We start from the raw sequence: 72,089 nt of genomic DNA, 5'->3' as shown, positions 1-72,089 counted from the left end.
ACTTCAGCTCAGAATGAAAACGGATTTGGGAGTGTTGCTTTACGGCAGGGGTATTTTATTTGTCACAGCGGCGCAACATTTAGGACTGGAGATGGGATTTATGGCTCTTCGATGGGAGCTGGATCTTGAAGAGTGGTTTCCTTCCAAGGGCTGTTGAAAATGTCTCTGGCTCAGAGTTGGAGGGAAAAGCGAGTAGCTAGCCGCTATCTTACCATAAATAACATGGATGACATGCAGTTGTCAATGAATGATGTAACATATCATGCATTTGTTTTAGTAGTAGAAGTAATGCTTCAGTATTTTGTGCTCAGTTTTATCTTGGTCATGGTCTTGTACCTCTCAGTGGTCTTAGTCTTGGACTTTATTAGCTCTAGTCTCAGTCTGTCATGGATGTCTCGCACAACCCGACTGGATGGGCACAGAGAATGGCTTACAAACACACGACTCTCACCTACAAATCGGTTCATGTCGTTCTCATTGATGACATGATTCTCAGCATGAGCCTCAGCACATCAATGACCCTTAAGGGGAGATCAAGACCCGACCGAAGATCTGGAACCAGAAGCCCAAAGCTCCTCAAAAGTGAGCGTCATCTCTAACTAGTGCCAGACCTTAAAATTGACCTTTTTTTCTGTCTTGTTGTCAGAATCTCATATTAAAGCAATGTTTTTCCTGCCCTTACCGCATCTAATCTTTGACCTCTGAATTTTCTATCGTCCACATCTGACCGGAGTCAACCCCTGCTGCACATTCAGTTGTTTTCTCTCTTGCGCTTGTACAACTACTATAATCAAAGAAATATATTTACAGAAATGAATGTTTGCCTGAACAATCTCCGTTGTGTCTTCAACAACAGAAGCCGATCGTAGCAGCTCGTCGCAGGATTCACTCGATAGTCGGTCTAGTGAGAGCCAGCATGTGGGACAAGCTCTACAGGGTCACGGTCAATGTCATCTAATGTTTGCTATCTCCTACCGTTGATAGTTTAGTCTCTTTAATGTCTGTCATAGCACCCGAGAGGCCGGATTCTGCTGTGGTGTCCTACCTGTGACATTTGTTTTGTAGTGTAGTGTATCATTCTTTATCATTTAAATTGAGGTTCAGCCTATGTGTGATCAAAAGCATGAGGTTAAGTGGACCATACAATAACTTTGATCGCCAAATAAACTTCCATTCTTTCATGGACCATTCCATGGCTCCCTATATCGTGTTTTCTTATCCTTCTTATCCTCCCATAACTACATGCAGAGAGGAAGTCAGCGCCCACAAGATATGTATTGCAAACATCATCTGGAGCTCCTAACATTCCAGACGACATCAAAGCTTCCAACGTTTTCTCTGTGATAAATGGACGATGACAAGCATCACAAAAGTATTTGAACTAAATGTTCCACAGCCTGTCTCTGTGACTTGTGAAAAGCACATTATGTTGTGTGACAAAACAGAGCACACTCACGACACTTATCCCGGTCACGCATTCATTGACAGGATATCAAAGTGCAATCAAAGAGCAAGGGGGTATAAATTTGGCAGAGGATGACAACAGAAGATAGAGATATCAGTGTGCAACCTTTGGCACACAATGAATCACTCTGGGAGTATGTGATGGGATGAAGGTCAACGTCACTGGATCTCATCTTTGGTCAATGAATGAGGCCCTGAAGGGCTTCAGAAAAACCAATGAGTTCAGAAATGAATCCTGACCCAAGTGGGGCGCGGTAATCTTGAGGTTTTGGCCCCTCATGGAAGGACCTTGGGGCAGTAGTAGAGACATCAGCTTCTATGGCTTTCTAGTACTTCCTGAATTCACTGACTCCATCGAGGCTTTTGTGGTAACCATAAGTAAAACATGCCATGCCTTGCCATTTCTACGTAAACCTAGTGGTTCATACCAGGATTGGACTGTTTTGAACAACAAGAGGTTTGTTTTGCCAAAGGATCTGCTGCGCGTATTAGTTTTTGGATTACCAGATCAGAGTTGACTCATTGTAAAATGTATGTAAATTGTATGTAAAAAATAACATTTTTGTCCCCACCTTCTGTGGTATGTTTATGAATTATTTACCTAAAGAAAGGCAGCATTTAAGATCTTGTTTTCCCACCTGACATCAATGAAGTGCCCACTTACACTCACATTTTGAATAAATGATATAATGTCAACACATGCAAATGGAGTCGTGGAGGCATAACAACATCAAAATCCACCACATTCTCACTCCTACAGTATTGCTTGTTATGGCAACTTTAGTGTCCAATTAGAGCCATTGCCACATTTCACACATCCTTCGGAATGTTATGCAAGAGGGAGGAACAATTGATTCGACTGTAATATACATAAATGAGAATATGGGGCCAAATCTCATGTCAAATGTCTACATGGAGAGATGGGTACAGCGGTTCTGGGACGCAACACTGGCAAGCGAAAATAAATTCAGCAAAACTGAAAAAAAAAAAAACTCACAAAGAGATAAACAAAAAAAGCAATAAAAGTAGGGAGGCACCGATACCAATCCAGGAATTGATCTGGGCTTGAGTACACATACTCGTAGAATGGCCACCGATTCCACAAAACTGATACCACTTTACGGCAGCACACAGTGAATGTAGTTCATGACTATTTTGTAAAATTTGTGTTTGTACTGCAGTGAAACTTGTATCAGTAATCTGTATTGTACCGTAACTTTATCTGTAATGGCGTAAGTACCTGTTATCGATGTGTACTCAAATGTAAGTACTCATACACAGTGTGTTGGTCTGAATGCACAGTCTCCACAGAGACATGGCGGGGTGTGGCAGTAAATACAGAGGGTCACGTGAGTGGATGCATGGCTATTGCCATACACAATCCTCAGGATGAGTGGGAGGGACAACAACGTTGAGGGCCCTCAGAGAGAAGCATGGGCAACGCTGGAAAGAAGGTTGAAAGAGGGCCCTGGAACAGAACACGAGCTGGTCACGCACAGAAGCGAAGACGCTGTTGAAATTGAGAGCAGAACAACAGTGCTGCGCTCTTGTGTGAGCTTTTTCAGTGTGGAATAAATATGCTTTTTGTTTGGGCACTTATGTGTGAACCAATAAATAAATACAAAGTGATATGCTATATATGGTGGAGTTTCATGAAACACTGTCTTCTGCTTCAGACATCAATAGGTGGCACTCTTGGTTACAAAATGATGCAAGGTTTCCAATTTCCAATTCAATTCATTTTCATTTCCAGTAGTTCAATGTCAAACAAAGGGCAGAGAGCAGCCCCCTGAAGCCAAGTGCTCTCTTGGTTTTATGGTGTAGAAGGGGCACGTTCATCGTCTCTGATAATGATGTTATGGCTTTTGACGGTGTGTTGTCTTTGCTCAGCCAACTGGGAGAAAACCAAAAGACACCCATGAACAATTGCAACAAGGTATTGCTGTTCAAACCCAGACTCTCTGAAGTGGTTAATAAGACCAATAAATTGTGCCTTTGGCCACGCTGCTGACATTGTGTCCCCTCTGACCCAGCGCACGGCTGAAGACGAGACACGGTTTCGCTCCAAGTTCAAATTATTATTAAGAGATTAAAAAAAAAATAAAAAAGCAGAATACAAACATCCATCATAGAGGAAAAATGAAAAACTCCCACCCCACACAAGAGGTTATTAGAGAGGGCGATACAAAGCAACGCAGCATAGAAGAATAGCAATTTCACAGAATATGAAATTGAAACACTCGACTGAGAAGTGGAAACAAATGAAATGTGTTTTATTTGGTTTCAGCTCTGAACACAAAACTGAATGGAAATAAACGGATGATTTAGCCCTGACAAAAAAATGAAACCGTGATAATAACTGGCACCATTTCAGTACACAATTAACAACAGCAAAAACAAACATTTGGTTTCAACCCGTTTTTCCAATACAAATAATCCTGATTAAAAGCAACACAAATTCATGACCTAGTTGATCAATTTTCTTCATAAACAGCTCAATTATTATTTGCTTTAAATGGGCATCCAATAACCAAAGAGTCAATTGTCAATAGTAGAGACTTAACTGGTTAAAAACATCAAATAATATTGTTGATTTGTCAATGCTCTTCGATAAGCAAGGAGAGGAAAACAAAATCGATGGGATACTATTCCAGCATATTGATCAAAAGGTAACTCATTACACAAGTCGAAGGCCCTCTTATGTGTAGCCCGGCAGAAGCCATTCATTGTAGAGACACTTTATGTGCAGCCATTTGTTATCGGCCCTATATGCGCTTGTACGCTCCCCGCGCCAACAAAGGGCTTCTGTCACTAGAGAGCAGGGGACCGATGCTCCATCCTTCTGAATGATTTCTCAGCGTTGTTAAGGGAGATTTAAATACCAGGGTCGGGAACCACAATAACACTACTGATAAAGGATTAAGATTTGACAAAAGAAATCACCCATTTTCTTCTGTTTATCAGAGGACAAAAGGGTCTTTTCTGGGGCAATGCTAATGTGCAGATTTAATCAAACCTGAAAGGGAGGAGTGTCTTTACTGTATCTTTCAGTGAACAAAGGGTTTTAGATGTTGAGGTCAAACTCTTCCTACCAGCGCCGTGTATTGTGTTATGACTGAAACATCAGGCTTCAGGCTGTCAGGAGTATTGACAGCAGGCGAGGGTGAGATGGAGTACGGTAACAGCAAGAGATTCATGCAACTGAAGCTTGAGTGAAGTGTAAGGACGGATTTCGAGCAGGAGGCTGAAGGCCAGAGGAGAAACTACTCTCAGAAATGCCACGTAAAAAAACGTGACAGTGGTTTATACGTAGGCAAATGCTCAATTGAAATAATTAGGGTTAAAAAAAGAAGCCTGCAACCTCATTGCAGATGTAATTACCTGAAGAAACGGCGATGGAAAGATAGGCCATAAGCACATTGCCATGCTTAATAAGGGCCTCTCCTGCTGTGTGGAAGTCATCTACTGGTAACTGACTTGACTGATGAACCTCCAAGCGAAGCACCAAGCCAATGAATCTGTCATATTATACACTGAATTATCCATGTGTAATTATGGCTAATAAGGTGTAGAAGAGCGCTGGCATTTCAGGGGCTGACACGGTGGGTCTGTGCTTAAACTGAAACTCCAATAGTTCATTTAGTGATGGAAGACACAGTTATTATTATTATACAGGAAACGGTGCAAGAATATGGAGGAAATAAAACTACTGGTTATAGTGATGAACAATAATAGTGATTGGATATATGACTCACTGTGGCAAAAAACATGGGGCGATAGGTATAAACAAACAAAACATTATTATTATTAATAACCATACTATCATCATCATAATATGGCTATAAATTGAGATAAAATGTTTTGATAAAGAGTGGTATAAAGGATGAGCAATAAACTTATGACATTTCAATCATTAAAATAAGAATAAACTGGATTCATGTCAAAATGACTATTCAGGTAAAAAAGAAATAAAATTAAATCAATAAAATACATTTGAAGCATTAACAATAAGCCTCATGTCACAGTTTAAAAATATTGTTTAAACATTAGAGTCCTGTGATTTTTTTTTAAAGGCATAAATACAGAAACACGTGTGTGAATTTCAAATTCATAAATGGGAAGGTCATTGACATTCTCAATGTCAGTGACAGAAATAACTTCTTTAAAAGGCCAATTATGTAACTTTTTTTAAGTGTTACTATGTTGTTACTAATTCGTAACTGCAGTTACAGTATCTTTGCTGCCTTCCAACCTCAAATACTGTCTTGCCAGCTATTGAAAAAATAGAAGAAACAAGAAGTAAAATCCCAGCCTTGATAAAAATACAGAGGCACAAGAGTTGGGAATACTGTGGCCATGTTGAGTGCAGTTGAGATTCCTCTATGTAGGATTCCACATCACTGCCTTTTTTGGTCAGTGAGGTCTAACCGGGGCAGTGTGTTGGTGGAAAATTCATTGCTTTAATGGTCACTTGTGCGGCTAAACACTCGCGCCCTGAGAGCAGGTGATAATTCGGCACCATAATTGTTATCTCGCTCGTCCCCGGATCACTCCAGCCATAAAACAGACAGAGAGGATCTGCTCATCATATTTGGTTAAACCCTTAATGTAGGGCAGCTAGACTGAGGATTTGCAAATTAAAAGATCACTAAGAGAGCGGTGCGACATGATAAACACGCAGCCAAGGGCCCATAACCCCATATGGGGGCCAATTAAACCACTGTTACCGCTCTTAAATGGTGATGAGGTGTGAAAGAGTAATAGCCAGACTCATCTGTGGTCACGTCGACTCACTGCACGTGGAGTGTTTTCTCCGGATAACTGTTGCCTGAATCAGCCGAGACCTTGAGCGGGAGAAATGTTCTGTGGAGTGGTTACACGGTGTATGAAAATGTAATGTTCGCCATCGGTCTGAGCGTGTCACAGTCCTGGTTATTGATATTGGCTGGCCACGGCGGCACGTGTCCTGCCAGGGTGAACCAGAATCGCCATCTGCAGCCCACATGTCAGAGAGCCGCAGCCAAAGCCATGACACTTCATTGTGTAGAGTGGTTTTGAAACTCGAGCGCTGCTGCCCAAGCCTGGTTGATGTGCAGTCATAACATATACACGTACACATATTATTAATCTATACACGCACATACCACTCTTGCACTAGGTTTTTTTCATGCCGAACTTTGCTATTTTTATAGATTTTATTTCTTTTCCCATTCATCTTGTCGCTGACTGGAGTCTGGTGTCCTAGTGCTTTAGTGTCCGGCACAGATGAACTCAAATGATGTACTCATAGCGTTTTTTTTTTCAAGGTCCGATAGAGAAACAAGGTGTCAAACGGGAATGTTTTGACATTGATTGAATTGATGACAATGACAAGTAAATCACTCTCCATGTTGCTTGTTGTGTTTCGATGCTCCCACTTTGTTACACGTGTGATCACGCCAGATTTCTGGCTTGGAGGACCGTACAACTAGGCAGGAAGTTGAGACTGTCACGGCCCTCCCTGCTATGCTTTTCATTTTGTCTGCCACTTCCTGGTCCTGGTTGTGCTCCACCTCTTAAGGAGAAGCTTTACGCTATTGTCAGATTGTGAAGTTTTATACATTGTGGTATACTTTGGACTCTTTTTCGGAACTTCCTGTTTGGTCCTCTTGTTGCCAATTTTCACAAATTTATTATTATTTTCTTTTGTTTGGTCGTCCTTCATTTCTTACCTGTTGCATGTTTTACTGGACATTGTTCACTGAGTCCCACGTCCCATTTCTGTTGGCTCTCACTACTTCCTGCTTTAGCATCAAAGCTAAACAGTAGTGATGTGTCAATGAGGTTTCATGAAACGGTGTCCAGAGTTTCAGAGGCCACCGGATGGCACTGTTTGCTGTACATTTTTTAGACCTGAACAACTAAATGAAACCTCACATCATTTCTAAACCAAGATCACCATCTAGTGGCCTCTAAAAATTAGCACACTGATTCAGCAACCCTCCAATACTGTTTCATGACACCTCATCTACCCATCACTACTAAACAGTAGGCGCTAGTAGTGGCAAAATTAGGTATCATGAAACAGTATTGCAGGGTTGCTGAAATAGTGTCCTAAAGTTTCACTGGCCACTGGGTGGCGCTTTTGGTATAGAAATGACGCTAGGGTTCAGTGAATTAGATGTTGAGATGCAAACATTTTACAGCAGACAGTGCATCTGGTGGCCTCAGAAAACCAGGAAACGGTGTCATGAAAAGTCATCCTCCCATGACTTATAGGAGCCTAGTGGCCCATATGAAGGGATAATACATACAGTTCCTAGAAAACTGTCATTCATTGGACTGATAATCATCTGGAAAAATGGGATAAAACACAATACATCCAGAACAATTTCAGTATTTTATGGGTGAGTTAAAACATTTTAACTGAGTAAGTTAAAACATTTTAACTCACCAGGTCAAAGTAAATAAAAAAATAATCTATTCTCATGGTAACACTCATCTCAGTGGCAAGATACTTCAATGCCTATATAAAGCAGGGGCTGATAGTCTTGTGCAAAACAATGTTTGTCAACGTAAGAGTGGGGATGACAAGTGCACCCTCTGTGTCTTCTCCCACTGATGTGACTTCTCAGTTCGACGGAGAATCGCCATGTGGGAGCCATTACAAATGACTACTTTTGAAATATGGTAAAAACAAAGCAAAGAAAGCAGCTTAACTGTATATGCATATTCAGTGCAGCATTGTGCAGTCTTTCCATAAACCACTTTCTATGTTTTTCTTGCGTGAGCAAACATTGCAGTCATCAATTCAGCTTTCCTTATCTCCATCTGTGAGTGCATCTAAGAGAAGAGCTTAGGTGCCACCTGCTTCTGCTTCTCCCCAAACACACAGGATTGTTGAGCATTTCTCTGCATCACTTCATTCCATTAAACAGCTCCCACGTGAGCTAATGACAAGCATGTTCAGGGAGTGGGGATGGAGCCGCACGCATGTGCTCTTCACACATTCCAACTTTTAATTCTGCCCTACAAGGATGCCTGATTTGATTCTTAAACTCATCTTGGGAAAAATCCACTTCAGCCATCTTGGGCCGAGGAGTGGCAGCAGACAAGTGGGACTGGAAAGCACTCGGACGGAATCAACCAAGTGGTTGTAGATAGATTTCTGACAGAAACTTTGGCTCCAAACGGGAAAAACAGCATCTAATGGAATGCAGATTTTGCCAAATCTAATGGGCACACGTTGAGTGTAATATGAAAGCTGAAAAAATGGCAGTAGCAGGAAGGCATAGCTGGCCACTGGGTTACCTGAGAAACACACAACATGACCAGTGTGTGTCTTCTATTCAAATACAGCATCCACCTAATATGATTACGCACGCTTCACCAGGTACAGCCCTCACACACAGCCCATCAAAGCCTCTGTACATGCGAAGGGTATTCATCCCCTGCATGTCAAAGCAAACAAAAGAAGTGCGGGCATTGATTTTGTACAAAGGCATTCCAGACGTTTTGCTCATGAGCTCCACCTCCCTTTCCATTAGGAAGCGACATGATCGGAATAAAACCTACCATGAACACCTAAATGCCAGGCAAGGCTGAGTAGAAGTCTTCTGGTGGTGTCCGTTATGTTCGGGAGCTCCACGTTCACCAGTTTTTTTCACCAGATATTTTTTTAATGATAGAGGTTTGACACAACAACATGCATACGTCATGCTTAAATTATATTTTAAAAAGTTTATTACTATTTTTTCTGATCTATCAGACTCAAAAGCCGACTCCATGAATCTCCTCTTTGGCCTTCCTCTCCACCTTCTGCCTGGCAGTTCCAACATCTCAACATCTTCCTACCAATGTACTGACTCTCTCTCCTCTGTACATGTTCAAACCATCTCAATCTTGCCTCTCTGACTTTGTCTCCTAAACACCTGACATGTGCCGTCCCTCTGATAAACTGGTTCCTGATCCTATCCATCCTGAGAGAACCTCAGCATCTTCATCTCAATTAGCACCTTTTAAAGTGTATGTTGCACACTTCTTTGCCCTGTGCTGTGTCTATCCTGAGGTCCAAGAAAAGGCAGTGAAGATGTCACAGGTGAAGAGGGAACAAGCATTTTGTTGCTATTCATGCTCAATGTCATTTGCGGATCTGGGCTGGGACGGAGCCTTCTGTTTGTGCTGAGTTAATTTCATCCGTAGTTCTGCATGTTTCCACAAGGCTTATGGATACAGAGTAAACAGAGTAGTACCCATGGCATTATTATTACAAGACATCACAAAGACAGAAATTCTCTGGGTTCCAATCGCGATATATTTAGCAGCCTCACCAACCACTGCCTCCTACAGTACGATGCTCCCTCCAATTTCCTCTTTTGTGCAAGTGCTACATTATTATATATATGATATAATACTTCCACAGTCGGAATGTTTGTGTTGGTCCTAAACTGGAGTTTGTCACGGGTCAAGGATGTGGAGCGGGACCCAAGCGCAGGTGATGATAGGCACAGGAGGCAGGAGCCAGTTAGAAATGATTTTAATGTTTAACAAACAATAAAACCTTAACTGAAAGTGTCACCGAACCGGGAGAAACAAACGAACACATACACGCAGAAAGAGGAAGAAACAAAACAGTAACTCAGGCACCAGGGTTTAACACAGAGTAATCCAAAATAAGCTAGCGCACAGAACGAGAGACCGAAACAAGGAGAGCCAAGAGAACGAGGAGTTACCACAGGGAACAAAGGAGAGCGTCACAGAAACTAGAGAAGTCCATCTGGGGGAACAAGAGGAGTCGATCACAGGAACTAGAGAAGTGAAATCACAGGGAACAATGAGGCGAACGCATGAAAACAAAGAAGTCGATCTGGCACACGTTGCTGGAGTCCAGGTGTTTTGGTACTACGGTGATCAGAGGTTGATTGGAAGAAACAGGAAGAACGGAGGGAGAAAACAAAACCAGGACTCACATGACAAAATAAGAGCAGAGTCATGACATTGCCGTCGTCATAAACTTTGACTGTGGACTGCCTTCCCCCGTGGTGAACAGCAATACCAATGCAAAGAAGGTTTGAAACAGATGGGAGCGATCTGGTACGTAAAGGGAGCTCTGTTTCCTGATCTCTGGGGTCCACACAGCCATGCCAACATGAAGCCCACTCGACATAAAATACCTTTAGATTTCACAATTATAAATTTCTATGCTGTTCTCGAGTTCTCCACTGTCCACATGTTCTCTGATGGGGCCAGTGTTTTGACATCAGTTTAAGCTTCATTATCTAGAGTGGCAACACTGAATAGAATGTCTTTGTATAGAAGCACCAATGGAGAATCATCACATTCTCAGTCACATTATGATGAAGTAAAAGGAGCAATACAGTTGAACCATATATAGTCTCAATTATATGCGGCTCATCTCTGTTATTGTTTGTGTGAGACACGAGTGTCAAACTAGTGGTTATGTTGACATCTCATTGCAGAACGGCTGCTGCACTCAGCTTGAAAAAAGACTATGCATTGTGAGTGAAATTTCAATAACAATACCCATTGTTATGAAGTTTTTTAAGTGCATAGTAAAAAAACAGTGGATGTTGTGATGAATCTGTTGGTGTGGTCACCAGGAAGTAGATGACAGATTCTTTGTTAAATCATCAGTCAGGTTGCTATTGAGGAACCTAGTCAGAAAAGTAAGAGTTATAGCAGCAAAATTTCACGATATTGTTCGAAGAGTGAATCACGTTTAACTTTGAAATGTATACATGTCCCTCGCTGCGTGTGTGCCAAGCCTCGGAATTCATTGCCAATTGCCATTATTGGTGCATGAGCCACATAAAACAATATACAAATAAATGGCTCACACATTTCTATCTCTGCTGCTTGATATTTCGAAGAGGATCACAGCAAATGTATTACTTTTAAAAATAAATGCACAAGAGACATACGCAGGAGGCAAACCAGCAACCTTGTGACACACAGGGAAGCAGCTACTGGCAAGCTATGAGTCAAGCTGAAGTTGAGAGGAAATCTTGTTCCATTCCTTAAAGAACGACAGTGTGTAACATATTTTCAACTGTGAGCTGGATTTACAGCATGGAAATACCTAAACTGACCTCTTAACCGAGCTGTTTTCGACTGAATTTGGTCAGTGAATATTCCGCTTATGATCCAGGACTTGGTGCCTGAAGACAATTTCATCATCCGAACAGAAATGTGATGTTGAATGACTCCCACCCAGAATGATATTAAAAATGTAAAAAAAAAATGTGCATAACCGACATTGCCTGAAGGAAACCGGGTGGATTCTCACACCAATTTTGACGGTCTCCAAAGAGCAAAGCGCTGCTCACTGACCGCTTTAGAAGTGTTTGAAATTCAGCATTTCAGTTGCAGATTTCTGTGGTGCATTTAACTCACGAGCCTCTGTCCTCATCAAAGGTTTCACTGAAGGATAAATTTGGATGAACCTTAAGACTTGCACGTCTGGTTCAGACGATCCTAAAAATGTAGCTAATTAACACCGAAGCTTCGGATGTCGGAAACATCAATTAGCCTTTTGTTAATGTGAGGCAGAGTCCTGGAATAATAGGTTGCTGTCTTCCAGTTCCCCCTCCAAATCTCTGCTGCTTGATGAGGAGCAGCACATTTATATACACACCACTTGAACACCTTCCTTCTGGAAGTCAGAGAGACGAGAGAAAATGGAGGACGAGCTTCTGAAAATGAGTTAAAGGGTAAGAGAAGGAGATCAAAGGCGGTGAGGAGGAGAGTGCAGGCTGGGTGGAAGGAATGGACCTGTGATAGGTGACATCAGCTGGGGTGTTCAGGCATCTTTCTGGGACAAAGGAAGGACCTGCCACAAAGTCAGGTGGAGAAGCAGCAGCCTTTTCCGATCCAATCCCTTTCAAAATCACTGGAACAGCAGATTTACACACTTACCAGCAGAGTTTTTCACTTTTTGCATCCACTCCCTAGAATTTTAAAGGCGGTGGTCCAGGTTTTTTCCGAGCAAAGTCTCCGTCCCCAGGTCTCCCACAACATGCCTCAACCCAATTCGACGTCTTTTATATATAGAGGCTCTGTCATACGACTCATCTCTACAGGCCACTTCAGATCTCGCACTCATTCTTAGAGAGGGCTACGATCCGATGAAAACTCTCCTCATGACAAAGAGACTCCAATACGATTCCCAACTAGCTGAAGATTAAAAAGGGCTGCTTCATGGTCTGCATGAATGGATTCACTGAGATCCCTGCAGACATAGTGGAAAAATCACTTCATCCTCAAAGCAACCAGGAATGAACTCGATGAATCTGGTGAAGGCCCACAGTAACTGGGATGTCAGAATTTCACTTGGAGATCGGATCATGGATTTCCTTTAATACAGGTGGGTTTGTCAATATAACTGGAAGCAGTGCTGTCCTCCTGCTCAGAATTGTGACTTGCCAAGTTAATGAACTTGTAAGCCCTTTAGGAGATGCAGACAAAGGAGTGAAATTCATCAGAAAACCGCCAGAGCACAATCCTGGATGTCAGATATCTCCCTTTCTTTCCATTGCATTTCACCCTTTTGAACACAAACAGCAGCAGAACTCTGAAACACCTACACTTTCCCTCTCTGCATACAAATACTTGTCAACCCGAATGATCAACAAACATTGTCTTTAATGAGAGGAACTGTTTGCTTTCCACTTGTTCAATATTCCTGCAGTACAACACATTTTTTTCACCAGGAGATGCTGGGGCTTCCAAAACACAACAGTTCTGTTGCTGCAAGTTCGATTGAATCTTGATGTTTTCTGAAATACAAAAGCAACGGACACTCAATCCCTGACAGCAGCACAAAAATCGATAAGTAATTTTAAGTTAATTTTTGAGTACAGAAAAATGATCAGCTACAGAGGCTTGTCCACAAGATACTCTGTAAAATTGTATTCCTGTTGTTTAAAGTACATGTGTTTCATATAACATGTTTCAGGTTTTCTTTTTCTCCATCTGTTTATCATACTTTTTGTGACTTGTGTCAGGAAATGACACACACACACACACAATGTGTCTGTGTATTGTGGGCACCTCTCATTGGCATAATGCCTTCGTCTGCTTGCCACCCTAAACCTAACCATCCAAAACAAACTAATGACCTTAACCAGGACCCAAACCAACCTAAACCTTAAATTGAATTATAATGTCCCAGTTATTTTGATGTTTTAATCCCAAATTGAGACTAAAACTTGTGGGGGCCAGCAAAAGGTCCCCACATATTCATACGGCCCTTGCAAGGATAAGATTTGGTCCCCACAAAGTAGGATAATATTTTCCCCATTAAAATATATTATTTATGACCAATTTATCTTTCTTTTAAGTCTGAGAGCCATTTAAGTTTTACGTTTCTTGGAATATACTGTTTCTCGAAAAATGAAAGTAACGTAATGTTTGACAAATATTCATTATTTCATGTTTCTACTTTTTTATTGACGAAACAAAACGAAATGAAACAGCACTACTATATTATTTTCCCCGATGGACCAAAAGGAGATAGTCTCCCTAACCTGACCTCAGGTCCTACAGATGGGTAGATGAGAGTTCATGACTCAGTATTGAAGGGTTGAAGAGGTTTCAGGAAACAGTATCCTGATATCAGAGGCCACCAGATGGTGCTGTCTGCTGTAAGATGTTTGGACTTTAACCATTAATTCAATGGAACCTCGCATCATTTTTTAAGCCAAGAGCACCATCTAGTGGGCTCTGAAAATGAGGACACTGTTTCATGATACCTCACCTAGCCCTTTTCCCGACTGGACATGCCCAGAGAAGCTATATTTTAGCTCCTCTTTATGAGAAACTGCAGAATGTCAGCCTTCTGTCCAGCGTGGATATCCGCTTCTATTATGAAGCTTCTGACTTTGTTCAAAAGTCTCCAACAAGGCAGCTGCCACATTAAATAAAAGCAAGTAAATCCGTCTGCTGTGGGCCGAACATGCTCATGGAGCATGTTAGACGTTGCTCCACTTGTAATGCTGGTGTGTAACGTGTCATGTTCTTGACTGTGCAGCACCCTGAGCAGAAAATCGCTGACAGGATCACAGCTCATGTCCAACAGGAAGTAGCGTAGAGCCATCATACAGTGTTTACTGTGAAATGTTGTTTCACACAGGGACAATTTTTATTTTCATCTTCTGGTTTCAGGTTTCCCCCCCAGTAGCTTGAGTAATGCGGTTCCTCTTGACAGGTTTAGACAGCTGATGAGAGTTCACACACTGTGATGACAGTAATATGTGCTTCACTTTTATTTACGAGGACAGATTAATAATCAGGAGTGAGACAGAAATACGATCTGGTGAACACAGTGGCCTGTTTTTGTAGTATTTGATTAAGAGTTTTGTTCAACACCAAGAGGAGTTTTGAAATTCCATCTTGCCGCATGGATTTCAAACCACATGAGCTCTGAACGGGTGCCGGTTACATCCATGCATCTGGTTTTACAGAGAGTGGGTGTTTCTGTGATGTGGCTTCAATCATAGCTCAGAGAATCTGAGCTGATGCTTCTTCTGTCAGGTCTTCGGTGCTTCGGTTGAGATGTGGCCGTGGCTCTTTGGCTCTGCTATGTTACGTGCAAGACAGATGATTATGAAAAACACACATTTAAAATCTGGTCATGACGGACAAGTAGCAAATGAGAGCAACTGTGGTTTGAAAAGAAAAATGGAAGGCAGTGATGGGAAGAAACGATGTAAGGCTGGTAGTTTTGTGACGACACTATTGTGTACTTTTTCCTTCAGTATTCCAATTCCACACTCATAGAAATATATACATATATATATATATATATATATATATATATATATATATATATATATATATATATATATATATATATATGTGTCAGACGATCATAATATAAGCTGATTTGTTATTATTTAAAGATGATCACAATGTAAAAATAATGAAACAAAACAAGCATTTCTTGAGAAAATGCCACTACTTGTGGCGAAGCTGCAGCCCCACCTGCAGAGTAGATTTGCGACTGCAGACAGTCGAGTCAGCCATCCAAGATGGCGGTTGTTTAGCATTACTTCTCCGTTCAGGAAAACTGAATTTCAGTTCAGCATTAAAACAAGACAATTGGCCTCAAATCACTGTGGCAAATTCAAGCACTACCAAGAGGCTCACGAACGAATGCTAACCGGCAGTGACTGCGGGTGAAACCAATACTTATGAATGCCATCAGCATTGGTTTTGACAAGCAATCGAGATCTGTTGTAGCAGTGCACCTGGACCCCAGATACTCATTCACCGGACGTGTAGTCGATGACTGATGCTCTGTCAGGTCGAAAATCAACATTCCATTTGAAGTTTACATTGTGGGTTTGATCTGTTGATATGTATTTATTTTATATTAAGCGTGTTTTATTGTTTTTATTTATGTTTTCTACACAGTGTTGTTCAGTACTATTGTTATTTAGTAGGTTCATGTAATAAATGTAAAAGAGTCACTTTTGTCAAGTTGTTCTCTGCAAGCTTACATCTGAAATCTGTTCTTGTTCGCCATCCATCTCAGAGGCCAGCACTGATTCAATTGCTGGAAATCTCCAGTCTCAAGTACCGCAGGTACAACTCGAACAGAATGGTTGCAATGATAATAATAGCACTAAATCATAAATAATAAATCAGACGGCATGTTAAGCTAATAACAACAAACAAAAACAGGCCATTTTGTCAAAGCAAATGGGCTTGAGAGGTGAGCGCCCATACTTCTGTCTGCTCCTTGTCATATTTGCCTTCTGTTCCAACACTTGAACAGGGAGCAGATGGGCGTTGATTCAATTGCAGAAATTACACACAGATGTGTGGAGAAGTTTGATGACAATGTTAGGGAGTGTTGGGCACAGAGGAAGATGTCAAAGAAGAGGGGCAGATCCACCAATGAGTTGTGATGGATAGAGGAGGTATCATGAAACACTATTACAGGGTTGATGAAACAGTGTCCGAATTTTCAAAGGCCACTAAATAGCCTTGGTTTAGAAATGATGTGAGTTGTTCAAGTCCAAACATTTTACAGCAGACAGTAGCCATTTGGTGGCCTCTGAAAAATTACATGACCCGTTCAATAGTGTCATGAAACCTTATGGTTCATGGTCAATAATAGGAGGATCAAGATGCGTTAAGGCAGAGGGGGCTGATGGAAAACAATGATGGAGAATGCCAGCAAAGAATTCCACAGTGGCGAAGTTGGACTCAACTTTTTCACCAGCAATTTTAAAATCCATCACAATCTGAGCCGCTCTAATACACTGTCCACCTGCCTGCAACCTGAGTCAGGGTAAGACACCCAAAGACCCCGTGATAATAAAGCCACAGAAAACTGACATTGAGTGACCCTGACAACTGCGGTGCACCATGTGGCAGTTTCAACTGGAGACTCAATTATCATGTGTTGAAGAGAGCAGGCGGTCTGATGGAGAGACCCTTGGGAGGAGGGTATTACAAGGATTTAAGGAGATATCAAAGAAAAACCTCCATGACCCAACGTCGAGGGAATATCGTGAGGAAAAGCCTCTCAACCTTGTAGCTTCTTCTACAGAAAATGTCACTTAAAGGCAATTGTGTGTCGCAGCGTAGCAGTTGATCCTGGATATGTGAACTTAACTCCGAGGGTGCTGATACCAAAAGATCTTTGTCAGTGTGACGGTGCAGCATTTTTCTTGACACGTTTTAAATGGCTCAAACAAGCATGACGCCCGAAACCACAGTGTGTCTTCATTGTTTCCCTATCTTGGATTGTCACTGCCACGCATGAGAGACGACATGCCTCCTGACAGATCGTCTTGCTGCGGCTCCATCGCTGCACACTTTTGCCAACACTGTTTTGATCTGTGCCAGATTTACAATTCAGACCTGGAGGATTTATGAAGTCACCCACCCGATATAGAGAGCAACTTTTGTTCATTGCAAACATGGAGCACTCTTTCATCATTATATCATGATGTTGAAGGGGTTCGGTCCTCCTAAAGCCGCATCAGCTCTGGAAAACGAAACAAAGCCTTATGAAGGCTTTTACCATCCGTCACCGCTCACACTCCTTCTTAACTGTGATCAGCTGCAGCTGACGCAGCTCCATGAACGCACACCGACGGCAGCGAGTACAGACGGACCTCGGAACCAAAAAGAAGAATACTTGAAAACGAGAATCTGACAATTTCAAACTGGTCCACGATGCCCTTCCTCATTTGTATGTGAAGAGAAATGCATATTAAAGGCAATAAAACAGGCAACACAGCATTAGTCAAAATCTTTTAATGTGATGTAGAAACAGTAGAAAATGCATCATATTGCACATATGAGCTAAATTGCACTTCCCCAAAGTACAGAGCTTCATTTGGAAATCGATGACCTGAATACTGTCGTTCATATCTTCTCAACATTAAACAGAAACACCAACACCATATAAAAGTAAACCGGCATCGCAACCGCGTTCCATGTCTTCGCCAGAGTCACTTGTGTTTATAAATGTTTTTTCAGAGCTGGTGGTCACATGAATGATACGCTATAAGGTTGCTACCGTTACCTCATAGTGTTCAATAGCCCTTCCACGTGTGCGAGCTGCACACTTCTGCCATGATTTGCAGAAAGCAAATACAGTATTTGGAAGCTTGTGAAGACACACAATGAAGGGGGAGGGTTGGTGAAATGCCATATTAGTAGTTCACCATTGCTAAATTCACCTCATAAAAATAGCTTTAGAATTATTACATTAAGCAGCATTCCTTCTTGGAAGTAAAACATTTGGAGATTTGGGCGAGGGATTGCTGGATGAACAGGCAGTGAACCAGGAGTGCTGGATGGGTGGATTTAAAACATTATGCTTGATGGGGAAAACAGTGTTATCAATACAGGCAAGCAAATGTGTCACAACACGACACGAAAGACAAGATTATGAGAACGTTGCGGCAATGTTTTTCACTGTATGCCAGGCTTTTATGCGCCTTTCTCTCGATACTGAAATATTGTGCTTTGCTGGAGGTGGAGCTAACGTCCATTCACAGATTACTGCTTCACACATTAAGGGCCCTCTGCATGGCGCCACTCCTCGTTGCCAAGTAATATGATCTGAGAGGAAAAAAAAAAAACAGAATGCAGAGCCGCGTATTTAGATGTGTATAAATAGCTGACAGTGCTAATGATGAAATAATACAGCACAGAATCCAAATCTCACCTATAATGGCAGGTTTTCGTGGATCCTCTTCCAGCGAACATGCCAGTAAAAAAAGAATTGCAAAGTTAAAAATGTTCTTGTCTTTGCTGCTGCAGCTTAGAATCCCCAAAGTATTGGCTTTCTGTCGTTTATCCATTCTTCGTCGCGTTGGCGAAGTGCTGTGATTATTCCTTTGTCGGATTTCAGGAGTAGAAACAAGCTCCAGAGGATTTTGGTTTACAGGAACCACAGTTTCCAACGTGCGTGTTTTTTAGACTCGGGCTTTGATTTACGCTTGGGAGTGGACGTGAAGACTTCATTGGAGTAAGGCAAAGCAGGACATTGTTGGCTGTCTAATGGGCAGAGTCTCTTCATCAGCGGCTGGAGTTTGTCCTCCTGGAGCTTAAAGTCCAGCTCGACACTGCGAAAACAAAGTGATATGCATTAGGGAAAGTGATGACATTTTCTGGGCGTGGTCATAAAAAATTATATTTTTACATCGATATCTTAGTGTACTGGATTTGAGGCGTCTGACTGAGGAACGAATATCAGTTTGTGTTGATACTGCGAGAACGTGTCTTCAACTTCATGTCGGCTTGTTTTGCCCATTTGTTTTCAGCTGACCCAAGGGAGCAGTTTCATGGTGGTTGCCTTAACAATACAGCACTGTGGAAAACCCTATTTTTTTTATGCTCAAAAAAATGTTGATTTGATCAAATACCATAATCCTCGATTGCGCGATATTGTATCGATATTTCTCTTAAGTCTTAATATTTTAATATTTTTTAAGTCCGCTACATCAATACTAGATACTACATTTGTGACTTGTACACTGGAGTCATTTAGTTGATTCATTCCTCTGCGTAGAACTCAAAACTGCTCGAAACTGCAAACAAGACAGCAAGACACAGCACGTGCCAATACAACAGTACAATGGTGGCACAAGAGGCTTGCACGACTATTCAAACCACAGTTTAAGGGGGTCAAAGAGGATGAATTTGGCCCAAGAGCAAGGGGGGCAGTGGTGAGACTAATGATAGCGCCAGTGGTGATGTGGGGCTTGATTTTGATCTGCCGCTTGACGTCAGTCGGTTGAACTCGCACATGCACGTTACTAACTTCCGGTTGTGTCTGTGTTCCGTTTCCTGTTTTCTTTTCAGCTTCACAGCAGCACAGCTGGAACCTATCCTGTAATCAAGCCTCACTGATTTCAACACCTTGGGTCCAGACTGTGTTGCCAGATGGTTACTGCTCGTCCACTGGTAAAGAGCCTCTAGTCCTCAAGTCTCTCTACACCAGGAGCGATTTATTTATCTATTTATTTTAAGATTCTGGTTTGGGTCTGTTTCCCTGAGCCTCCATGACAAAAACATTGAATGTATGAATTCATTTCAGGAAAGGCACATATCTTTCACACCAAATTTTGACCAAATAAAATTCAAATGCAAAATTTCAATACACCATTTAACACTATACAACCGTTTACAACAATTAACACACATTTTTATTCATATTCTATTTACGACACGACAATAATGGTAGCGTGTTCGTCGGCCTGAATGCCTACTAATGGACTGATTGTTATGGTAGTCAGTGACTGTTTCAACATGATGGTTAGTCACATCCCTCAGTCGGATATCTAATTTCAGTTTTGGCATTTAGATACATTTTAACTACATAGGTTTACTGCTCAATGTGCTCATCTATGTTGCACGACTATCACCTCTGTTCCAGGAATCTGTATCAAAGGAAATAATCTTTACTGACACCTTGGCAGATTTGGACGGAGCTAAAATGTCTGGTAGTTTTCACTTTTCCCCGTCACATCTGGGAAAACGAATACAATCGGAATCGAGATTTGGTCATGCTGCTTCCATGAGAAAGGTTTTGCAGAAAGAAGGTAAAGTTTATATTAGATTTATATTATAAAACATTGTCTGCTTCATTCTATTGGTGGTGGTAAAGGAATCCTATTCCCATTTTGGTTTACAGACTGACTGACAACTTGATGACTGCAGCAGAGTTCTGCTTAGATTCGTATTTGAAGTTGAACCACTGCCAGATAAAGATCAATAAACCCTGGCCTGCAACTGGTTGTGTTCTAAATTCTGGCCCCTTGCATGACTCAGTTCGACACTCCTGGACTCTGAGGTGCTGATCTCCACGGCTGCCACTTCACACTGTGACACAAACCGATCCCGTCAGCACTAAAAGTTGCAGATCACTGACACAAACAAACAAACGCCGTTGTAAACAAACAACACTGATGCCGTTTTGGGGTCACACCAGTGCAAAAATCCTTTCACAGCATCCTTTGATTCATGGAACGATTGGTTGAAGGTTACAGCTTAAACCGGGCTGTTGGCGGAGCCCATCTCCAGGCACGGATCCATATTCCAGAGCTTCCCGCGACCTTCTTTGCACCATTGCTCAATTTTTTTATGCATGCAGAGAAAGGGCTTTCCCTAGATTATTCCTGTATTCAACACAAAAGGCAGAATATGGGTTACAGCTGACATCAGACCTCCACATGTATCAGTGTAATCCCTCACTGGCCATCGTCTGGTCCTAGTCCAGAACAAGAAAACTCTTTCTGATTAAATCCCCCAGACACTCACAGAAATGTGGATCTTAATCTCATCCAAATGAAAATGTGTGCGAGCCAACAGATCAAGATTAACTGGTCGTGTTCAGGCATAAGTGCACTATTAGACACATCATGACTTTTTTTTTAGTCTGCATCAAAGTCAAGGGCATCTGATAGAATTACAGCTGGGATACGACTAAGCTATTGGTACTTTAAACGGAACATATTGTCAGACTATCTGCTTACAGAGTTAATGTACTTAAGAGCGCGAGGATTAACAATGAATTCAAGCCACGGAAGTGGGATGACGTGAGAGAAAGGCCAGACATGTGGTCCTTGTCAGCAGGCGGACAACAAAACACAATTAGGCACATCCGCCTGCCTTATACGGTAATGACACTGATAGGCAGCGTAATTATTTTGCTGACGGATACACTGCCCACAAAGTGACATAATGAAGTCGTAGAAGTGCCCTCGGTTGTAAGATAAGTGTCAGTTAAGAGCGAGGCCCTATTCGTGCTCTTTCTGGAGCACTTGTTGGTTGGAGTGCCGCTGCAGAGCACTTACTTGGTTCAGCATCTTTTGTTGCTTTATAAGTGAACATTTTGAATCAGTTATAAAAGTACACAGAGTAACCGCAATGATTTTAAGTGATAAATCACTTTAATGTACTCACAGTGGAGCAACACCTTGGTCGGTGAGTGAGGGCACCTCTGCTGAGGTTCCTCCGGGAAGTTCAGCATCTTTTGTTGCTTTATATGTCAACGTTTTGAATCAGTTATAAAAGTACGCAGAGTAACCACAATAGTTTAAGTGATAAATCACTTCAATGTATTTACAGTGGAGCAACACCTTGGTCGGCGAGCGAGGGCACCTCTGCTGAGGTTCCTCCGGGAAGGGGCGTTTAAGCCAACCAAATATTAGCACCATCTCTGTTCAGGGACTTATTGAGTCAAGTATTCCGGGTCATTCTGCGTGAATAATGACTCATCTTTTTAATACAGTGTGAATATCTGCTGCCGTGATCACAGCTGAAGTGTGAACCAGTGGATAAATAAGTGCTGGCGGAATTCAGGACGATAACTTAATGGTATTTTAAAGTCTTCATAATTTCCCATGTTGCCAAAGCCGCCTCCACCTCAGCCAAGCATCACACACATCCTCTTTGTGTCCGCCAATGCTGCGCCCATGAATAAACTGATCAAAAAGGTTCCGGTTCTCCTGCAAATGTCAGTAAAACTTGTGTCGGTGTACGAGAACCCATCTTCGACGCTCACTGCTGCAGCACAACCATTGTCAATTCCACCTCTTCCCCCTTTTCCAGTGCAGGTGCTTGATGTTCCTTCTCCATTTTGTTGTTGTAATGATGAAGCTTTTCAATGCGCTAAGAAAGGATTTTCCTCTTTCATACCCCTAACAAGAGATCCAGAGCAGAAATACACAAAATGTTGTGCCTGTTTGTTGGCCAAATTTGAATGAAGTAATGGAGGCAAACAGATAAAGAATAGACTAAGCTGTCGGTACCTTGATGGGACAACAAAGTTCACGTGTGACTGCGTTTTCTGCTTTGACTTCTGTTACATGGCAACATGGAGGAGATTATCTTTTAGCAGTAGTCCAGATGCTTTGGTTTACGACAAACATGCAGGCAGTACTTAGTATGCAGTCAAGGTTTACAGCTGGATGAGTCCGACTCAACCTCTCTTTACATTCATTAAGCGACAGCCCTGTGGCACAAACATTCCCACTCCATTTTCCAAGCTAAATACTGTTGTGTTTATTGCAATTCAGGGGTTTGGCAAATATTCGACATACAGTATGGACCCAGAATGTCATCCCACGTTGCTCTAAAATACCCCTGAACACAAATGATCAAATGGCTCGAGATGAAGATTAAAAGAGGAAAAGGTGATGGCATTTGGGGATTTTAACCAGATTAATTTTGTTTATCAGTGTAATAAGCTTGAAGGGAATGAAAATGAGCAAAACAAAAGGATTAAAAGTTGGGGCCAAAAATAAAGCCCATCTGGGCAGACCACTGTGCAGCCATGAATTCCTTCTCCATCCTAATACACCGAAGGCAGTTAAACGTAATTCCAAATTGTTCTCTGGCTTCCACCAGGGAAATATAACTGTAATACCGCTCATGTCAGGATTTCCAACTCGGTAACTCCAGCACAGTTAGAGAATACTTTACTGCTGTCGTAAGACAGGCTAAGTGAGACTCAGTACAAGAGACAGCCAGTAAAGGGAAACATTTTGTCTTTCACTCTGACTCATCAACGCTGGACACAGTCACGCTGGGTTAAATCATCGCTCTGACTTCTCAGGTCAAGTGGAATGCACTGTAAAACCCGACAAAAGCCACTTGCTACAACTTAAAAAGCTATAGCTACACCAAGACTCTGGCGCCAAATTTAACCCAGAGGCTCCCAAGATAAAGAAATGGGAAGAGGTTAGGGAGAGTGAGGCTGGATGTAGAGTTCATATTAAAATGTGTGCATTCCTCGTTCCATTTATTTCCCATCGGAAGAATGAGAAAGTGTGATGGAAAAAAAGAATCACAGCGGTCGCAGTGAGATTTTCAATCACGAGGGGGTACGCATCTCAGAAGTCCCAGTGTTTGACACAGAAGTCGCCATCAGCTAAGCATGTTGATGAAACAGGTTCTTCTAGGAGTAGTAGGAATTCGGATTGGGATACGGGAGTGATGACTTTTCGTGACAAATGTAGTGTGTATACCATGTGACATCGCCACTCTTTGTCTTCTGCCAAGCATTCGGGGAAGCTCTACCTTGGGAATCAGGAAATGCTGCGAGAGTGGAAAACATTGATTCAATTGAAACCCTGTAGCGTCGCAAGAATCCGCTGGCCATTAATATATGAGCGAGAAGTTGTTGAAACTAAAATGTATGTTATGCTGGCTATGGCCGCAAAATTGAGCGTCATAATTTCCAGCTAATGCCACATTATTGCAGCGTAATGGTATTACAAATTCAACCATGCATTAAAGTCCAGCACTGAACTGGGAGGCTGGAATACACAACTTCAAACTCCAACATCAGAGACAAAATTGATGCATCAGTAGTAGAGTCCAAATGAACGTGTCATATACACATATACTGACAATGTACAGTTAAATATTCTGAAAGGCATCTGGTAAGGAACACTGCACTGTCAATAGAATAGAGTAAATATAGGACTAACTGAAGAATGCACTGCCTTTACTCTTCTCACAGTGGGGAAAACTTTGCTTGTCAGCAGCAGAAGCTAAGCTAACTTTAGTGTAAAATCTAGTGTTAAAGTCAAGTGTCAAGTCGTTTTTTACCCTGATCTTAATGGTGAATTATCCATGATTCAACATTGACAAGACAAGTAGTCTCTGCCCCAAAAGCAGCTGGATGTGGAGCAATAACTCACCAGAGAGAAGAAGTTATTTCCTCCGCTCGCAGGTAACGGTTCATGCAGAAACTTCCCACAGCTTATGTAAATGGGACGCTCAAATCTGAGCGTAAATCACACCCTGGCGCCAGTGACGTTGTCTATTATATGGATTTGTGACTCTCAAACACAAGGCAAAACCCCGATCCCATTCATCAAGACAATAACAGCACAAGCAGACAGGCCTGACAACTGTTCGCCCCGGCAACTCAGCGTGATACACCAGTGCTAATGAGCTGCTGGTGTCTCATCATACTGCACTGCAGTCGGCTGTTACTGAACCCATCGTCATTGTTGAAGCGCCAAATTGGAAACACCAGATTATATACTTTGATTCTACGTTCGGTTTTGATTCAACGCAGCAGGGGCCCAACCGGAGCCTGAAATACTTTGATATCAGCACTTTTCATTAACTTGCCTTTCTATGTTATTAAAAGACTTGTTTGTCGCAGGCACCATGTAAATAGAAGCCAGTGTGAGTCAGGAGGAAGTAACAGCAGTCATTTGGAGAGAGGAAGAGGGCGGCACATTCACCGCCACACAGAAAGCAGAATGTTTAGCCGGTCGGCACCATTCACCTTCCACAAATACACCTCACATGATGATCCAGAGAAAGACTTTTTCAAAGTGACACACAAAGGAAGGGATGCGGAGTGGAAACATACAAAGAAAAGAGCTGAGCCAGAGGCCATTCCATTTTTCTCCAGCGGAACCCAAAGACCTGAGACTTTTATAATGAACTCAAACTGCTTATTTTCCCTCAAATATATTTCAGAAATCTGTTTAATTTAAGGGGAAACCCCAGATATTAGTGTTTTGTCCTTACAATCACAAAGCTTTCTTTCTGAAAGCTTGCTCAATAGGATTTGCTATGTAAACTGGAGGAAAAGTTCACGATCCAACTTCCATACAGTCAGGAGTGGTGTAGCACTTTATACAGGCTGATTTAAACTTATTTTCTAAACAGCAATATGGACTCAGACACGATGTTAAAACAAGACATTTGGCCTCAAATCACTGTGCCGAATTCGAGCACTACCAAGAGGCCAACAAACGAAAGCTGACTGCAAGCGAAACCAATGCTAGTGGGGTTTATTGTTTTGACTGAGCAGCTGAGTTCTGTTGTTGAAGACTGAAGGAAGGTGCACTATCAGCAGCTAATAACCCATCTGGAACCCTGATACTGCCTTCCCTGGATGTGTAGTGGATGAAGAGGAGCAGTCTGTCAGGTAACAGGGAAACATCTGCTATTTAACAAGTGATGAGTGAAAGTCACTCATCTGCTCATTGTTCATTGAAAAGGGGGTAAAAGTTATTTATTTTAAACCTTTTCTAGTGTTTATTGGTTATTTATTTGCTTGAAAAGTTGCAATGTTCTTCATACCGTGTTGTTCAGTATTATGTTATTTAGCAGGTTTTTGTAATTCATTTAAAAAAAGCGAGATTTTAAAGTGTAAAAGTGGGTTAAATCGGTGTAGACCACATTTATAGAGATGTCCCTCCACCGCAGATGTTTTGGGAGAATTTGTCAGTACATACACCTGGCCACATGGCTAGGTGCAACTACACCTCCACAAGCATCTTCAACCTCTAAAATCATCTGAGATCCACCACATAGGCAGCTACAGCAACAATCTATTTGTAAGGTCAACAAATTACACAGAGCACTCCAAACACACTCAACATGACGGGCAGCTAATGCAAAAAAACCCCAATATGAATGGGAAATTAACCTTTGGACTGTCAAAACAGAAATCAATGGCATATTTTTACTCTTCCCTGTTTCATACAGATGACATTCAGGACAGATTAAAAACAGATACCGCGCAGAAGTCTTCATTTAAGTCATGAACTCAGTTTTATGATGAATAGTAACATTGTTAGTCATTTGTCAGAGACGTGGAGTAGAGCCACAGCCTCCACAGGTGGAAAGATGGTTTGCGTAAGAACAGCACCGTATTCTAAACGTTTTCCATCCAGCTGGGTCGAGTCCACAGCACAGACTCCACACCAGATTGAGAGATTACATTTCCACTTTGCTCTGTGATCAAGTTAGGATGCTTTAAATAGGGTGGGGAGAAATAGCCGCTCCATATGTATCGCTCATTTCCTCCCTCTCAAATGTTCAATTACACAGGAAAACTAATATGAATTTAATTTCCAGCTATTCAACTATAATTGGTTCTATTTTATCACACGAAAATTAAACCATGAATACCCCAGAATGTGCATCAATAATTTATTTTGGCAAATCTTTTTCTCGTCTCATAAAGTACAATAAAATTACACTTAAAATCACTTACTGTCTTTCATGCCGTGTTGCGAGTTTCCTCCACCAGTGTGTTGAACAATGAGCACAAACGTTCCACTTCTTTCGTAGCCATGAATAATCCATAACACAAACAAGCTCAGATCATGATCGAGCATCCATGTGAACAAAGGGGACGCTAATATGATTCATAAATTGTTTCTGCATTACACAGTTATAATGCCATTTCTGTCCTATCAGCAGTTTTAAATGGCTGGCAGTAATGTGAGGGACGCCGAGAAGAAGATTACACCAAACCCGGAGTGATTATGAAGTTAATGTGACAAGTGCGATTAAGCTTGGCGATAAACAACAACAAAAACTGTTCTCATTATCATCGTCGGCTCTTTAAATGTTTGCTAAACAGAATTTATCGGAGAGCTCCAGGTACTTGTCCTGGTCAGAGATAGGGGCGGTGGCCTGATAGATCGGCGAGCGCATTCCCGCTCTCTGACTGTCAAGCAGCGGACGGACCAGCATAATAAATAACTGTTTAATGACGGAGAGCGCAGGCGAAATCATAATCTACTTTATTAGCACAAGTCATCATTTACTGGCCTCGTATGCGCTGCGGTTTAGCGAAGAAGCCATGAAAAATGATGCTTTGCTAATGACACTCCTCTCCGGCGCAAACACTTTGTCTTTGGAAAACCAAACAGAAAAGGGTTTTTGAATTCTGAAAAAAAACGTAGATCACAGTGCTAATACATTTTTAAAAAAAATGTCAGAAAGAAACCTGTTTATTTTTCTTGTATTTGCCTCACCAGCTCCGACCAGGTAAATCACTTTAAACCTCTTGTTTCGACTTCCACTTTGAAAGAAAAAAGGAAATGAACATTTTTTCCAATCTTGTAGTGCAGATAAAATTTTACGTTCCCACTCTGATGTATGAGCACAAGCATTGGAAGTGGATATTAGATGCCAAAATGAGTTTTTTGTTTGTTTGTTTATGAGCACAGCGCTTTGTTTCTGCACCCGAGACATCCCCCATGAAATGCACTGCACAATCTTCATGACGCTATTAAATGTTGAATCAGTTTAAAGCTCTCTTTAAGATCGTTTCCTCGTAGATATTGAACAATATATTATGGGAGATGTTTTAGAAATGAGCAATATGTATATTTATTCAGGGCGCGACTTTACTGCTTGAGGCAAATGACACAGATGAATCACATAGAAAGTTTCTTTCACAGGGAGCATTTTTGAGGACACTAACTCCAGGAGGAGCACATTATATCATGTGATGGCACAACCAAAACATCCATGGTGAAAGAAGGAAAATTCAAGGTTATAACAATGTTGTGTACATGTTATGCAGCCAAGAGCTCCCACCCATATTGACGCCTCAGCATGAAGATTAACTTAAATTTGTTCGCTCCGGTGTCAAATATTAGAATACAATTGCTTCATTATAAAACCTCTAATTCATTAGATTAAAGTCCCTCCTCTAATATTCATAGCTTTTCACGTCTACAAATTCCCATTTGTTGATATAAAACATTCCCTTTTCCACCATCACCTAGGCAGTCCAATTTAAAGGTCAGGACATTTATGTAACTTTGAGGCTATGTTGTTTAGAAAGGATTTTTTGGCATTTATTTTATAAAATGAACAGGATGATAAATCTCTTGGATACATGCGGCTAAAAATTATTTTCTGGTGACTTGCTTGGCTGAGTCCTCACTCACTTCTGGCAAGCCAATATTGAAATCTTTTGAAATAGGTGCAGTGGAAATACAGGTGGATTAATGAGATCTGCAGAATTGGCCAAGCGTGACAAGAAGACTCTGAAGAAGATTGCCTCTTCCTCCCTCTGCTCAGGTCTGCCCTGCTATCGAGTGGCTCTATTAGTTTTGACATGTATTTCTAGACACACTTAAAATACATATTTAAGGCATTGAAAAATCAATACAGGATCACTTGCTCTGAAATATATATTCCCAGTATGATGGTTGCCAGCACTCTCACAGGTGTCATGTTGCCTGGACTCAAACTGGGATTCTGAGCGGCTGCTTATTGGAACACGAGGGGGACGTTGATTCAATCGACCAGTCAGAACAATGACACACGCTAACTACTGTAAGTTCTGGACTATAATCAGCTACTTTTTTCTTGCGGTCTGAACCCTGCTGCCTATACAACGACGCGGCTAATATATGGATTTTTACAGGCTGAAGAGTGTTGCGCTGACAAAACATTGATCCTCGCCACATCAGGCCAATGAAATCACAGGCGTTTTACAGACCTTAAAGCTGTTTTCGCCGGCGTGTCTGCAGCTCCGCCAACAGAGACGATCTCCGAGGGGACCGGAGACGAGAAGCGGCAGCTGAGACCGGCTGTGGTGTCGGAACGTCAGACATGCGGGCGAATTATTTTAATGTCAAGAAAAGCTCATGATTCAAGTTCAGAAAATTGCCGAGTTGGTTTCATGAGTCAGTCTCCATGCTGGAACCTCTTATCAATCCTAGTTTAGATCCTCATGCATTTTTAAGCCGGGTGACCTTTCTACAGCACCCGCGGCTTATAGACCGCTGTGGCTTATGTATGATCTCTTTTCCTTCTTGAATTAAGTGGGTGTGGCTAATGTCTCACTCTATAGTTACGGTACGGTTGCTTGGTTATGGATAGATCTTGTGTGCGAAGGCTCGAGGCAAGCTGTGCAGTCAGAGAATCCTTGACTCCACCAGCAGAACAGCCAGACCTGATACCAGCCGCTCTGTCCTTCCTCTTCCTTCATCATTATTCTGAAAGCGCGACCAGTTTTAGTGTGTTCGGACTCTGCTGGCTTTGCCAGTTCTTTACTTTGGAGGTACAGCTTATTGACTCAATTTCCTTTTGTGTTTAGTGCCACTGGTGAGTGCTCCTCCAGACAGTGCCAGCAATCTTTTCATTTTTCCACTGCCAAGTCCACTACGTTTTAGATTTACCTCCTGGATTATTGGAGCGTGTTTATCGTTTATTAATAGAAATTGAACTTGAAAGCATTGGCTCATCATCCGCCCTTCAATTCTCTGTTGCAGAGAATGACACATGCTCAGTCAAAATCAGCAGTTTCACCATCCCAGGTGTAAAAATCCAAACCGCTATAAAACTAAATTTTAGCTGACAATTTTAACAAAAAATTGCACAAGTAATCCAGCTCAAACAATGTGCGATGAGAATAAACACAACACGTTTGTGATTACTCAATGACCAATAATTCAATTTAAGGCATCTGAAGCTGTTCAGTTCCCAGTTAGAAGCTGGCCAGATTCACAGTGACCTAAGTGTGATGGGACAAACCATATTGGACCCATTCCAGATCGAACAAAGTCGCTGCGACAACCAACAAGGCAGGACAATATTTCAGTGTTTCACACTTGGTCTAATGTAAGTGTTTGTTTCGCTACTCGCTCTGCTGGTTATCAAAGAGACAGCACTCAAAACAGATTCACACACAGGGATTTCTGGCAGAAATCCTTTAAAGCTAAGTTGCCTGCTGTCACAGAAATGTGGTTTGTTGCTGAATATTTTATGCGCCATCTATCCTGGAAAGCGCATGGAAAAAAATATAGTTATTATTATGTATGAAGGAAGAAAAAAACACAATTGCTCATTTCCTATTGTGAAGAGGAGGGAGACACCAAAGTGCCTTTTTCCCCAGGAAATGGACGTGGTGTTTTAAGAGCATAAGGACCTGCTGAAGTCAGCTAGAGGTGATCCCTCTTCAATCCCTGATGCTGACAGGAACTCTTGAGCTACAATCCCTGACTGTGAGTGGCATAAACAAGTCACCTTTGACAAAATTCTGGAACTGGATTTGAAAAATGGAGCAGTAAACAGCGGCTTGAAAAACACAATTCTGTCTCATCCATCCATCCACCCTGGTCAAATGATGAGCAGCGCAGATCCCATTCACGATGGAGGGAGATGTTGGACAGTCCCAGGGTGTAAACATTTAATCCAGGGTTGCCTCGGGCTCCACTTGATGTGGGCGCCAATATGTATGACAGTGCCACTTCAGCAGGCGATGAAGAAGCAGCCTCCCCGCAAGAATGGGGATCATTTTATCATGTTGGTGTAAACGTATGGTGTCTGGTGGCATCATTAGCTGAGGCAGCTTCGGAGCCTAAATTTGATGGGGGCTCCATTTTATATGGGGGTGGTTAGAGAAAACTTGCCACGAGCAACATACCGAGCACTTTTAAAGTGCCTTTTAGCATCAAACTTTCGTGCGTCATGACCGTGGATAGCTAAAACTAACTTTACTGCATGAATTAAGCAACAAAAGTAACAGATCTACATGTATATTCCATGGGAACTGATGCATTACAATAAGGCAGATGCAGTTTTTCGGTGCAACAGTTTCAAGCGACATTTGGTGCATCAAATCCTAGAACTGGAAATTCTGAACTCTGGTGATAATTTGTTGTAAAATAACCAATCTGAACACCAATTTTGTAGTGACGTATGCAGAGAGGGAACATTCATCAGAAGGATGAAGACATAAAATGGAAGAGAGACATATTGTAGCCGTTTCTCTTCCATTGAAGGATCAGGTGGACCCACATATGGTGGCAATACTTTCTTTTTGTTTTTTGTTTTGGCCTGGGTTACAACCCATCCTCACTCCCACGGCCTAATATATTGATGTTGGGAAAGTGGACTTATGAGTCCTATACTGATGCCATAGCCAGCCTTCAGTGCTGCATGTTCCGCGGAATAATCCTAATGCAATGGGCAGCGCATCACACCTGGAATGCTACTCGGAAAGGAAAACACGACGGCTATGCATCATCATGCACCACGGGTGGTTGCCTTTGGCGTCAGTATAGGACGCAAAAGTCCACCTATGAAGTCAATATATTACTCACTATTCCTCACTCATTACTGTCCTCTGTAAAACATGTACATATGGAATGTGGAGAGCGAAAATGAAACCATATGAGCATACAGAGCCAACCAATGAGAGAGCAGCGTCGGATCACATGATTGCCTGGAGCACCACCATGACGATTGAAAATACAGTGGATGGGAATGTAAAAGAATTAATATATAAAAGAATACAGCCGTTCATATTTTTAGCCGTGTTTCTGACCTAAGGATCCTTATCCTTATACGAATACTTTTTAATGATGAAGAGTGGCAGCTCTTCTTCCAGTCTCAATCAGATGACTGAGCGACTCATATCTGTGAAGGAAACATCGGCTGTAGGCCTAAGGAGGCTCATTTCAGTTTCTTATGCCCCTGATCTTGTTATTTTGCTCTCAGGACAGAGTTCATTGTGAGTGTATAAACCGTAGACATCTGCCTCCCAGCTCCACTTCTGTTTTTGTCCCATCGTTGCAGCAGAGTGGAATCATTACTGCTCCCGCTGCTCAGATCAATCTCATGCACCATTGTTCCTCCACTTGTAGAACTTTTCCACTTGAGGCAAAGACTTGTTCCCACATTACAGAGAGCGTCCCATCTGTTGGCGACCGCAGGAGAAAATATACAAATGCAGATTTGAAAAGTCTATCTTCAGCTACAACAAGTTGAAACTTTTGAAATAAAAGTTCATAAAGGAAAGAACATCGCCTCTCTTGCCACTGCTTTGCTTATGATTCACCATGAGCTGTGCACACGGTTTGATTACACACAGACTGTATCTAACTAACCATCCATCCGGTTTATTCTGCTCCAGGGTTTTGGGAGCAGCAGCTAATCTTCGACTGGGTGCAACACAGACAAACAAAACACACTCATAAAGGGCCAAAGTTCACCCCCTGATATGGTTGCCTCCAGCTGGACTTCCAATCTTAGACTATGGGGTCAGAGCATTAACCACTCCACGAGCCGATCCCATCTGAAATGCCAAGCCGGCATATAAGACTCTCATAGGACCATGGGGACCCAATGCTGTGTTATTGTTCATTCAGCATCACAAGTGATAAGTTGGTTCCAGGTTCGATTCCCAGTTGGGTTACTTCTTGTTTATTTGCCGTGAGCCAAAACATTTCTTGATTCCGGGAAGTTGTTTTATTGATTTGACTGAATGCTGTGTTTTATAAAGAAAATTGAAATGACCCCCGTGGCAGTGCTTTTCAAGTTAAATAGCACCACTGAAAAACTGCTCAGAACACCTCTGAAGCAAGGCGAAGCAGGTGGTTTTCAGGTTTTATTCACAAACTTGATGGCCCATTTCTGTGCAGGAGAGCTTTGGTCCTACTTCCATAACCTATATCTAAATTATTTACTCCCCTTGCATCCTTTGAGTTGTGACTCCGACCTCGGGGCTGCGGATAAGGGCGTCTCCAAATGTCACTCTGATGATGGAAAACTTTGATTCCTCCTGCACAGTAAGGTCTGGCTTTACAAAGTCACTTTTCCGGAAGTAATTTCCTGTTTTAGATCATGACGCGACAGATTTTCAGCGCAGAAAGTGTCTGAGCTGAGGTGACAAATGACATAAGGAAGCTGCTCCAGCGTATCTTCTTTTTTGAGCCAGAGAGGGATCAGTGAGAGACTGAAGATCTTTTATCAGTTTTTTTTTTTTATGTCATATGATTCGCGTGTTCCGCTGTCCAGTTCAATCCACATCATAATGTACCTCACGGTAGGGAAGCACCATAGTGTTGTTGACATGTAATCTATTTTAAATGACCATATTATTTACAATATCCCTGTCCGAGCTCCAGCTAGCAACAGGACATCAAACCCTGGAGTGAGCGCTCCAGCCTCGGAGGTGTGGAGTGCGAGCACCTCCCCTGTGACATTCTCCCACGGTCCAGTGCGGAGACAGGAAAGGTTTTACACCTCAATATGAAGAAAAAACAGTCAGTAAATGTAGCTAACGGGACACGTCTGCATACAGAGGCTGCGTTATACACAATAACAAAGCAGTGGGTCAGCTGATCGGTCCATGCACGTTATGTTTTTTCCGGCTTTTTTTGGGCCGTTCGAGTTCTGGATTTTTGTTCGAAATCCGAAGCAAAAAAATCTCGAAATTGTTGTTCGAACTCCCATTTGTTCGAATTCTGGGACAATATATTACTGTATTTTTTGGACTATAAGTCCAACACAAAGGTCCTGGTATAACAACACAAAGGTCCTGCTATTTGTATTCATCTATCGTCGTTTGCATTCAGAACTCCTGACGTGGCCATGGAACGGAACACGGCCAACAAGAGAATTGACTAAAAAACAACAAAGCAAACTGGGGGGGAATATTTGACTGTTAAAACACTAGCTTTTAAAGTAAATAAATATCACTTATCGGCATGCACTCTCACCCGTTCGGTCCCTTCATGAGGCCGGGCAGTGCACGACAACTTAAGTTCTGCGAGCAGCAGCGGTATTGCTGTCACTTTGTTATTATGATTATTCTCTCTGGATTATTTTCCACTTGAAGACGTGAAAACCCGCCATAATCGTGACAATTGCTCTGATGCGTCTTGTGTTTGCTGCAGGGACCATGCGAGAGATGGAGAACGCAGGTGCATCATGAACGTATTGTTTACTCCTTGGTCATGTAGGCCAATGTGAAATAACATATAAGAACATGTGAAATCTTATATTTTATACATACAAGTTGCACCTGACTAGAAGTCTCAGGACCAGTGAAACTTTGAAAAACAAATTGTTGTACGGAAAATCCAGTTATGATAGGTCTGTCAACTAAAGGTTACACAACTGAATAAAATCATGTGTTTACATTGTAGACAGGGTCAGTCCTGTGCCTGCACTCATGTGCTACTCTCACAGCAGAATTGTAATCACCTCTGCATAGAATACTTCGGGGCATTGTTAAAGGTTCCAGCGGTCGTCCACGCCAACTTCTGCTCTGAGCACCAAACTTAAATGCCATTTAATGAGGCCCACCTGTAAATGATGCAGGCGCTGTTTCGACAAGTGTCACAATTTGCTGTGTCTTGCCCGGTTCGGTAGGAGAGCCTGTGGAAGAAAAGCAGAGAAGAAATGTGTCAGTGACAGACATTGCGGCTCATATTTCAGCACCTGTGGGTGTTTGCTAACAGCCTGAGATCTCTTCAAATTCTTGTCATTTTGTAAAATTTCCTGCACAATAACTATTGTTTATCTCCGGCATTTGTTGGAGGACTTTTTTTTTTTGATGGTCTCAGATTTGTTGGCTTGGTGGTTAAATGTGGGATCGGCTAGTTTTGCGGTGACTGTTTGAAATGTGTTTTGAGTCTCAGTGGGACTCCCAACTGCGCCATGTACGAGGAGTAATGAAGAATCAATATGCGCTTCACTCTACTGTACAGCTTAACATTTTCTCTCCATTGAACTCAATTTGCTACAGGCGTATTAAGCGGACAAAGGGACAATCAGCATGATAAATTGGTGCTCGCCTGTTTATGGCACAAGCACACAGCCCCAAGGGTCTGCTGTCAGGTGAGTGCAGGAGCGCTGTAATTCTGTATATTGAATTAAACGTGGCTTTGATGAAGGGTTATACGCATGCACGTCAAAGAGGACAGGGTGAGGATGCGGCAGCTTTGATAACACAGGGGTCATTTTTCTTCCATATCCCCATGGTTGAGTTTTTATTACGCCGCAAGTATGCGTAAGTTAATATTTGCAGTTGAGCTGGAGCGGAAGGCTGGGGGTTGGCATGGTAGGAGGGGCAGCCTGAGAGCCACATTTGGAATTACTTGCTGTCACAGTAGCCCTTTGCCCTGATGGATGACATGCGGCGGGGTCCAACCTCAACCGCTCGCCGTGACATGAGAGGTGACCTCACTGCGTGGGAGACAGAACTGACTCTTGATGGGTGCTCAAGGTCAGCAGGCTCGTCCCTTCACCGACTGTCTTTGAACAGCTGCGTGACACTGCAATGACACTGCAGCCATTTAGATACTCCCTTGATATTTAAATTATGATAATAATGCATGAAGCAAATCAGACTGTTTCAAGCCGCCGTGCGGCGCAGCTCAATCATGCTTGTGTATGGAGTATAACAGCCGATCCTCAAGGTGGTTCTGACTGAACTGCTTGTTGGCACGTCTTGTTCACTCCAGTTTGGCCACGTCAGCCGTCCTGGGACAAGTCTCACCCTCATCTCTTTTACTGACCGCTTCCTCTGCCCGCGTGGCTGTAGCTCTTTGCTGTGGTCATAATTCACCTGGAGCAATCGCAAGTAAAATATCACTTTACTGTGAAAAGACTGCAATGTTGAATAGAAAAGTAATCTGTGAAAGTGTGTATTAATATTAGGGTGGTCATGGAATTATTTAGGTAAACAATATGACAGATTGTGGTTCTGGACTGTCTTTACTTGAACAGGTTTATTTTCATGTTGGCGATGAAAAGCACGCCGTGGGTCAGTGGCTGAGAAAACCCCCGGTCATATCATGACACTGTCAGGAGAATATGTGTGATGAAAGTGGTTGAAACAATAAAATAAAAAGAATTACAATAATAATAAACACAATGGCGAACATTTTGACAGTTCCAGTTCAGAAGACTACAGTTAGGAATCTGGGGGCACCAGACACATCATGACATACCTTTTTCACACCTGTGTAAAGTCAGGTCCTCCAAGCTTCCCACTTAAAAGTGAACATTGATTTAACAGGACAGAAGCCCTAATCTTGTTGCTCCAGCTGTAATCTGCTCCCTGTCTGCATAGTAAAGACGCCATAGATCAAACCCGACTATGACAAGGCTGAAATCTGGCCTTTAAATGATGGATCCACTGGCATGCCATATTTCGTGCTAACATATTGCATCAGTATTACATTGAAATTCAGCCTCCATCCTCTCTGTCTATGCAAACAACCATATTCTGCAACGTTATTACAATTTTCTTTCTACATTTGCATCCAAAACAGGCAGTGGGGGGCTTTTAAATATAAACGGATGAGTGTAATATTGAAACTCTCGCCAGACGGCAAGTCCACTGTCATAGCTGGGGGTTTTTAATTCAGTGCTGAGGTCTGGCAGTCCTGTGGAGGCAAACAGTAATAAAGCAGTTTATGAGGGTTATGTCTGGAATTAAGAGAGTGGGAGGAAACAATAGCAGGTTGGGTTGCAGGCTACAAAGGAGAAGGCCAGAAATGAACACAGAGAATTCATCTTATGACAAAAAATTCCTGCAGAAACAAGCGGCTCACCACATGCTTGCGCACAGTTGCGCGTCATACAAGGGTAAGTAATGACGGCTAAACTATTGTCTTCCATTGAGGCCAAACCTCTTAGGGATGTTATCAAAAGCTACCTTGTAACTAAACCTTGTGTTAATGCCAAGAAGGATGAAGGCCCATTAAGATTAATGTTAATTCTTTTCTTCATCTTCCATCACTTGTTCTCCGATGAGGGGGATGGAGCCTAATCCCAGCTATTTCGGGTGAGAGGCAAGGGGACACCCTGGACTCACAGACACAAGCAACCGTTTACTCACACCTATGCACAATTTAGAGTACTCAATCGTCCGAAGTATGTTTTTGGATGGAGGGAGGAAACCAGTGTGTTTCTCTGGTCAAATCATTTCTTTTCAGAGACGACGCCCGAGGTGGCGTCAGCGTTGCCTTTGAGGCGCTTCATCACAACAGATGTCCAGTCGTTATGTCAGAGCGCGACACATTCCACGGCTAAATACTGAAGTCAGGGGCGTACTTACCCTTCTCTCTGTGCTTCACCTTTCTCTAGCTCCTGAATCACTCCCAGTAAGACCTTGATGGTCTCCTGACTGGAGTTAATCAGACTCTCCATGGCCTCCAACTGTGCTTTGATATCCTTGTCACCAGACAAGGAGATAATCTGCGGGGTACTACCACTTCCTGGGGCTTGCACGTCTCCTTGAGGAAAGCCCTCGCTCCTCCCAACCGCTTGCTGGAGTTTGGAGGAAGCGGACACATGCCTGGTCCGACCCTGCCCCTGCGACTGAGCCGAACATTTAGCGCTGTGGGGAAGTGTCTGTGATTGCTGCTCGTGTAGCTGCGGGCCCTTTTTCCTTTTGCAGCTCATAGAGGGGCCTTCAAAAGACTCCATTCGGGTCAAAGAATTCCACTCCACCGGCCTGCCGCCCTTGAATTTGTCCTGTGGGAAATCTGAGTTAGCTAGTTGGCGTTTGGAGGTAGTGCCGGTGTCCATGTCTTCTCTTGGTAATCCTTTGTGTTTACTTTTGGATTGAGGGCTGTTTGAGTGGCCCTCGTCTGAGAAAACTGTGTCCGAGCATGAGGGTCCGTCTATGCAGTTGGCGCTTGAGAGCAAATCCTCAGTGTCGCTGCTGTCGTCCGTGTGGTGAAGCAAGGCTTTGGTCTGCCCTACTATCTTCCCTTTACACTTGAAAGGCTCCCCGACCGTTTCCACATCCTCCCCTTTGATATCACTCAAAAATCCATTCTTTCCCCTGTAATCTTCCACCAGAGCCGTGTGTTTGAAAGTATGTCCCTTTTTCCTCTCGAACGGGAAAGTCTTGTATCGTGTGGTGAGATCTGGCGAAGTCTGTACGCCAGTGCTCTTGGTCACATTCGGAATGGAGCGTCTGGCAGGCATGGTCATGTACTTTCGCTGTCTCACTTTGCAGGAAATGGACCGGGTGTGTTTCCCTCGCAGCTCATTCTGAGCCTCACAGATATCCTTAAAACGAACCTGTAAAGCCCGGTTTCTCTTCTTCACCAGCTGCCCTGACTTTGGGTCAATGCTTTGTGTTGTCGCTGATTCTGGATCGGATTCATCGGAGTCTGACAGCAGGATACATGTGGCGTCGTCTTTGCTCACCATATTTCCTGAAAAGGAAAAGAAGAAATCATGCTTAGCAACTTAACAAGCAAAAGAGCTTCACCTATTCATTCACTATTCCACTTCTTAAAGGGTGGGTTGGGTACATGGCTACTTACTGTGTAACTCAAATCACAACAGTTTTCCATTAGTCTCAATATTACAGCCGTTTTTCCACTTTTACAGTCATTAGTTATGCATTTTAGTATTCTAAAATACACATTCCCTTTTCTTATTTTTATTCAGAACTCGATTACTAGGACCTTTACAGTAAGAAAATGAATTGAATTGGAATAAAGTAAGCTTCATGGCTGTGAGGAATTAATAAATTCTTTTAGTTTGATTCTTGATTTAATATTATTGTCAGTTTTCACAGCATCTCTTAGTAAACTATGGAAACTACAATTATTTTAACAGTTTGCCAATAAACGAACAAAGCAAATGACGTGACTGACTGATTTAAAAAACAAAAACAACCTCCACTAATAAAATGGAGAATAAAAATAAGAGTAAACTCTTCAACAAAAAATAAGGTAAAATAAATCTGAAAATGAAAGAACAATCAGCACTTTGAGTCAAAATATGCAGTGTTAGAACTGACTAGCTTGGTGGCTAATGCTACAAATGGACTCGACGGACCTCAGCGGATGTTTCCAAAAACACCAACAAATGACCCTTCCAAATGCCCAGAGAGTTGTCTCCGGCGACAAGGGAATGCACATGCTTTATTTTCAACTGCCACGTACATAACTTCCTCCAGTGGTGAGGTAGGAGCGGTGTATGTAAGTTACTGGGGAGTCTACACAGGGTGTCGGCCGATAATCGAGATCGTGGCCACGATTATTTATTGACCACAATGAATCCCACAGCTTAACATTAAACTCCAGACTAGATTTTCAGCATGGGGATCCCTGACACAGGGAGGAGAGTGACGTGAGTTACAGTCACCAGTTAGAGTTTGTGTCTGCTACAGATGACAAGATAAACCCAAAAAATAAAGATCACTTGTAATTATTTTGTTTGCAAAGCAAAAACTATATTAAAACTATTATTTTTTGAGTTTGGAGTGAGAAGATGCGATTCAGATTAGCTGGCGCTGTCTCTCCCAAGCTGAAAACAAATAGCTCTTGTTTCAAATGAAGAGGCTCTGCAGAGTGTCACTCCGGCCTTCACTTAAGTGCAGGCAGTGCCTCCAGGTGTCCAGCAGGAGACGTGACATACCCTGTAAGTGTCAGCGCTCCTGTGCCAGGTGGTGGACAGGAACTGTTTCTTCTTGTGGCCCAAATAACATGTGGCATGTGACTGTAATGTTTTGTAAATAGTGAACGCCAGAGGCATCTCCTGCGTTTGCTAAAACTCAACACGCAAATATACAAAACACAACTCAATATTGGAATTCTAATTGATCAAGCTTCTTTTTACACATGTGGGGCTTTTCAAGGTAAGACAGTCCCTAACCTCCTGCTTCATTTTGATGTTCTTTTGTGTGCTGCTACAGTACGTCAAAATGAAAAATGAACTATATAATGAAATAGGGCTGTGTTGGAAACAAAAACAAAACAAAAAACAAGACCCGGTAGTCCGGTTTTTAGGTGAGCTTCACAGTTCAAATCAAGTAAGTAAACAAAGAACTGTCATCCCCAGTACACTTGAACGTTCAGCATTCTTCACTCACATTTGAAACATCATGTCAAGAGATGAACAAATCACAATAATCAAAACATAATGTAGCCGTGGCAAAACTGTTTGGGACAACCCCAAATTGAATCCCATTATCTCCAGAAAATTTCCCTGGAACACATTCATCCACAGTATTTTGCAACAAGCAGATGACTACACAGCCTCCTAAAATGAAAAATGCAAATCAGAAATCAACGATGGAAGTGTCCTAGTTTCACTAAGACCTCCAGAGGGCTGGATGAAGACAATCAAGGGGCCACATGAGGCCCCAAGGCCATGCATTGCCTTAACTTGCTTTTGAGTTTTTGGTTTTATAACTGTGGGAGGACTTTTATATGAAGAAGGTACCCACGCGGGCTCCATAACCTCCAACATTTCTCCAAGTTGCGGTCAAAACGTCAGCCAACAATTCATCTTCGGAGGGTGCTCGGGGCACTACTTTGCACACTAAAACAAAACAAGCCAAAACAGGCTTGTCGGGTTAAAATGGTTAAACATTACAGCAGCATTCAAAATGTAGGTCATTAATGAGCTGTATGTGAGAGTGGAATGTGAAAGATCTGTCACCGTTCTGACGTCAAACACGAAGCGATTCTCAGCTGAGCAGCGTTGGAGAGCAAGCTTAACAATGTTTAATGCCACACAGTCAAGCAAGGGATTTCATTCTCTTGCTCACCACTGAGACAAAAAAAAACACTGCCTTATGTATTGATGACTTTAGTTTGATGTCTGTGAGCTTCTAAAAGCAACACAGTGTCCTAGTCATTACTCGAGTCATTCAACAGGAGGGATCGAAACATGAAGACTGCAGATACAATCTGGTGATTCGATGTGAATAAGCACTGCAGATAATCAGATATGATTTGGGGTTTCTAGGCCACCGAAGATTAAAAGAGACAGTGACCATGTCTCACTTTTTTACATCAGTGCTGCAGAGAGCAGGTTGTTTTTTTTTGCAGAGACACAGTGGAGGGAATTCCTGACCTCACGAGGATTCATGGTAATCTCAGAGAGCAACACGGCCAGAGACGCCTCCAAGGCTGTGGAGATGAGAGCAGGGAGAGGAAAATAGATACACACACACAAAAACAATATCAGGTTATAGAAAATTGTTGGTAGTTTGCCGCACCAATTTCATGCCCAGGCGCGGGCAGATACCAATCGTCCTCCACAGTGCAATGTTAAGACTTAAAAACAAAAAAAAAACATGAAACAAATCAGCACAAATTGTTGTTTGATGCAAATGATTCTAGCTGTCAACAACAACAACAACGTGGTTATTGAGGATCACAGCTAGGATTTTTTTTTCTTATCTCAGCTCTACAAGTCAAACTTTCTTTTTTTCAAATTCCAGTCCTGCAACTTTGTCTGTCTATGATCCAGCTTCTCTGGTAACATATAATACTTGGCTGTGAGGTTTTAGTTGATCATGTAAGAGTTATGAGCCGCTGTCTTTCGGGAAGACAACTTGAAATGCATTGAACATATTTCAATATAATTTACAGGATATGTCACCAGCAGGTCAAGGAATACAGCATTACATTTTGGTGACGTGCCAGGCTACCGTGCACTCAGCAGGGCCACTGCGGACTTGCCAAAACTGTTGCAGGCTCAAACAACTTTCTTGCTGAGGAAGTTCCAGAATGATAACATCTGCTCTCCCATTTACCAGTATAAATAAGATTTTATTTCTTTTTTAAATTAGCATGATACAAAGAGAGAAAGTTTAACTTAACAATGAGATTAACCTATTGCAGCAATCTTTTGCCTGCATATTACAAGCGTGATATTACCACCTCAACTGATTCAATTTGTCATTTTGATTATTGTAGTGTAATTATTTATTTTAAATCACAATGATGAACAGTAACCAAAAAAAAAGAGCAAACACACTGTTGAATGTTGAATAAAAAATATTCTTATTATGAAAGAGCATTGAAATATATAAAATATATGAAAAAATAGGGAAATATTTATATAATGTTTGTACATTGCATTTGAAGATATTTCATTTAATATTTAGTGACAAGTATGTGGCTGTAGCTCCATTAGCTTGGTTTTGTGCTGCCACGGCTGTGTCCACAGAGGAGAAGGAAGCTGGTAGCTATTCACACTATCATATATTCCACTCCGGAAGACAGACAGTAGTGGTCTTTGTTGGTCTTCAGTTGTGATTGTTTTCATTAAATAAATAAATTAAATCTAACATTTTTCTCCTTTTGATACATTCTTTTAGCGGCTATAGAAAAGTCCATCATCCCTCTGGTTTAGGCAACATATTAGTAGCGTTTAGTAGTTCTAGTTTGTAATCTAATCCCTTTCTGCGATGGCAGTATGTTGTCCCTTCCTTTTCACCTCCTATGTCACAGCACCACTGACCGCTAGCTTCAAAAGTTCAGATGACGGTGATCTTCATCGACATGAGCCCAGAGGGCCAGACAGTAAACTGCAAACAGCATTTTTGACTCGAAACAAATCTTACATAAGAGGCTCAGGTCAATGGGAGTTTAAGGTTACACAATTGTTCCTCAGCCATGTCAGCAGGTAATGAAAGTGAGGAGGAGATAATTGAGAGTCATCATCACAAGTAAAGCCCCTCACCCCCAGGGGAGTCTTAGGCTCTCGGCCTGCTGACCCAAGACAACACTGCCACGATGAAAACCATCATCAAATATACCGACAGTACAATAACAGTAGCGGGGCCTGTTAAAGACGCCGACAAGGCAGCTTACAGGACAGTGGTGCCGTTTGATTCAGGAGGTCAAGACACCATCACACACTACCAAACACTGACAGGTCAATAGTGTGAAGTTCCAGATAATGTCTGCACCCTCAACAGCAACACTGCAGTCATCGAAAAAAAAAAAAAAAAAAAAAAAGATCTGCCTTCACCGCTTTGCTGCATAGAAGAAACTTTACTACACAATTCACAGCATCTTCCTGTTTTATCAAAGAAGTCAAGAACAATAGTGTCCAGAAGAGTTATGAAAGCAAGCAGGAAACTATCGACCCTTCGCCACCACAGCGACAAGTAGGGCAGCCATGTCGCTTCAGAACAAAACAAAGAAACGGACAAACACTTACAGGCCATCTTAGGGCTAATGTGAGAATCTTTCTTGCGTGGGAGGCAGATGAGGAAATTCAGCAGGTCATGATAAAATATGAATAAATATAGCAGAAACTCTGGTCACTGATGATGGACCTGACATGACCACGCCCTCAAAACAATGCCACCAAAAGTGAAGAAACAGAGGAACAACTACTGTTCCAATGATACCAATGTGGAAGTGGTGTCGATGGCACCTCCAACAACGCCTTGGACCCTCCTCACATATTAGGAGAAGATCCAGGACGTGGAACTGCTTCTTCCTACAGGTGTTGTGACGGAACACTCCAATATATCCATCACAAGTTTCATTATCCTATAAATAGTGGTGTATAATGAGCTCCTCATACTGCTATTCCTATGCAGTTATCATGACGGGAATATGTTTCAGATGTTACAAAAGCGACCTCTGGACCTGGGCCATCGAGTCCTCCTCCTCCTCGCTGTGTACATCGAAGTGGCTGCATAAATAGTGTATGACAGCAGTAAAATTAAATAGTGAAGGTTTTATCAACGGGACTCCACTTGAACACCGCAGCACCATTTAGTTTGTGCATGTTTCTTATGAGTCCGAGGTGTAGATAAAAATCCAGGGACACTTGGATCAGAAAAATCAAAGTGTTAATAATCGCCTTTTTAATGGGCTGATATTTTACTGTTTCACCTGCTGAAATGGCCGACAGCATTTGGCTTCATTTGCATATTAGAAATCGAATAATCGCCAGCGATTTAATTAAGACTTGCTGATGATCAGCGGCTCATTAACAGAACCGCCACCACATGAAAATTGTTCATTTCTTGGTAATGAATTTTACCATCGCACCAGACTGGATATGATTTCTGCGTTCACTTCTGAAGCCCTCTTTTTACCTGAGGAATTCAGTCAACACCAGATTGTTAATGTCCAAAATGGCTTCTGATATCAAAACAAAGTGCCTCGGGAAACACATTTCATTGCTCATGATCCAACGTGAATTTCATCGTTTCATATCTCATCTGTGATGGAGCAGATTTCACACTGATGGACGAAGCGCGGTGCAGCGTGACAAGGACACATGATCCGGTCGGAAACGAAGATTAGGTAGGAGTGGGTTAAATCACACGACAAGACGCAGCAGAATGGATCATTCATCACCAGAAGGAAGATATCTTCTCTTTTTGTTGCTCCGTCTGTGGAAAGTAATCATGTTAAGTCATTTAGAGACAATATAAATCCATCAAGGTGATTGTTCTGGACGTTAACAACCATTCTTCCATGTTCTTCGGGAGCAATTGTATTTAGACAGCACCGAGACGAATCGCAGTAGAACACCTTCTTTATTTCAGAACCAGTTGACTGTGTACTCTTCTTTCAAAGGCTTTTTTTTCACCTTCTCTGGACTGCAGGCTGGTGGTATTTGTGGATGGCGCTGACAAGGACAAGGACCTTTCACAAGTGTTGCTCTGTTTTCCTTGGGATGGCTGCCATGTGCTTGACCTTGCACATGACCCACAGTCACTTCATTTCAGAAAGTGGACGGTGAAAAAAACAGCGCTAGTATCACTTTTGAAACTCACTTTTTAAACTTACTTACTTCATATTGTTATTATTGCTGCTATTGATTGGCAGCTTCTCCTGTGATGAGATACATATCCCAATACAGGAGTGGCGGTACAAGATGTGATAGATTGCAATACTGTCAGATCAGCAATATATGGCAGTAAGAGCCATCATTTTAAAGGGCGAAATTAAATACTGCAGGACAATATTATGAGGATGAAAAAAAGTTTATCGTTATGACTTTAGTCCAGTTAGACTTGTAGTTAAATTTCACACTCCAACAGAGGAATGAATCGCTGATCAAAAAATAACTCCAGTGTATAGATAGAAAATGTGAGTATCTATGTATTAAATATAGACATAAGCAACATATATGGACAATATGGAGACAAAGCACACAGTCAAGTATTGCAATATTTCAGCACAACTATTGATACGATATCACACAATCAAGTATGAAGATATCTGAGCATATTTTCTTACAGTATTCTTACAATATATTATTATTATTATTATTATTATAATCAGTGTCAGAGACTTTTGGCATTAAAGTGATTATAATGAAGGCGTCCCTCAAATACCAATATCTGCGAATTATTAAAGTGAAAATTAAAGACAATTTTGACAGTTAATCTTCAATTATGTGTATTTGTTCAGCTTGTGGCACACAGTACGCTGTGTTGCATAGATTTTATCAAGGTGAAATAATCGATGTTTGAAGACAGAGACACCTTCTGTCGAAGGTTAACAATTACATTGCACACTTCAGAAAATGATGTATGAAGAATAAAATCACATTCATCACACCATCTGAAATGCATCAAAATGAGCGACTGGTCATGAGTACAGAACGTAATAGACACAGCACAGCACTCTTTACTTCAGTCGGGCCACCAGCTGGTTGGTGTGTAGGCAGGAGTGTCATGTATGGTGACGTGTGGCAGCCACATCATGTCATACGCTTTTTTTTTTCAAAGTCTGTTACTACTCTCAATCTATTCTTAAATACATACAAACTAACGACAAAACAGAACCAATTCCTCTAAGCGCTATCTTCACCATCATGTGTATCCCCAGCCCATACCTTGAAATGTGATATTTCCCAGCGCATGTGATGGCAATTTTTTGCTGACCCAATGGACATGAAATTATAAGGGAGCATTCTGTGACTTTTGGATTCATTTTTCATCCAAAAAAAAGCTGGCAATGGGTGCAATGGTGCCCCAGCGGCGGAGGGAGGACAACCAGGTGCTCTATCCATTCTAGTACCGTTTAGATAACATGTCGATTACATGGCCTCTGTTAGTCCCACAGAGATGAAATTCAACAGTCATGTGGCTAGGACTTCACGTGAGTTTTGATAGATCTGTTTTCCATCACTTAGCTTTGTCTGAAATGACGCATCTGAGTGCAGGTATCTCTTTGGCAATCAAAAGTGCCGTTCTTGAGGCTCTCTTCTGTTTGACACTGTGAGCCAGAGACGCAAACAGTCGACGCTCCCTGACTCAAATGTGGAGTGAGACTTGGAGACTTGAGAGAAATTCAGAAATGGCTGGTTGCAAGGCTTCACTATTGACTGATACTGACAACTGCAGACCAGCTCCACCACACACTGCAGCACAACACTAAATAAACGCAAGAATAATTTAAAAAAATGTAATAATATTCATAATATTATCATAATTTTAGTTCAGTACAACCTGATTTGGATGATTTGTGCCGTGTATATTTCTACTGAATCGCCATTAATGTGGGACGTACTCCGACTCATTTCTCTCAGTTGGCAACAGCAGCCTGTTTCAGATGCAGGATGCAAAGTCTTTCATGTGCTGTCTAAAAATCTTCTTTCTGACCTTATTCATGGGAGGCAGCTTCAGAAGCCTCCGCTACACTGAACACGAGTTGCTATCAGAGGCAACTAAATGCTAATTCACACACCAGGAATCAATAGATGCTTCTTCTTGTGGGTATTCACAGCAGATCGTCAGCAGCATCTTGAGAAGACGTCAAGATTATCTTCAGATCATTGATCAAGAATCTGTCCTCTCCTTCCTCCTCTCGCCGTTTGCAAAGCGCAATGACCCGAGGTCCAACTCTGATTTGGCCTCGGCTATCCAACGGATTATGAATAATGCATTGACTCTAAAATTGCAAAAGTAATCCTCTGAAATCTCCTTATGAACGGCAGTGGCCCACGTTGTCTGTTCCAATCGCCCTTCATGCAAAATGCTGCGTGATTGTAGGATGTAGGAAGACAGAAAAAAAAAACAAAAAAAAAACACCTTCAACTGGACTGATTTATTATGACCACTGGTGGTGTAGCAGGCTGGCTGTTTGTGGGGAATATTCAATTGGGAAGGGGGTCGGTTTCATTTTCTGTGCTGTACAAGGTCTTAAACATTGCTGACTCATGATTTATGCTCAAAGCCGACAAAGGGAGAGAGAGGGAGAGCGGAGGAGGGATTGCTCTCCTGTTTGGTATTGCATCCATGTCAATCCATATCAACACAATAATTACTTAAAGGCATCTGCTTTTTTTCTTTTTATCGCATGAGGTTAACTGTCGCGCCACTCTTGTTAAGTAATGTAATTAACAGAAGTCCCCACTCGCCCAACAGAACCCTCTGCTGCATCATCAGCAAAAACAGCATCAAACATGAGGGTTTATGGACATGCAAGGTTAAAGTGTGAGCTACAGCGCTTTACGAATCACCACGCAGGTTGCCTCTCTGCTTCACGTGTGGAATATTTTGCGGGTTATTTACATATATTTAAGAGCGTGACATTGCACCAAAGATGCATTGATAACCAAAGGAGAATATAGCACTGCATCACTCCAGATGCTACAAAAAATATATTGAGTTTTGTTTATTTTTTTTCATAAAGCAAACAATACTTCACCGAATACACTCAAGCTCTTTCATAGGTCCACAAAAGCATCACACTGTGGTGGTAAAGATCCACTTTCCATCCTCTGGAGACCAGTGAAAGTTTGGCTTTAAAAGATTTATCAGTCAACTGCACTCTGTTAAGATGGGATCTTTTTTTTTTTTTTCATTTTAAGGGGGACTCCATCTGTTTGATGAGAGTACTGGCTGTCAGATGGAAGTTATGAAAGGATATTCCAGTAAATTCCCGTTGAGTTAAAACAGCAATCTCAAACAGGGATGGGAATCTATCACAGGACCGCGCTCACATGGGAGGAGTGTGATGGATGTCATGACACATGAGATGAGTGAAAAATGCTGAGGTAGACATGACGCAAGATCAATAGACGAAATCCTTCGTGCCGTCTTGGGCGATATATTTTCATGGGAAAGACGGTCGTGAGGACCTGGCTTATTTACCACTCGGGGGTCACTTGCTGCATCTAAATTCGTCATTTGCTCCGCAGTTCTGCTTCTGGAAATCAGCGTGTTATCAATAAATAACTGCAATTTCATTCCTATTATTGATCAACGCCACTGGAGGATACTGTCATGTAAATGCAACATGTTTGTCACAGACAGCTGCGATGAGCCTTTTTTTCTGATTAGTCATTTCACCTACTGCTCAGATGCAGAGATGCAACCCCCATCCCTAAATTATCCATATCTCAATCCTCTGAGGACGAGCCTGCGCCACCTGACTTGGACTCAATTCCATGACAATTTCCAGCTTGTTATCAGTATTAAAATGCAAATCACGAGAGCTGATCTGCACGTCCAAACACAGAAGTGCAACTCTTACCTTGAGAAACAGATCAGAGGAGGAAAGGACAAGAGAAAACCCCGTAGAGCCGGCGTTCATCCTTGTATTCATTTGCTTCCCGGGTACAGTCCAGCCGAGTGAGAAGCAGCCGGCACAGTGACAGCTGGAGTAGTTGGTGCACATCCGGCAAAAGATTCAGGTTACCACCGTGAGAGGTGAGGAAAAAAGGAGACAGATATTGCCTGAAAACCTCATGGTGTCCTTAAGGTTACTCCTTTCGCTCCCTCTTTTCCTTCACCATCACTGACACACTCAACGGGAACAGACACTCACACACGCAGCGGAGATCTCCATCTCGCTGTGCTGCTACTGCAATCCCTGTGCATTGGTGATTGAGAGTGTGTGTCTGTGTGTGTGTGTGTATGTGAGGGAGGGAGGCAGGGAGAGGGTGGGCTGGTGGGTGGATGGGTAGGTGGATGTGGCAAAGGGAGAAAAGAAGGAGAAGGAGGAGGAAGAGTGGAGGGTAAAAGCTGCTGGGGAGAATCCAGAGTTGAGAACTGCATGGTCGGCGAAGACCCCCCCCCCTAACTTGGACAGCTCCACGGGCTGACACTGAGCTGTTATGTAATCTCAAGGAGCCGACGGAGAAGATGAGCCGAAATAATAACGCATTGTGCTTTTTAATTGGATGCCTCCTGATCCCCCCCACCCGCTCGCACATCTGACACATTGTTTATGATACATGTTGCGGGGGGCAGAATCCAGCCAAGACAAGGGGCTGGAGCAGCACAAAGGGGAGAAGAGAAATGGCAAAAAGCCAGTGGATCAGCAGTGTTAATGAGAATCCCAGACCAGAGCATGAACAAAAGTTAAAAAAACAGTGAGACAATGAGGCGGAGGATTATGCATATTTCAGTGGAAAATGAGCAACAAAGGTGACATACGTTTTTTTGTTTTTTTTTTAACGTCTGACTAGCTATAAATACTTAGAAGCCATTTGACGGCGTTAATGAGCTTCTGAAAGAGGTGTCACTCTCTTTTTTTCTTCAGCAAGCACTGTTGATTTTTGAAAATGTCAGTAATTACACGAGGTATTTAATGAGTTCGAACCAGATTTCAAAGTCAGTACAGCCAGGTGCGGGTGGGTTATGTCACCGACTCAACAGATGTAAACACAACCCGCTTTTCTCTCGAGATCAGATGATCATCAGGACAAAAGTTGAAGGATACAGTTAACAGAGTTCTGTTGGGCAAAGTTGCTGAGTCCATCCTCAAGTGCATCTGAATTCTACAGAGACACCTTCTGTCTTAACAATTACATTGCACACTTCAGCTGAGGGGGTTTTGCTCTGGGTTTGAACCTCTGTTTCAATGGCCTGTCCGTAGCCAGCAGCAGGAGTGAGGGTCTTTAAAGCGAGGGTCGGAAGCCAATGGGAACTGAGACTGAAGGGCCAGTCAGCCGAGTTTCTGCAGCGATGTTGACATGGAGGATCGCGTCCAGTTGGAGATGATAGTGAGGTAGACGCAGACCACCTCAGGGACCACCCCGGCTTTCTTCTTAAAGCTCCCACTTATTTTCGTACAGTGGGAAGTGATGTAAAACTCTTCAGTCACTCATCAGATAACCACAGATTTACTGGATTAGATAAGATGGAATCACAATTAACAGCTGAGTTTCAGAGACTCAAGATACTTGAGTAAGTCTGATCACTCCGCTTATGGAAGCAACTTGAAGCAGAACGAGAAAAAAAAAAAAAGACGATTTCAAATGCATTTTTTTCCTCCCCAAAGGCCAAAGGGAGACGTTGCCAGCTCAGTGATCTGCAGACTGCTGTCTTATTGATTTAATTGTCTGTTTTCCTCCAAGCCTCCCCTGCTCATGGCTCTATGATGAGCGTCTGACTGAAGACCCCGCACGCATGCTGATCTGAACCCGCCACAAACCCCGGCACCCTCACGTTCAACAGCCAAATCACACTGTGCTTAATGAGTGGAACATTACAGAGCTGACAAGTGGGAGAAATCTCGCCCTTCCACCAATCCCTTCTCAACTACCACTACTTTTATTGACTTGCCCAGGGCTCCGTTGGGAGTCGAGATTTATGCACTCAAAAAAAACTGCGGTAGTAGATGACTGTCAGCTTAAACATTCATTACGCTTGACTCAGTGACAACTCCCACCCCGCAGGTACTTTTCATGCGGAATTGTCATGTGAGTAAGTATTTCAATAAATGGAGGGCATTAAAAGTGTACCGAGCTATTCATTGTTGTTAATGAGGCTTTTAAAAGTCGAAGCCAGAAGCAAAAGACGGCAGCTATGGAAGCATGGCATGAGTATGAAGAGTGCACAACATTCATTTCAAGGGATCTGTAGAGGTGGCGGAAATTATAGTTTTACTTTTTACTACACGGATAAAAAAGATGACCTGTGTGAAGTCACATGCCAAAATTCATCAATGCTGACCAGAAACCTTGGTGTTGAAATCCTCTCTTGTAGAATGTCAGGGTGACTTACGGTGTGCGTCAAGTCCTGAAAACTAATCTCACTGTTGTGTACATCGGTGTATAAGCTGCTCACCAGTTACCTGTCCTCCATTCTTAGGCCTGGTCCATATCAAAATATCTTTTTTTTTTTTTTAAACCAACATTTTTCGTTTTCTCTGAAAGACAAAGCCCAGTCAGACATGCACATGGCAACTGAAAACAATGCAGTGCACATGCCAGGCCTGTATGACAAGCCGTAAAACGCTCATGAAAAATGGAAAAGAAGGCGCAAGTGTATGAAAAAGCTTGAGTACTGTATACACAAAAGACTGACAAGAACATGGTGAATCGTGTGGGGTGGGAGAGACGGTCTCTGCACTGAATCAGACCGGATTTCAGTTGTTATTTTAGGGGTTAATATTACCCCTGATATGGCTCTCCTGCTTAGTGAGAGAAACACATGGCCATTTGAATGGCTTTAAATAGTGTCTATTTAAATTGTTCTGTGTAGAACGAAGGAGCATCATCCCGTGTCTTACCCAACCTCCTTCTTGCTTTTAAGTGACATGCTGCCCACGGCGTCAGGATGTGCTGCTGAAGGTGGAGCATCTGGTTCAACTGAAAGAATAATGCATGAACGCGTAACACTGAAGGCTGCCATTGTCCTCAGCATAGGACGCAAAAGTCCACTGTCCAAACGTCAATATATTAGGCCATGGAAGTCAGGATGTGTTGAAGCACTGATGCATCAACATGTCACACAGAAGGGCTACTTGGTTTCATTGCCCTTACCGCTACATTCAAGATGAAGATGATCTGGATTTTGTCCAATGTCGATGGACAATGTCTGTGTTGTGCGTTGACATATTAGGCTTCCATTTGAATCAAATGTGTTTCCTCACATAGCATCTCCTGAGACCTTTGGAAGCACTTCACCGTGCTGTACATTAAAAAAAGTGGTTGGGATATAAGAATTATGAAAAAGCCTATACTGAACGCAACAGAACTCAAGCCAGTATATATTTTCCCGAAGACATCGCCTTCTGTTCTCAGCCTTCTCCCCTCACCTGATCATCGAGTACTCGCCTGCCCAGTTTTCCCCATTATCAGCCAGCGCTCTGGGGAACATTATTTGCCTTGCAGTTTTGTTTGCGTCTCTTGTGGAAGAACGGCAGGCTACGACCCCTAAATTTCCACATTCAATTCCGCACGAGTTGTTTATTGGTGTTGACCGTGTCTGTTCAGCCATGTCACAGTCAATCACCTCGTGACTGAGTTCATGGGAGAGAATTAATAAACGACTGTTTGACGTATTAAGTGACAGAGTGAGAAAGCAATAGTGACAGATTAAGTATTGGAGCCATTAACAGTGAATGGCAGGCACTGCACTGGTGGCACTTTCTTTTTTACATGACAGTGACCAAAAGGGGGCTACAAAGATGATGAAGTGAAACATAGTGTTGTTTAGAGTGTGACTCATCGGTTGAGTCACTGACACTCTGAATAAGGGAGCAGGGAGCGTTTAGAAGAATGAACAAGGCATGCCAAACACTGTTTCCATGTCTGAGGGGAAGCCAGACGGTTGTCAAGCAGATCTATGACTGGATTCCGTTTGGATAGTTCGCGTCACTTTGTGAAGGAAAACACAAGCACTCCGAACCAAACCGGAGAGATTGCAAGTTTTAAACGTGTGTCAACTGGAATTAATTATTTAGTTTCCTGGTGATTTACCTAAATATGTAGTAAAGCCAGAGACACTTCGACTACAAGTAGCAATCTTTGCGCCAGTTAAGACTAAGGTTAGGTCTCCAGATCAAGGACGTCGAGCTACTGCTGGACTACCACCTGTTTTCCTTAGAAGTGAGAATGGCTTCACTTTCAATGCAGAGAAGACAAAAGAGTAGCAAGCCCCAGTTAAGATAAAGGTTAGGTATCCAGATCAAGGACGTCTAGCTACTGCAGGACTACTACCTGTTTGCCTTAGAAGTGAGAATGGTTTGACTTTCAATGCAGAGAAGACAAAAGAGTAGCAAGCCCCAGTTAAGATAAAGGTTAGGTCTCCAGATCAAGGACGTCGAGCTACTGCTGGACTACTACCTGTTTGCCTTAGAAGTGAGAATGGTTTCACTTTCAATGCAGAGAAGACAAAAGAGTAGTAAGCCCCAGTTAAGACTATGGTTAGGTCTCCAGATCAAGGACGTCAAGCTACTGCTGGACTACTACCTGTTTGCCTAAGAAGTGAGAATGGCTTCACTTTCAATGCAGAGAAGACAAAAGAGTAGCAAGCCCCAGTTAAGATAAAGGTTAGGTATCCAGATCAAGGACGTCTAACTACTGCTGGACTACTACCCGTTTGCCAACAGACCGAGCTCCTCAGCCAAGGCATGGCCCCCTGGAAAGGTACCGTGATGGATGATCACTTGATGACCACGGGCGCCAAGCCAAAAATCAGGCTCCGCTCCAGTCAGCTTGAAGAATGGTCGATAAACATCAAACCTTGCCCTCAAGACTTCGCCCTTCTTCGCCACCCACCAACGCCAGGCCAGAGCAAGTAGGTGAGTCACTATGTGGGAGAGTGAATAAGTATATTAGTACAGTAAGTGACTTTGATCAGGCAGCAGGAAAAGAGCAATTAACCCATATTGGGAGAGGTCCGAAGGCCAGAGGCAGAACCGGCCTCTCGCTCCCCATTGGATGCAGATGATTTGAATCCTGCCTCTTCATTTTCTGTGTTCTATCGACTATATGATTTAAAAAAAAATAATAATAAAATAAAAAAACTCCACCGCTGCTGCTGCCCTTCACTGAATAAAAGCAGATGTTTCTCAAAATACGGAAGTTCCACACTGCGACAGCAATTTTATGTCTTTCAGATCATTTCACAATTCTTCAGAGGGATTCTCACTCAAAGATGAAAAAGTGCGTCGTCAAACGCTTCTCTCAGATCTGCAGCACATCCCCAGGTGAGAGCCGGATGTTTGTATTAGCATATGAAACAGCCAGTAAACATAGATTTTTATCTTTTCTGCAAAATTATGCGCAAGTACGTTTTCTACTGTATGCAGCGAGCACAAGGGAATCAGGACAAGATGGAGCTGAAAATATAGCCACCGACATAAATAAGCAATGTTTCCTTTACGCCAGGCAAGTTCGCACACTCCCGTAAATGATATGAATAATATTTCAGAGTGTTTGATCACGTATGCAGTGAGACGTGATAAATAAAAGCAGCCGGCCTGTGTGAGATGTGACAGATCACGATCTTCCATCCTCTATGCCATCAACGGACATTTGCATTCAACACCATGTACATCAGTCCCCGCCTGCAATGATTCATTCAACACAACAGAGGTGGACTGTCAATGGCTTGATGCGGCAGTCATCATCAAGTCGACTGCAGTCGACGGCTGTTCTACATCAGCCCCATTGGCCGCATGCTGCCCTGCACCAGCATTATTGATGGCTGTGTGGACTGTAAATGAGGTGCTGAAGCAATGAGAAACTGTGATGGGTGGTTTTGGGTCTGATGGACGACAGTTTCGTGTCAAAGTGGAGTCTTTGAAAAAGCTCAGAAGTGAGGAATGACAAAGAGGTGTGCAGTTGTTTTTCCACCGTCTGGTGAACACAGCGGCTACTCTCAAGTGGACTTTTGTGCCAGAGCTTGACACAGACGTCGGCCATTTGTGTTTCATGTTGACACAATAGGCGTTCAATTATGTGCTCATGACCCTTCGCAATGTTTCCTGTCACTATAGGCAACAAGTCATGTTCAGAAATACAGAGGCTGGGGTTTGGATTAAACCATGGGCTGGTGCGCCTTTCATTGGATACTCAGTATCATGTTACATGGCGTGTACACTATATACTCATTTCAATCACAGTCCTTAGCCACATGAAGTGTTATATTTGCCAAATAACACCCAATGTCCAGCAGCGAATGTGCCCCCTAAGACACGTTCTTACCCCTCCCCACTTCCTTTTGTCGTCATGAAAAAAGCGTTTGACGGTGGATGCAAAAATCACTTGAGAAAAATTGTTTTAGATGCCTTAGAAGTGCAAAAAGAATGCAATCTTATTACTGTTTCCATTTGTTATTTTGCGATTATTGATTATATTAAGCAGTTTCTTGACCTGTTTGCATCCAGAATACCCTTAATGTTTGCTTATTTGATCATCACCAGAAAATGTCATGTTTCTTCATCCCCCAAACATATCTCACTTTATCGTCCGCTGCCATTTTTCCAGCCATCGTTTTTCATAAAATCTATTTCTATAGCAAAAAGTTGTATTTTCCGCTTGTCAATATGCAGAGAAATCCACCTCCAACTTTTTTGGTGAATTTCTCTTTTCCATTAATTTTTCCATTAATGTTTATTTTTGCTATTGGTGAAAATTTGAACAAGAATAGGTGGCTGGAAAGGAGACCATGCTACTCCCTTTAGCTAGAGGTGAACAGGGTTATAAATACTAGGGTCATAGCGCCACCAATAGGGATGTGATCAGTCGAATGATTGGCATTATTTCAGAAGTATACATCACTAATTCATAGGGACCAGTAGGCTACCACTGTGTCTCCTAGTTAGTACAGCAGGCGAATCACCCCATCCAGAGGGCCATTGACTACTTTGGGATTGTAGCCCGAACTACAGTAGTAGACACAGTGGTAAGTGTATAAAGGCTGACAGCCTATCAATGGACCGATAACATCTGTTTCAGGTGGTTCACCGAACATCGAAGGGTAGCTAAGAAGACCCAATGTCAGTTCTACATCTGTCAGTGGTTGAGGTAGTTTGGTGTGGAGCCTGATCCTCAGCAGCTTTTCCAGCAACAGTGTTGAGAGCATCCTGACGTGCTGCATCGCTGTGTGGTATAGCAGCATGTTGAGCTCTATCTCCTGCAGAGAATGGCGAGGGCTGCTGAGAAGATTATCACTTGCCCCTCTATTCACCTATGTGGGACAGCTCCCTCAATTCTTTGGGACCTGGAGAAGTTGAAAATGCATCCACAAACTCCACGTGCTTTCTTTCTTTTGAGATCATTTCTTCAGTTGGGAACATTTAATGAAATACTGAGTATTTAATGAATACTGTATGAAAGGCCACATTTCTCTGCCCATACTGTAGTTGTACTCGTACCACTTGTTTTCATTCACCTTGACTTTGTTCATTTTTATGTTGGATTATACAAAGAGCTTGGAAGAGGAAGGGACGGCTCGTTGGACAGCTGTTCTAAAGCCCATGTCTTATATGTAGCAGCCTCCTCTGCAAATACAAACATGTATGTCAGATAAATCAGGCAGCACTTTCTTTATCTTAATGGGTTTCCGGAGTAATTGGTTGTTGTCAGTTATTTGCTATGCACAATGTGTCTGTATCTCGTGGGATTCCTTTCAAACACAGCGTTATCCGGCTCAGGCACTGAGAAACTGCATGCTCCTGTTGTACTGACGACCAAACTAAATGAGTAAAAGACTGTTTTTCTTGTTTTGTTTTTTTTCCCCCATGTAGTTTGAATGTCAATAGTGTCGAGGAGAAGGAGAGAAAAGTTTCTATAGTTTTCATGGTCTTAAGTGTTCAACCAGAGGTGAATTAATGTCAAAATATATACATACATATATACATAATAAATATACATATATACATAATACATATATATAATAAATAGTCAAACACACACACACACACACACACACACACACACACACACACACACATATATATATATATATATATATATATATATATATATAAACTATGGAATACTATGGAGTGAAGCGATAGACAGATGTAATGTAGGATAAAAGTTCAGCTTTCCAAGTTGTAACCTAAAAAAAAAAAACACATTGATTTTTGAATTGGATTTTTTTCATACCAAACAACACCATAATAATACAAAGTTACACAAAAAATAGGTTCTATGGGGAAGAAAGGAATTCAATGCATTCAAATTTTGGCAGAAAGCTCATAGACAATATTGAACACAATATTAAATAAATTTCATATCAACATTTTTGATGAAGCAAAAACAACACTGAATCAACAATTATTTCCTTTCTAATGACTCATTTTCTGTTTATATCAAGGATAATTATTATCAATAGATTTGATTTTTATGTGGACAAAATTATGTGAAAAAATATCTAGTTTTGTTGTGAAGTTGTTGTTTTTTTCCTATGAATTTGTGGTAGAAGGACTCCAGAATCACCAGTATGCATGAGTACTGCATTAGAACAACTGTTCAGGTCTCTCCTGGTGAAAGTTGGAAGTGAAGTGAACTGTTTTCATGTTTAAGTGGGGATTTTAAGGAGACTTTTGAGTCTTTTGTCACAGACTAAATGAAGCCTCCACGCTGTAGACCGAAGATTGAAAACGCAATATCATACTTGAGTCCGTGTGCAATTTCCAGGACCCAAGGAGAAACAGTTACAGTCCCTGTGGGCTCGGCGATTTGGGACTCTGCCTACTCTTCCGTCATTAAATTCATAATGGCCCAGATTTTGTTTGCTCCCGGTCTGTGTCAACACCAACTGCTGATTTTGGGCGACGGCACACTTCAAAGTGAGGAATGATCTCGGAGACCCAGTTCTGCTGAATGGACTGTGGGATGTTTGTTTCCATGGCAGCTGATTTTGTAGCATCGAATCATGCATAGCTGCTGCTCCGATCTTCTCACGACCAGATTATGCATCCTGGAGCGGTGCTGCAGAAGACAACATCCAGTGTGAGCGCCGAGCAGTTTCTGAAGTGGAGAAGTTCTTAATAGCAGTCACAGACATTCATTTGGAGTTACAGCTTCCATACACAGGCTTAAAAGTGTGAATGAATCACTGACTGTGCTCTTTTCAGGCATTAAAATGTCATATCTGCTCATCCCAATCAGCATCATCTTCTGCTCTGCTCTTACTTTCTTTACAATGCATGAACCTGTTCCATTAAAAGGCTAGTCAAGCACCAAGTCAAGTCCCTTTGAATGTCAAATTCTGAATTATCATAACCGAGTATTAATACTATTGTCACTTTAGTTTCCTACATCATGGCAAGTCTCTCACTCTCTTCTTCTCCTCCCTTGATCCATGTGTTGCACCAGACCTCGGCAAACTGCAGCCTCAGCAAAACTACAAAAGGACATTGTACTTTTTCGTCATTCATTGCGGTTTTATTTCTTTATAAAACTGGTATTTTTTTCTCTCCCTTTACTCTGTTTTTCTCCCCCGTAGCTGTTGATAGTCACATTGAAAAATGATGATGATAATTATTATAATTATTCATTTGTTTTTTAAGCAAGTGGTGTTCATTTTAACTGTGGTTCTTGTCTCCGGGGGGAATAAATGCTGATATTATGTTTCAAGCACATAATGTGATGGTGTAATGACACTTTTTCTCTATTGTTTTTCCTTATTCCTTGTATTTAGCCACAAAATGTCAGTTAGATTTCTGAAAAATTTTCTTCTTTTTCTTCTGTCTTTTGACCTGACGGCTCCCCACAGCAGTTACGTTATATAATGTGGCCCTTTAGGAAATGAAACTGCTCACCCCTGCTTTACACCAACCCTAAACACTTCAACCCATGCTTACGTTTTCTGGCGCTATATCGCAATAGTTTTGAAAACACAACTCTTTGGTGCGTCACAATGCTGCATTAAACTAAGGATCACATGAAGATGATCTCAGCTAAATACATCTATCATTGGATCAGTGCTGGTGTTGAGTAATTTCATGTGAATGGAGCCCAAATATACACGCTGCGTCTTCATCCTCCCTCGCTCCCATTCACACTCATATTTTTAGATTCATATTAAATCTACTGAGCTGTCATTCTGAGATTATACACAGTATCGTTAAGACGCAATTTACACCGTTGCACTGCAGCAATAAAAATAACTGGTTAATGCCTCGATAATTCTTTAATATCTGATGGATTTAGGGAGGTTAATCCTTCCAACACGTGGAGTAGCTCTGACAAGCGGCCGGTAGTACTAAAATCCAACTGACGGCTGGGATAATCAATATATATTTTAATGTGTGCGGATTAAGGTTTTGTGTTTCAGTCCATTTTACGGTGACACAAGCAGTACTCGGGTTATATATGTCAAGTTCTAATCTCATTCAGTCATTTGAGAGTCGACACGGGGAAGTGAGCGTGTGAATATGTTTACATTTCAGGCTTTGACTATTTATAATTTACATACAGTATGTAGATTAGGAGGCGCACGCTGCATTCAAACAGAAGCTGAGAGCAGAGGGATTCAAATACAGCAACATGGGCGGATATGTTGGATTCTTCCCAGCTTTGTCTCGGCACGCTGGGTTATTTCTTCAACTCTACTTCGCTGTTATTTACTGTACCTCAAGAGCTGAAGCGAAATGTTTGATTCATGGTGGACTGATAGTCGCATTGCAACAAAAAAACAAGACTCTTTCTTAAAGACTGAACTCCTGTCAGGGGCTGTCTGTGCACAGAACCCAAGTGCGAGCAGTAACTAGCAGCAAATGGTAAAATTAAAAGTTTACCATTCAATGAAGCACATGGAGAGAAAGGAAGTACTGAGGGTGTCACTGATCTGGCAGTGAAACATGAACAGACTTGACAGAAAGAAACACTCTTTTCTAGAGGTAGAATTGCAGCAGAAAGTATCATAGTTAAGGGGAGAATGAGCATAGTAAAGCGAACAACAGAAGATCACAGATCAGGAAACGAAGCAATTCATGTAAAAGATTTTCATTCTATATGTTATAATGTATCAACTACTATTTAAAGTCTCACAAATAGCTGTGTGTTTCAGTCACAGCGACTTTCTGATAGCACTGCAGGAGAGCTACGTCTTGGAAACTTGGCAAAGGTCAATTTAGAATGCCATGGGAGTGAAGACTGTTTGCATGTGAGCAACGCTGTTCTGGTGCTCACCTCAAACTGTCAGGAGGACCAAGGGAGAACATAGGACCCCTTTTTAGAATACTTTCCTGGTGAGTTGCTGCGGTCATCTCCAACTGGTAGGTGGCCCCAAGGCAAACGGAGGTCACTATGGAGGGACCATCTCCCTTGGTGACCATGCGGCTCTTTGTTTTAGCCACTGGTTCAATATTTCCGATATCTAAACCATTTGAATTTATCACGCATGTCCACTCAATTGACTATAGTAGTGCATGATGCGTTTCTTGAACCGGCACCTCCATGACTAAAGACCCCTCTTCTTTAATGGATTCTTGGCAATGTAAGGAGCAAATAATTCAACAGTATTTTAGTTGAGGTGAACTGGAGCAAGGGCCAGTCTTCACTGCCTCATATCCCATACAGCACCATTGCCACACCTTTCTCTAACTTGCACACATTCATACTACTTCAGCAGGTGCTGTTACAAAATGGTCCTATATGGTCATTAATTCTGGATATTTATTCCTATAGTAGCCCTGCTGTCTGCAGCACGTCATTGGTTTTCAGCAAATTTCATTGAGGATTTAATAATGACAGTTCTGAATCACTCCCCAAATAATCTGTCTTACTTCATACACCCTTGAGATGAAGCTGCGGTGCGGTGTTACCAGAGAGAAGCTGTCAGATCTGTCAGGAGCAATAGTGGAAGTGCTTAGTCATCAGTGTGTTTACACATTACGCTTCTGTACACCCACTACACTTCTGTCTGGGGACTGAACACTCACTGCTGCTGCGTTAACTCGCTGGCTCCCCACATCCCAACAATCCATTTATGAGCACACAAAAAAACAAAAGTTCACAGCACCTCAGTGTATTAAGAAAAGCAACCAGTATTTTTTTTACAGCGGGAAGTTCTGTGAATGGGTATTTGATGGTGGCCTACATGGAATCTGCCATGCATTTTACGACAGTTTTGATTTAAAGAAATGTTGTGTATATGGATGGAAGTGCTGTTTGACGTTATACGGTTGGAACAGCAATAAACCACAGGCTGAACAAAAATTGATCTGCAAGATTTGCCTTTCAGCTTGGGCCTTTTTTTGTCGCAGTGAAGCAAAATCATTTTGATTCCTGCTACTGATCCTTCCATACATTCCATCATGCCTTCATTTCGTGATAAATACTTGAGGTAGCAGAACTTGGCATCCCATGTTCAGCGGGATTCTGAAAGGTTTCGGTGGGAAGGATGGAGATGTAGTTGATGCAGTTTCAAGTTGTCATTCCTGGACATTGCCAGTGATTTATTTCGACCTTCCTACCTGCCATGGCTTTGTTTGTTTGACCAGAACTAACTGCCTGTCTTTGGGTGGCTGAAGCACAATGTACAGTCGGAGGGTTGCCAGGATCACCTCCTGGTACTTTAGATTCATCCCTACATTGACAGTTATCTCCCGGGACTGTAGGCCAGGCCTTGATCTTGAGTTCAAAATAGGCTTGCCCCTTCCTCGATGAGGTTGATCGCTCCCTTTCTAACTGCAGCTGCTGCTCTCCTCTAGTCTCTCTCCTGCTTTTTCGTATCAGTGCGAGAGAGGAGAAACTTTGTCATTGCGCCAGTGATGTCGCCCCTGGTTTCAAGCCGCTTTGCACCCAGATAGACTGCGTGCCAGACTCCCTCTTCTGACTGCAGAGTTCACAGAGTGGATCCTCTCTCAGCCCCCATGCGTACAAATGTGCTGCTGAAAGACGATTGTCGCACACTGACAGCAAGAGGCAAGATATATACGACAATAACTCCCGCTGCAACGGCTCTGGCGGTGCGACCTTGCGCTTGGGTGGATACCATTTCATCACAGCCCCCTGGGAACCTTGTTCCACTGCCCAGGGAATCGGCTTGTCCTCTCCCTTGCTCTGGACTTCTGTCGACACCACTTAGCTTGGTTGTTTAATTTGTCTCTCCTCGTGACTAGGGTGTGCTCTTTTATGGAAAAAGCACATTAATAAATCCTAAATGTTTCTCCTAATATTATAACTCAGATTTATTTTGGCACGCCACGTGTTTATTTCATTCCCATTTTTTGCCGTGTTTTTTATGTTCTTCAGCATACAGCATTCTGTAAACATTATTATTAATATTTAAAAAAAAAATACAATAAGGTTATCATATTTATACTGTGATTAATAACAAAAGTTTTTGGAAATGTTCTCCCACGTTGATGTTCCTGGTCTAAATAGCCAACTTTGACTCGTCCACTGTAAGTTATGATGGCAGGTGCCTTCATGTCTCTGTCACATCGAGATACCCATCATCCATCATTGGAGGTGACATGTAACACTGAAGTGTGCTGCGCAAGATTTGGAGGGAGAGTCAGCTGAACACGCTGATGTCTCTCTTTGGTCTTACAGGAAGTCCAGGAACCTCAGAAAAGAGGCTTTGCTTGCCACATTGTGACCCATCTCTGACTGATTCCCGATGGATCGAATGCACAAGTGGACCTCACACGGTCAAACTTCTCTTGAAATCTTAATTTTTTGGGACAGGAGCAATGATTTTAATGGGGGAAAAAAAGGCTCCACTCGTGCAATGAAGGTAAGTTCTTCTGGCAGGAAGAGGGAGGATAATTACAGTGGTGTGACACAGGTCGCACGGAAATAGGTGATTGTGCTGCAAGAGGTATCCAATTATGTAACTAAAGATATGTTCTCAGTTGTTGCCACAACAGGAGGGTATATTTAGTGTTGCCCATATCACAGAACCTATCAAATAAGCTGGAGAATGCCTTTCAGATGGAAAGCACATTTGCTAAATGGGGCTAAATCCACGAGCATCAGAGATCCGTCATTATAAACGGTGCTTTAGATGAGCAATGGGGTAAGAGGAAGTATATAGCTGCTCGCCAAGCCATGTGCCTGGAATACTAATGTTACCTGAGCGTATTCAGAGACAGCAGGAGTTGTTGACTTGCCACAGATGATGTGTCTTGCTCATTAGGTGGTTCGTGTTGAAACGGTGCGCTGACTGTTGTGAAATTATTGCAGCGTCCCAGAACCCAGTCAGCCATCAGGGTGCCCAAAGAAGAATATTTTTTTCACAAGGAACTGCTCACAGTGAGCCCCTGGTTCCTTAGGAGCAGAGGAGCCCAACTTTGATGCTGTAATCCTCAATTGAGGTGCTGTTGCTCAGAGCCCTGGATCTCGTCACTAGGTGGTCAATACTATGCTAGTGTGGCGGTGACTACAGGAGAATGCCACATCGGTAACCTTTTTGATGAGTGAACCAAAAAACCTGCCTTTTTTTTTTTTTTAAGTCGTTCGATTCAACTACAGAGCAACATCTTGCTACTCAAGAGAAACCCACTTAATATGCACACATATTGACAGTGCCATCTAATGATTATTTGTAACTTTAATACAACGCAGACCATGATATATAAAGCACACTCTTCATTTTTAGAAATCCTAGTAAGCAGAGCTGGAAGTGCAAAAATGATGACAAGCCACTTGCAACCTCTCTGACAACAACCCAAGAGTCTCGGAGCAGCCTGGTCCCATCACTCTCAACAATAAATTCAGTGATGGTGACTTGAACCTGAACAGTTCCTATGATGCTTTGCAGTCAACCGACAACCTGTAAAACATGGCTCCGCCTCCACAGCCTGAGCAGCTCAGCTTTGTGTTCAAAGACTATGATTGGTCTACTGGGCTGCAGAGCACCATGGGAAGTATCCGGAACTGAGCTTGTTGTTCTGAGTGGTGGTACCTCACATACTACTTGGATTCAGCTGAAGTCAATGGATTGGTCTGAAGTTAGGGAAACAGTTAGAAGGCCGGGTCTGGCTCATGAGCCACAGGTTCTCAACCCCGGTTTTAAAGGAATTCAAAAACAGTTTATGCAACAAAATATAATTGACATCACATCTCCATTGCAACAAAGATCTTTCTCAGCAGCATAAGAGGGGGAATAGACGGTCTGGTCTCCAGGCAAATAAATTTACGACGGACTCCATATCGGATTTAAATCTCCGTCTTGGGCCTGCCTTACTTACCTTAACTGTCTGCTCCGTTTAAGTGAACACTTCATTACACGTTAAACCAGAAACAAGGCTATCAAAATTTGATTTGTGAGCCGTGTTTAATTCCTCAAAGGATTCCACTCCCCTTCACGGATCAATCAGAATGAGTGAAGAAATGCCACGTTCAATCCAAACCCGAGTGACTGCAGCCTGTGGATATCGCTTGTGTTGCGCTTCTCTCAGTGTGTGTGTGCCGAAGCCATCGGACATGAAAGCTGTGGCTTCTAGATTAAATGGACAGAAGTCCCTTCAAGAGAGGCCGTTTGATCTCTTCCTCTGGCATTCGTAAAACATTCAGTGTCTTTGGGTTTCCTCCATGACTGACATTCTGATTTTTAATTGTAATCGATAAATCACTCTGGGTGTTTAGTGGGAGAACACAGATTTACTGGATCCGCCCTAACAAATAGGGGCCGTGCCTGGAGCAACATGGTCATGCCATGAAGCTAAATAAACCTGAATGCACCAAACAAATATGTGGCCGTCAGAGAGCCCAGCACTCACTTGCCTGTTGGGTGTATTACTGTATTATTACCTAAAGCACTTAGCCTTTGCATAAATTAATTCAGTATAAATAGAGCTACAGTAGGCAGGAGTGACTGATGCTCGGACACGTTGCTTCTTACTTTTGGGTTGCTGTAGGAAGTAAAGGACTTTGCATAATGCTGTGAAAGAAAAGGCTGGCATCAAGCTTTGTGTGCTGGCAGTAGTTGACAAATGGCATTTATTGGCTGGAAATTCACTGATAAGTGGTTGCAGAGCAAGGATTCTTTTTGAGAAGCAGAAATCCCCAGCAATACTAAGTTCAAGAGAAGACAATATTAACATGAAAGCACAAAGAAAAGCTTAAGAAAGAGAGGAACTGAAATGTTGTCAGGTAATCCGACAATACGCCATGAATTCTCTCTCTAAAGCCGCTGGATCCTGCATGACAAAAGTGTCGGGGCGATGCATAGAATGCTGATGCGAGTAGCCAGTGTTTCAGGTCAGTGTTCTGCGGCGGCACAGGACGATGATCTACCAGCTCACATTCACGTGGGTTCCTTCCGTCGGATCTGATCAGCTGTGAAACGTTGCGTAGTGTGGAAGGATCTCTTCGTCGATTCAGCAGCCGGTGCCGCCGCTTGTTGGTGCACTCACACGTGATTCATTAGTCCGACCAAAGGACGTTGCAGCACCTCTAATTGCCATTTGTGGTTCCATCCTGTTTGTAAACGCTCGGACCAGCCTCAGCAAATGTGTTGCACAGGAGGGACGATTACGGATCAGCTCCCACTACTATTCGACATGTAGCGGCGTCCAATACATGCCATTAAAACACGGGGTGAGCATCCACAACTGCCCCCACGGCTGACCTCAGCATCCAGATGTTCTCTCAGCACACATCAAGCTGATTCAATCCAACTCCTTAATTCGTTTAGGGTCTACGTGCCCTAGACAGTTTGTGGCAGGTCAGTTCATCTCCTGCGAAACATTTGGGCTATTAACCTTTTTCTGTATGGGAAAGCAGAATGTATTGCTCCCCTCATTACAGTCCACCCTCCCTCAACAGGCTTTTCTCTGAAGTTATGGCAGCCTTGGCTAAGTTTTTATTGTTATATGCTGGACCTGAGGCAGACTTAAATTTATCCCAAAGCCATCTCTTGGAGACCGCGAGTTCTTGGACGGCCAGCAAGAGCTGGCTGACTCAATTTCCTGACCATTTGTGCCAATTGCAGAGAAAAGCTATTGGATGCAGCTACTGATGTTGCTTGCATGAGGCACCAGGACGCTAGTCCTCCCACTACTTAGAAGACCGAAGGCAGAACATTCATTTCCACTTCAATTAAATGTCCTGAGTTGAAAGATTAAAAAGGTGAATTGCAACAGATTCGACTGTGGACTCCTTGTGAGGAACTGAGCAGAGCAGAATCCACGGCCTTGTAATTTCCAATTTACCAGTTTATTAACACAATAAATATACCCTCAAAGATGGATGGAAAGGAGAACCGAGGGTGTCACCGAAGAAACATGAACAGAAATGGGGATGAAATCTGAAAACAGGAAGCAAATGAGAATCAGAAAAACACAACACACATGGCTTTCAGGAGTGGCTCATGGAAAATACTCAAATAGTCAAACACCAAGCGCAATACAAGTAACATCCGACTTATGACCTGCTCGACTTACATCCACCCGTACTTACGACCACTTCCAGCAGATGATTTTTTTATTTTTTTTTAATTCAATGTCTGGCACCGCAGCACGTAAGCAGCCCGGCATCGTGTACGACAGTTACAGCAGCACAGTATCCCAGCATCTCACTCTCACACAGCCATCTACCACTACAGTAGCACCTATAACCCTTGCGTCGGCTATTTTGAATGGCATTCGGCTTACGTCCAATCCGACTTACGACCAGTTGGTTGGAGCCGATCCCGGTCGTAAGTTGGATGTTACTTGTAGTATAAAAAAAGAACAGACGACGATGTGGAGATCAGAACCCTCGCACAATAAAACACAAATGTGGCTGTCCAACTGAGTACGAGAAACAAAGAAAAAAAAATCGAATGCTACAAAAAGTCCAGGCACCAGAACACAAAGCGGGCGAACATAATTCCCCTTGGGATTAATAAAGTTTTTCTGATTCTGATTCTGGACACAAGTGAGATATGCCAAGTTACCAGCATGGCAGCTGACGATTGGTGACGATTGGTTCCAGGTGTGTGCCATTACCTAATGAAGCTCAGGAAGGCAGTGGTAAGAACACAGGAAGCCTCCAGACAAAATAAAACCAAAAATAAAAGTGCAACATGACATCTCTTGAGTTACGGGCAATAACCAGTTAGAAGTTGCAGTTTATAAGTACCTATGTTCAATGATCCCTCTAAGCTGTGCGTGTGCGCAATTGCGCACTGCTGATACGATCTCAGTGCACAAAAACATCTACGCAGCGCAGCAAAAATTAACCCTGAACTGAAAATAAATGACCGCTATTTCTGGACTACGGGGCTTCTTGACACCGAGAAATAAAGCCTTGTGACATTAGAACAATAGAATGAAGCGCCCACTGTGCTGTTCAACAGTGTGTATCCTTCCCCGCCAGCATGTCCCACCTTTCCTCTGGTGCAGCGGTGCTTAAGATCACTGTCTGCCGAGTGACACTGCTACATACACAATGGAATGAACAGCAACTCGGAGACCCTGCTATTTGAAGTGAACTACCGGAGCTGGCTGATGTTTAAAAGCTGATTTCTCTCAGGCTCACAGCAGACAGATTCATGAGCCTTATCAATCTGTTTGAGAAAGGATAAATGTCTGTAAAAGTTGCTTGAAGGTTTTTGCTCTCCAGCGCCCTTAACGTTGTAATGGCTTCAATGACTATTATGATTCTGTTGAAAAAACATGTTAAGAATCTATGCAATTTGAAGAGAATTGAAAGGCTTTTATTTCTACCTTTTTATTTTTAACATTTTACAGCGCGCAAATTGTATATTGTTTAATATATATTTTTTTAAATACTTAAACTATTACAGCTGATGATAGGTCGCTGACAGTGGTCCGCTCAGAGTTTGTGTGTTTGGAAAATTAGAGTGATATAGCCTATGTTTTGATTTGTATTGTGGACAAAACCTGGAGGAACCTCAGATGTAGAAGTTCCTCATGACTCGCACCAACATGAGCGTGTCTGAATAAGAACTTTGTCTCAGTTATAGGTCCCGATTATCGCAAAGGGTCTGGTGTTGAAGCAAAAGGGGTACATTACATGCAGAAAAAAAGTGAGGACCAGCCAAACTAATTCTATTTAAACTGTATCCAATAGTGTTTCTGGCTATTGTTTTGCAAACGGAAGCATTAATCCTTTGACACTGATTTTTTCATTTTTCTGCTCCACATTTTTCCACTTATGTCAGCTGCTTCAGACATTTACAGGAGTGACTGGAAATGTTTCTCAAATGTTGCCAGATTTTTATTCAAGATAACATTTGCTGTGGCTGATAACTTATAGGAAACAATTCTGCATACTAGACATTGAGTCCTTAGGGGGTGTGACGAGGTCTCGAACTGCGACCACGAACGAACAATTCAGTTTAAAAAATGGCGTGTATGGAGCTAAAGGAGATGAATTATTTCTTTTTCCCTGTGGGTGGCAGTAATGCTCATCTACTACGTCTACGAAAAAAAACCGGAAGGAATAGTGAGGCAGTCTACTGAACGTCAGAGTAAAGGAATATCAGCATCTGCCTCTTTTAAAAAATGTTTGCATGGCTGCATGTTGCGTACCGACTTTACTACACTGAACCACCTCAGCTCATGACTAAAATGCACAGCACTTGAAGTGCTCCTTGCAGCTGACGCCATTTTCAGTGGTAGAAGATTTTAGTTGCACATTGCAACACAATAAAACTGGAACTCAAATGAGTTCTAAAAATAAAAGTCTCCATAAGATGTAAAGTATTACCACACATGCACTGGCACATAGACACACGCAATGTAGAACAGGTTGTAGTTGGGTCGATGAACAGGTGGAGGATGCGCCACAATGGGCTGAATTTTTAATTTTTATTTTTTTTAAAAGGGAAACTATTCTGTTGATACAGTAATAAATAGTCATTTGGGTTTTTGGATTGAAAACTCGTTCTTGTGTGCCGTGCTCTGTCTCACAGTGTGTCGCTATGAAGCATCTCACAACTATTAAACAAGGTTAAAAATAAAATGGTAATTCTCAACCCATTCTGAAGTAAAATCACAAAAATGCCTTTTAAAAATGTGTTCATAAGTTGTTCAAATACTTGCAATATTATAAATATAGACTAGAAATGATGTGATTATGGAGGAGGAAGGTTTATTCAGAGAATCAATAGGGGAAAACGAAAGGAAAAGAAAAAAATATTTAGGTAAAATGCTCCGAGTGAACTTTTTACATTGAAATTTTATTCTAAAAATGCCTTATAGAGCTCGATAAACAGATACCGATGCGCTAAAAAAAGGAATAAAAAAATATACCAGAAAAATGAAACCCAACAGCAAAGGAAAAAAAAAAAGGGACGAAAATGCACTGGAACATTTCAGCATGCACAGTGACATCACTCTGACCTCACAACGGCTGGATGAGCACAAGGCTCATCGCGGATCCAAAGGCAGCAGCCTACCCAGATCTGGTATGGACTCCATTGTCATTGCAAATATAATGCTGTTGACTGGTTCTTCTCTCCATGACACAGCAGTAGACAAATGCGGACAGAATGATCTGCCGTGCAGGAGAGAAATGCAAATGCCTGGTTGAAGATTACTGTTCTCTTTCGGTCTACGTGCAAGGATAGTTACAAGGACGGAGCCTCTGAAAGAAATTCCTCTGCATGGGCATGATGGATGTGTTTGCAAAACCCGGCTCCCTGAATATGAATCGATAAGGGTATATCTGCCAGGAACAGGGAAAGAGCCATACAGACGACGCGATTCCGTAATTTATTCATCAATGAGCCAGCATTTATGAATACTTAATGAACAGCTCGGTGCGGCGGAGCACTGAAGCTCATACAATAGACGCAGCTAACTGTAATTCAACAATAGATTTACAATAAATCACTTTATAAGATTTTTTTCCTCTAACCTGATTAGCATTTTCTCTAATTACTTTTGCCTCAAGTCCACTGTTATGGAGATTAATTAAGCCCAAAAAGAAGTTAGATTGATTCTCAATTGGAGGGAGTTGTGAAGGTAACAGTACACAGCGACGGGCTTTGTTAAAAGCACATGATAGTCATGTATTAGATACAGACGGTTCACGTGTCATACACGAATGCACACAAAAGTGGCCATTGATATTTGGACTAAATGGACTGTTATCTTGCCGTGTGAGGCACCACCCCCACAAGGTGCCATGGATCCGCCCAAAGACCATAACTGACCTCCACCCCTATCTTGGTGTTTGCAACGTTTCGATCTGTGACAGTAGGTCAAAGTGAATGTCCGGCTAACTTGAAAAGCCGCCACCTCTCAACACTTGACGCCGGCTTATCTGCACCTGCAGCTTTGAGACACTCTTAAGATATCGAACACTGATCTATTTCCATCTTGAGATGCTTTGTCCTGAACCTCAGTTAAAATAATTATCTGCTTTATTGTCCATACTGTTATGTTAAATCAATACTGTTTTGTAGTACTTCAAAGAAAAATCTGTAGCGGCTGTTTTTCAGTTGCAACCTTCTTTTTACCAGTATATATATATATATATATATATATATATATATATATATATATATATATATATATATATATATATATATATTGCTAAGCTGTGAGGTCTGTGAGAAGGTTTTATAATCCATTTAAATGTGCAGTCAGGGCCGCAGTAAATTTAACTCGCCCATATGGAACAAATATATAACATTCATATGTCAACCCAATTATCTTTTTTCTTTTTTCCCCACCATTCAATTCAGCTACACAATTGCAATGAATGCCCAGAATCAATTGCTAAAGTAAACAACAGAAACATGTTTATAACTGAAATTGTAGTTATTGTTTTATATATATATATATATATATATATATATATATATAGCCGAAAGAAGATATAATCTAATTCAAAAATATGTATTAATTGTTGTAATATCATATTTTTTATAATTTGTGTTTTTCTTTGTTTAATCGATACATTCAAATATTTAATGATATTATTTTGCATTATTTTAATATACTAATATCCTATTCTATATTTCTCCATCCATATGACAAAACATACATAATCTTAACCCATATATGCAGTATATTACATAATGTGTATGTTAATTTATCATGTAATTTAATTCACAGGGTAATGATAAATTCATGGCAATTCAATGACATCATAGCCACACGATGGAGTCTTGACAGACCATACCGACATATTTCAAAAACAACAATTGATCATTCCAAAACATGCATCATTTGACTGTAAACTCATAAAAGATTAAAAGCAGTCCCCACAAAAGCAAGTCTAAATGCGGTTTGACATGAGAATGTTTTTTTTTTTTTTTTGTTTAGCTTGAAGATTTAAATCTTCAGCACCCACAATGGAAAATACAGATATAGCCACTACTTTGACTGAGGACTATTTCTTTCAATAAAGTCACTTTAAGTGTCATGGGTTTACACTGTTAAATGCTGCTCTTGAGCCATTTTTGGTGATTCTGTAAGTACAGCCAACCATCGTCTGACATGCGAGAGTTATTTTACCCTTTGAGCGCCAGATTTTCTTTCCTGTCACAGTTTGGTGCAAAGAAAACCTTTCATGGATCATTGTTAACATCGTGGCAAAAACCTGTAAGTCATCAATACTGGAGCTGATAAAGGGGAACTTACTTATTTTTTATTTCCATTCAAAAATAATTCATTAGATCCGGGACCTGCAGCAGGGTTGAAATCAGAATGTGTGATTTTGAGGGACAGAGGAGACAGGCGGATGCTGTGATGACACAGACCGTCCGTCATTGTGGGGAACGTCAGTCTCTCTCCTGTAACGTCAGCGACCACAGCGAGCTAAGTGAGGTGCAAGCGGTGCTGGCTCAGCTTTGGTGTTCGTGTGTAGCGTGGTGCTAGTCACAGTGCCATGGCTAGCAGAGCCGACATCAGGCCACTCACTCTCCCACTGGCACTACTGCCGCTGCCTCGTCCCAATTGAAACACCACTACATTCTTATATTCCTTGGTTCAACAACACACTGGTGACAGATGCCTCCGCCAAGTTCAGGAACGACACAAACCTCGTAAAGCACATGCTGGATGAAACCTCAAGATAGTTTTGACCTGGGTTACATTTTTCTCCTTCTGTGGCTGTAGTACGATGATATTTCTTCCTATTTAAATTCATCGTTCTGAGTACTATACATGCACGTGTCATTGAACCGGCGTGACCAATGTTTAATCCCAGAAGAAGCCAACGTGACATTGTTGGTAGAAGACAAATGAGATGCCGTTCCATCTCCCAGGGGTTCCGCCGTGGCTTGCCAC

At 42.1% G+C, this 72,089-nt stretch overlaps 1 protein-coding gene across 2 annotated transcripts; it reads right to left on the bottom strand.

Moving 5' to 3' along the window:
• Positions 1 to 17,718: 17,718 nt before the first annotated feature.
• On the bottom strand, positions 17,719 to 49,213 carry insyn2ab (inhibitory synaptic factor 2Ab). 2 transcript variants are annotated; one of them, XR_008415836.1, is made up of 5 exons: positions 48,729 to 49,213; positions 37,571 to 38,681; positions 34,810 to 34,881; positions 18,653 to 19,052; positions 17,719 to 18,546 (listed from the first exon to the last, which is right to left on the bottom strand). XR_008415836.1 is itself a non-coding variant. In XM_053875745.1 (4 exons), exons 2-4 carry the CDS (start codon positions 38,674 to 38,676, stop codon positions 18,869 to 18,871), a joined length of 1,362 nt encoding a protein of 453 aa, XP_053731720.1. In that variant the 5' UTR covers positions 38,677 to 38,681; positions 48,729 to 49,213; the 3' UTR covers positions 17,719 to 18,868. The 2 variants fall into 2 exon arrangements, 1 of the variants encoding a protein (XP_053731720.1); XM_053875745.1 differs by having other exon boundaries at positions 17,719 to 19,052.
• Positions 49,214 to 72,089: the final 22,876 nt, after the last annotated feature.

The sequence above is a fragment of the Synchiropus splendidus genome, chromosome 9, assembly GCF_027744825.2.
Source record: "Synchiropus splendidus isolate RoL2022-P1 chromosome 9, RoL_Sspl_1.0, whole genome shotgun sequence".
NCBI classification, from domain to species: domain Eukaryota; kingdom Metazoa; phylum Chordata; class Actinopteri; order Syngnathiformes; family Callionymidae; genus Synchiropus; species Synchiropus splendidus.
The sequence above is the reverse complement of the archived record's forward strand: the minus strand, read 5'-3'. Positions and strand labels throughout refer to the sequence as shown.

What these genes read in the sequence shown, in the direction of transcription:
- insyn2ab (XM_053875745.1), bottom strand. Translation starts at nt 38,676, where the DNA reads ATGGTGAGCAAAGACGACGCCACATGTATCCTGCTGTCAGACTCCGAT. An exon ending in GGTGAAGCACAGAGAGAAGG is followed by an intron (nt 34,882 to 37,570) that starts GTAAGTACGCCC and finishes TTTCTTCCACAG; the next exon opens with GCTCTCCTACCGAACCGGGC. An exon ending in AGCGCCTGCATCATTTACAG is followed by an intron (nt 19,053 to 34,809) that starts GTGGGCCTCATT and finishes TTGTTTTCGCAG; the next exon opens with TGTCGAGCTGGACTTTAAGC.